We start from the raw sequence: 72,089 nt of genomic DNA, 5'->3' as shown, positions 1-72,089 counted from the left end.
AGCGCTATCTAAAAACAGAAACCCTCTAATACCATTAGATAAATACATTTGTTCTCAATTAAGCATTAAAAATATTTGAAATCTACTTTTTATTACCCAATTAAAATGAAGTGTTTAGTCAAAAGCCTAGCTGTCTTAGCTGCACTTCAGTACTTCTTCAGCCTTCAGAGGGCATACATGGGATGGCAACTTTAAAAGGTACCACCACTGGCTCACCCATGTGTCTGGTGCATGACGTAAAATGCAAAGCAAAATGTGCAGCTAAAGCACTCATGAGTAAGCATAAGCATGATCACATTATGTCTACAAGCATTATAAGTTTGTATACCAAGTCTATATTGTCCCATTCAGGACAGAGGAAGCAGGACAGAAAACTGCATATGGATAGTCTCATCTAAGTACAATTTGATCTGTGCTTTCAATCATTCATGCTGTGGATTCTGCTGGTAATAGCAGGGAACAATACTGTAATTATGAAGCCTGTTTTAACAGATGGGTAATGGATTTACTAAATAAACTTTCTCTGTTGGTCCAATTGATTTCACTTTTTAGCTGATGTTGACATGGATATATGATATTGTTTAACTTACTGACAATGATATCAGTTTGTGCAGCCTACACTTATTTGATGTTGTAGTTTAAATATGTGGTATTATACTGTTTTACTATAGTGTTTGGAAAAATGAACTTTGAGTAATCAAATAGTCTGAAACTAATATAAAATTCAGAGCTACAAAACATGCAGATCAAGATTCACTGCAATGTCACTACTAAACTGATATTTTACACATGCCTTTGTGGGGTTTCGAATCCAGTCTCCTTTTGGTGAAATGCTATATCAAGTGGCTAGTTTGGCCATGTTTCCCTTGACCTTGGTTGCTTTTGCAGTGTGCTTTGGGTGACCATTCTGAAGTGTTAATTGCCACCCAATGAATCCAGCGACATTTCCCCATGAAAAAGGTCTAAATCATGTATCATTGTTCAGTCATCAAACACAGCTGATTGAAAAGTCCTTCAAGATTTTGCATATTATTTTTTTCTACTGTTCTTCCAGTATCTAAAGTGCTATTTGTTTATAGAAAGTAGAGTTTCAGTTTATGCCTGTAGATTCCAAATACAGACACCAAAGACATGAACAAAGGCTAAAATTGAGAGAATATCTCATTTTAGTTGGTCTAATTGTGCATCACTTGACACTTGCTGTCTTTTAAATGCTATATAAATAAAGCTGTTGTTGAATACATTCTCAGCTCTTTCTTTGTGTGAATATTATAATCAGTGTAATGCACCAATAAAACAATATTCCCTGTACTATTGTTCACATAAAATAAAATGGGAAATGATAAGTGCAGTTATTTTATTTTTTATGATCCTTATTGTTCTTTTTTAATGCAAACTGAAAAATAATTGCTTTAGTAGAGTTGTACTTTTATGGCAGACATAGTTCCAAGGCATACACTGTGATCCCCATTATATACTTCCCCCTTATATATTTACTTACATTATGGAATGCCAGACTGCTTGACTGCACTCTTTCAAGAATACCACAGGCTGTATTTTTTCATGCAAAACCCTGCCACCTTCTTCATACAAGACCCTGCTACCAGCCAAAAATGAATTCAATTCTCAGGGGCCTCCATGAAACACTATGAAGGGTGTGTGGCACAGTGGGAGGTCATACCTGAGTGGGATTGTGGGAAGCACATCTAGAATGTTATTTTACCAGGTACACGGTTAAGGATGAAATTTTGGTGTCAGCACAAATTCTGAACAAGTCATTCATGTCCATGGTTCCTGTGAGTTGAAAGAAAGCTTTAGTAGTGGACTGGGGAAGAGAAGGCATTACTTGGACCACAAACACATAAATGCCGTCCTTAAGGCCCAAAAGTGCATTGTGGCTCAACAGGCATACATGGATAGGTTAACATTACTGAAAATGACTAAAATGACTAAAGCTACTGACAGGTCAGATGCCACTCTCACTTACAAATCAGATCAAGGGTTGGTCTTCACCACTCTTCCTATCTGCCAAAGAACACATGGCAGTGGGTAATAAGCATGATAATAATACCAGGTTCTCTAAATCTGCTTGTCACTTATCCAAAAGCCAGGATAGTATTATTATTAGTTACTTTTATATAGTGTCTTTCTCAAACTCAAGGACGCTTTACAGGCAGATATAAGCATTTACAATCACACACCAATGAGAAGCAGCAGTCAATTTGCACACCGCATACTTTCAATTGGAAAGTCCTGGGGGACTGCACTGGGTGCAGGGGAAGGGGAGGAGGTTAAGACCAGGACAGAGCACCAACCATCACTAGACATGTATGCACACACACATTGTCTTCAAGTTAAAAAAAATAGGCACATGGTCAAGCCTACATCAGACTGCCCTTTGGTGCATAGGGAACCATAACAGCTCTAAAAGTGACTGACTTAATTCCAGACCTGAGGTACCTAATGCCAGACCTGGTTCTAGATAGAATTGTGGTCTCTTCAAAGAACCATTGAATACCACTTGTTGTTTTCCATTGTGCTGAGCTTTATGGTGTGGAACAAGTCATGATTCACCTAAAGGCTCTACAGCATCTAAGGATGAGCTGGTGTTGCCAGATTCTTGAGGTCTTGTTTGAATGCTGCTGTTCTCAATAAGCATCTCAGTGCTCAGGAGCTTGAGGAATCATCACCTCTTTAGAAGCCTGACATTAAGGACAAGTCTCCCTTACAAAAGCACATGGCAAAAGACAGGCACGTAACAAAAACAGACAAAACAAAGGCAGACACAGGTGAACAGGGAAGATTACTGAGACAGAAACTTGGGTTAGATTTAAATTTCTGAATAAATGATCACTTTTACTGAACCTATTTTATGTTTTGCAAGAGATGCAGTTAACTGTACATTGGAGAAACCAAGAGAAGGTACCCCCAGAATTTAATACCACCAGAATTAAGTATTTGTGAATTTCCAGTGGACAAGGTATTTTATTGCTAATGGGTATTAATATCATGTATGTTTGCATTGCCATAGCAGCTACCAGGGGCATGTAAAGGTTTGGGGCTCAGCACTGCAATGTAACTTTTTAAAGTGACAGTAGTGCTAAAACACACTGTTTTAATAAACCCGAGATGGAAAAAAAAACTCATTTGGGACTGCTTTTGAATTCCATGGAATGAATATTATTATTTAAACATCCACTAGGGTAGCTCAGTAGTTAAATTGCTTCATTTGTAATCAGAAGGTTGACAGTTCCAGCCATACCACCAAGTTGCTGCTGTTGTGCAAGGCTCTTAACCCTCAATTGCTCAAGTTGTATTCATTCATAATTGTGTGTTGCTTTAGGTAAAAGCATCAGCTAAATGTTCATTGCTCTGAACATCCTGTCTAAGAACTACTGCCTACATGTTTCTGTGTTGAAAATTTGTCTTGTGTTTTATGCAATGAAAAATTAGTTTTTGAGATTGGCCAATTGACTGCTAGATTAAGTTTGAATGAAAATAGGTTCATTTCAGTTTATATCTGATTGATTGAGATCATAATGCTATGGTAAGGGTTATGGAAATGTAAGGTAGGGATATGTTTAAATATGGATGCAATCAGTAAACATGTTTCATCTTCTTTGGGGTTGAAGGGTACAAATACACATTCAGGAAAAGGAGAGCTTCAGAAGTATCAATTCGAATACTATTTACAGCATAGTGACAATCAATTAACATTCAACCGAAGATAAAAAATGGAAGCTAAGAAGGAAGACATGTTGATTGTCGTTTTATTTGGATGGTACTAAGGTCCAAATGGACACCAAAAATTACTTTCTGGTACTCATTATACAGTTAACAATACAATAACAATACACCCAACATGCAGTTGACAATTACAAAATTTGTTCTGTTAGATGTTATAGACAATGAGTGGATAGTTAGTTTATTATAAAAAATGGATTGTCCAAAAAGGGTTTCCTTTTTTCTTTTTGAATAATTTTAATTAACTGAAGGGTTTTATTTCTCTCATAGTTTTCATGTATGATCAAACTGATATCTCATCTTAACAAAGGCTGCCAAATGTAAAATTTAAACTTTAAATGTTCAAATGGAACATGCATTTGGAACCATTTTCATATTCATATATTACATATATGATGATATATGACATTTTCCTGTTCCTGGTTGTTGTCTCATTAATGGATTAGTTCCAAAAATCCAGATTGTTAACTTTACAAAAGTCAGTTCTGGTGATAGCAATTACACACATGATATAAACAACATCGAGGAAAAGATACACCATGAAGCAGATTTTGTCAAAACGGTTTGCAAAGTTGTGCCTCCTCTTTGTCTCCTTTTGCTCCTTCTCCATGTTCTGCAGGAAAGCCACAATTGTGTGCATTGACCTGTCTTCAGTATGCCCTCCAGCAGCCTTTGTTGCCACACCTTTCAGGTCTATGTTTGTTCAAAGAAAGCAATCAGGGTGCTGGAGCACTTTGAAATCACTCACACATTCCCAAGGACATAGGTTTAGTTGAATATCATCTTTGATTGTCCATCACTGATATATTGAGGCAAAAGCATTCTGACCATTCTATAATTGTTACTTTTAGGATTTCTCTCTTCGACACCTTGACTTGTGAGTATGTTGATCAATCCCAGAATATTTTTTCTTTGGAAAGTGTTTAAATAGTCTAAAAGTTACTTTTGTGAGCATATCAGTGGTGGACAATCTGTTAACAAAAAGTAGAACTGTCAGCATAGTAAAACAGTGTGTCTGTACAATTTGGTAATCTAATTGATTGTGATAGGTAAGGTTTGTAATGTACACACTTTGTATTTCATTTGCTGAGGTTACACATCCTACCCTTTTCATTGTCGTTCTTCGCTTCAGCATGGTCTGATGCATGTGGCTTTGGTGCTGGACAAAGAAGGATGCTGCCATCTGCAGCAAGTCGTGACAACACCATGGATGTCAGCAAACTCACCACCAGCACAATCAGGCAGAAACAGAAATGATAGCCTGGTGAATACAAATGAGATGTTTATTTTATTATAAACATTTCTTATAAATGTTAAGCTTTTTTGGAAGTTTTTGGATTACTCTTGAGATACATACCAGCTAATCTCCAAATTCAGTTTGATATAAGTGACAATTAGCACATTTAGCACGATGCAGTGTTGCCATGGCAATGACACTTGTTGGTTGAGGTATGCCTTTACCCTTCCCAATGTATATCTTCATCAGGGTGCTGTCCCTACTCACGGATCATAGGGCTGCAGATACCAGTGTCGGGCAAGTCTTCAGTGAGGATGAGGAGGGACATGGTGAAGCTGAGCACCAGTGTAATCTTGAAGGAACTACGTTTCCCCCCGTCCAGTGGCAGCGCGAAGCTCACCAGGTCAGCAATCAAGATCAGCAAGCTGGGCAGGAGGAGTGTCACTATAGTGTCGAAGGGGTTGGTATACATCGTAACCTGGGAGACGAGAGGAAAAAGGCATCATTCAGAATATGGAATAATAGAATAATAGTATTATGAAGAATGACTTGCAGTTTGCAATGGTATTGATCACCTATAAGCCCAAAAGATGCTGCAGCTCATAGCCAGCACTTTTGTAAGAAACAATGCTGAAGATAGAACAAGGGGTTATGCTTTGCCAGTGACTATATTATGGCATTCTGTTGATAATGTTTTGCCTATAAGTGCATTACAAGTGCATCTCCATGGACCCTTTTCCAGTATTAATACCCAGCAGGGCAGCTTTCTAGACAGTAAAACCAAGACATTACAGTACACATCAAACCCTAGTGATTGCTAAATGGTATTCCATATTTCACTTAATGGCACATTAATTTTCGTGAAAGTAAATGTGCACATTTACAGAGAGGTAGTTGCGGTTCTGATCTCCTCCATCTGCACGGAGCTCAACAGTCATGGTTTGCCACTCCCCTCGACTTTGTCCGACAGGTAATATCTCTCCATACTGGAAATGCAGGCCACAAGCTGAAGCCATACAAATGTGAAAGACCAAATGAATAATCTATACATTTTATACACATAACTTTAAGTACTGAAAATGAATCCAAACCAGTGTATAACATACAGCTCTCGCTCCACCCGTTCAGAGCCACGGGGCAGGAGTCCATAACAAATGGGTAGGTGAAGAGGTTGAGCGCACACACCACAGTGATGTACAGCTGGATGGCATGCAGCACAGTGCCGTCACGTTTCACCAGTATGTCACTGGAAACGGGCTTCACATCTGTCTCCACTCTACACCCGCAGGAGGGGACAAGAGATTAATCAGACACTGAGCAACATTACATCTAGGATAATACAACAATTGCAAAGCACAAAATTATCTATAAGTAAAATTGAATGATCTTATGTAAGCACCTGATTAATATTGAACACATTTTATTTAAATTTTGGTAGTTCTGATTTTTACCTTCATGTGAAAGTTAATCTTTTGATGCAAGAACTGTAAAACATGTTTTGTAATAATAGTCTAAAGTTATTTTATTGCATATCTACCATTAAAGCTATACTAATATCATTAATCCACATAGTGCCCTCTTAATGTATTTATGTTCTTCATGTACCTTTAGCCTTTTCTTATGTCTATAATCAAAGCCAAGCAGAACACCAGAGTAATGACATTGGTAGTGGAGGATAACTCACGCATTGTCTACTGTCAGATCAGGAGTCCAGATTTTATCAGCTGGTAGCATTAGTTCTGAAAAATTGTACTGTGGCTTGTTTGTCCATGCTAGATCTGGGTCTCTCCATGCCTGTCAAATACAGCAACAATACAGAATGTCCAATGCTTATCGAGCTGCTGCTGAATGCAGACATCTGCAGTCCTGAACAGCCCTTACCATTTGAATCACGATGCGACTCGAGAAACGCAGATTTTTTGTATCCTATGGTTAAAGGAAGGAACAAAAAAGCAGTTTCAGTTTGGCCATGTGCCTTCATCCACTTCTTCCATTCACTTATTAACGATCACTTATGCTCAGCAGCAAAGAAATACAGTTCTGTTTTTAAAAAGATGGATATGTACCACAGACAGGGTCTCGTACTGGATGGATGTGAGGTTCACATTGACTTGGCATGATGGAGGCTGAGGGGGACTGAACAGCTCCATGTTGATGAGCTTGTTGGCCAGGCACCGGCGTGAAACACAGGTGTCCTGAGATCCCACGACCTCAGGCCACAACACTATGAGACCAGTAAAGCCAGTGCAAACATTCCCACAAAGGTTTTTTGTCACATAAGAAAACTTAGTCACCCTAGAAGACTCTTGACTCAGCATAAACCAGTTAAGATGAACAGTAACAAAGCAAACCATATTCAGCAGCGTGGTTACAACTATGGTGTGGAATAAATTCCTACAGTGTTTGTGATCATTTTGATTATTATGAACACTGCAGGTGTCAATGGTGAAGTGTGTGATAGTACTTCTAAAAAAAGGCTATCAGAAACACCTTTTCATTATGTATAAAGAGCCACGGCACAGCAGACTGTAGCGTTTTCATGCTGCCAGCATTCCTGCTTCATTCATGGCACATATTGTTATAAGCTACGGAGTTGAATTAGAGTGCTAACTAGAGGATGAATAGAGCCTTCCAGAGCCATGCTAAGATGTAACCAGCAAGTCTTAATATTTAGTTAGTAACATAAACTTCTTACCAAGTAAAAGGAAGCAGAAAGATGTTAGGATTCTCTCTGAAAATGCCATATCAGCTTTCTCTCAAAACAAACGTTTGCATCTGCTGGGCAAAGTATTTATTCCTGAGGACAGTCTTGAGGAATTTGCTGTTCTTGTCTGATTGCAGTACAGAATCAAAACCCTCCACTGGGAACATGAAACAGCCTAAATCAACCTTTAATGATTTGGTGGTGAGCCTCTGCTTCTCAGTTGTGGTTCTTCTGAGCCGTTCTAGGGGGCCCACAGCAGAGGGCTCTTAATAAAGCAGCGCTATTAGCTCTGAAATCAACCGATTGCATGAGGTAAGATGAACAAAATACACAGCTCATATTTACAGCATGCAGAAACAAATGTAAACATGGACCAAAGACTGTGGTCTGGAGTTCTCAGCTATCAAAATTTTAATTCATCAATGCATTCATTTGTTGTTTGAGCACATGGTCATAACACAGCATTAATTACCCATATTCACCTGCGATGGGGCCATGCCTGGATGGACTTCTAAAGGCAATCATATCTGAAAATAATTAATTCCCCTCTCATCTTCCCACAGATTGTTCTGTGGGCTTTAATTATTCAGCTATTGAAAGAGCACAGTACAGCACACCTGTAGTATAATGCTTGTTATTATCGATAGATGGGGGTCAGTTGGTCCAGATTAGCTGGCTTCAGTTGGTTTTGCTTCTGTCTTGTTCTGGATGAGAGGCATTTTATCAGTATACTGTATTTATATATATATATATATATATATATATATATATATATATATATATATATATATATATATATATATATATATATATCACTGTTAGTATAAGGTTCTTACCTTTGATCTTTTTATTGTTATATGTTAAAGTGATACATTAAACAGCTGAATTAATACTTGCAAAATGGATTATAATTGTCTCTTAATAAGCTTTGTGGCCAGAACCGTATCACCCCAAGAAAAGAGATGTAGAATTATTGAGTGTGTGAGGGAAAATGCTTAATGCTTGCTTAAAGGAGGACTAAGGAATATGTGACCTTTATGTGACCTTTGCCCTCATCTCGACCAGTCTGCAAGAAAGGCGAATAGAGAAGTGATGGAGTATGACAGTTATCGCTTAACTGTTGCTGCGCAGGGGTGCAGCAGCAGGGAGCAACAACTTGTTTTTAGCAGGAAAGAATGTTCAAGGACGGTTGAGAGGCCTGGCACCTGGAGTCACGAGATTACCTCATGAGAGAACAACGGGGAATGGTGGGGGTATATGAATTCATGTTTGAGGCTTCTCTCCCTCAGTGCATAAGGGACAGAACCAATAAAGCTTGCACATCTGGCTCAAGTCCTATTGATTTTTCCTTCACAGTTGTTAGCAATGTCTCTCATGTCACCTATGCTCCCTTCTGTTAGTTGTAGCAATAATAGTAGCAGAAGCCTCTTTCAGGTTTTCATAAATACACACCATGTCTGTAAATAGATCAAATGGATTTTTACAATGGATGGACAAACTCCCACTGAGTCCACAAAGTAAAGAGAAAACAGGGAACTGGGAGGGGCAAATAGATGACCTGACAGGTATTGAATGTGATTGGTTTCATTTGTGAAGAGTGGGTATGGTCTTCATTCCAGGCTTCACTGTTTTTTACTCAAGTAGCATTTATGAGGTTATGAAAAATTGCTGAATATATTTGTTTAGTTGAAAAGTTTAGCCTGGCTTAAACTCCATCAGAATAATAAATTTTTGCTTTAATGTTTTATTTGGTAAGTTCAGACCATTAATTGAGTACTTTGTAATGCTCAGCCTTCTGATGTCATTACCCAATGCAGTCAGTGATTAGATGAATGTCAGTTTCAACTGGTGGAGTTTCAACTTTTTGTAAACGTCCTCTTATTGGTTACACTACTACATCTGAGGACTGATGATATAGGTTCTAGATATTCAAACCAATACCCCTCCATTGTTAACGTGAAAGTCAGAACATTTCATTTATTCATGATTATCCCTGCCAAGAAGTAAGAGACCATCAAGATTGCTGAATAACCATTTTCTCTGAATCACCAACTGAATTTGTATGCATGATCTAAATGTGACTTGTCATGCAAAGACATGAACCTCATGGATAAGCATAGGTGTGACAAATTCAAACAGGCCAAATGCTTTCGGATAACAGAGTTTTAATTTACAGCGGAGTAATCAACAATCGTAAAAGTAAAACAGGCAAGAGTAAAAGCCAGAGCAGAAAGGTGATCAAATCCAAGGGAGACAACCAGAGTCATGGAGAATAAACCAAAAGAAGGACTGGAACATAAATGGAGAAAATGAAACATCATGAGACAGGGATGCTGGGAGGGGCCAACTGTGACAATAGGAAAACCAGTTTATTACTTATAGACAGGAACATGCTTATTTATTGTTTATATATTTAAATTTTTATGTAAAATTAAACAAAATGCAAAAATGTTCCACTTGTTTCAGACAATGAATTAAGATATGGGTGTATATGTGCGCAGTGAGTGTGGTGTGTGTGTGTGTGTGTGTGTGTGTGTGTGTGTGTGTGTGTGTGTGTGTGTGTGTGTGTGTGTGTGTGTGAGTGCGGTGTGTGTGTGTGCGAGTTGTGTGAGTATGGTGTATGTGAGTGTGGTCTGTAGTGGTATATGGGTGTATGTGTATAGTGGTATATGGGTGTATGTGTTTGTTGTATGGGTGTGATTGTGGTGTGTGTGTGATGTGAGTGTGGTGTGTGTAATGTGTGTGGTGTGTGTGTGTGTGTGTGTGAATGTTGTGTGTGTGTGGTGTGTGAGTGAGAGTTTGGTGTGTTTGTATGTGTGTGTGATAGAGTATAGCTCAGGTATAGGATGAAGATTACAATGGATTAATGCTGTTAGAAATCCAGATTGTTGACCATACAGACATCTAATCTGGTGAAAGCAATTACACATGTACTGTAAATGATATCAAGACTCAAGTATGTCCAGAAACAGATTTTATCCAAGTAGTTTGCAAAGTTCTGCCTCTTTTGCATCTTCCTTTGCTTTTCATCTAATTTCTCCACAAAACTCACAATCTTCGCCAGAGTGTCCCCATCTGCAGTCAAATGGGATGGTTTTAGAACTGCGGCCTTAACTTTAGGATCTAGCCAAAGAAGGAGGACAAAGATGTTACACCATTCTCACTGTTTCCAGGAGCCAAATGGTTAGGTCATAGTCAGTAAGCATTAAGATCACCAATACTCTGGTTATTAAACACACACTGAAACTCTGCTTATTTAGAGATTAAGAAAGCCTCAACAAGAAGATAGAGGGTGGCAGATCAGCCACCTATAATTGTACACCTATAAAATGCACCTTTAGGACAGGTGTTTCTAGTAAAGTAGTTGGTGAGTGTTTTTAGTTTTTAACACTGCTAGTGAATGTGAATTTAAAGTACATAGTGTATTTATTATGTCCTAATAAAACATATCTTTTGAACCTGCCTGGTGTACTCTGCTTCACACGTTTGCAGGGCTGGAGACTGCCATCTGTAGTCAGCTTCGTGAACACCATGGATGCGAGCATACTCAGCACCAGCACAAACAGGCAGAAGCAGAAGTGATACCCTAACGAACAGACACAAGAGGTGATAACCTAATGAACAGACATCAGAGGTCATAACCTTGGGACCAGAAACAAGAAGTGATAATCTAATGAATAGACACTTGAAGTCATAACCTAGGGAACAGACACATGAGATGATAATCTAATGAACAGACACTAGAGGTCATAATCTATGGAACAGACACAAGAGGTGATAACCCAATGAGCAGATACTAGTTTCCATAACCTAACAAACAGATACTAGTTTCCATAACCTAGCAGACACTAGAGGTCATAACCTTACAAACAGACACTATAGATCATAACCTAGGGAACAGACACTAGGGGTGATAACCCAAAAAAACAAACACTAGAGGTCATGATTTAGCAATCACACACTAGAGATGATAACCTAACAGACACTACAGGTCATCTCCCAAGGAACAGACACAAGAGGTGGAACCCAGAAAAAGCTAAGAATTTGCTTGCATCACTGCATTACTCTCTGAAGTAAATATCCACCTTACTATGAAGTGTAGTACACAAGATTGCAGTACTTTGTACTAAGATAATAAATAGGTGTTTTGTTGCCATAGCAAAAACGTGTGTTCGGCAGTGTGTGTGTGCAGTGGCGCTGCTGCTCACGGATCAAGGGGCTGCAGGGACCGTTGTCTGGAATATAGTCAGTGAGGATGAGGAGGAACATGGTGAAGCTGAGCACCAGCGTGATCTTGAAAGAGCTACGTTTCCCCCCGTCCAGCGGCAGAGCAAAGCTCACCAGGTCAGCCACCATGATTAATGCGCTGGGCAGGACGAGGGATACCAGCGCTTTAAATGGGTTGCTAGACATATTGACCTGATTCCAGTCATGGTATATTTAAAGGGGGGGGGGGGGGGGGGAGAGAATAGAAAAAAACAGTTTTGCCACATTAGTTTTGCTCTAGAACTTTCCTTTGTTTCTTTGAAATTTTGCTAACATATTCTAACACATGTGCTTAGTGGGTGTGAAGTTAATTATTGACCCTTAGCGGTCAGTTTTTGTCTTTTAATATACTGCTGTCAAAATGTACCCTTTCTATTAACTTTAGTTCAGGACACATAATTCTAGATACACATCCTTATCCTCAACTTATTAATCACTCTCATGATGATGCACATTTAAAATCATGAAATATTAAAAAGCCTTTTCACTAATAGCTTTTACTACAGTTACATATAATGATATACTATCTGTGCATTTGGGGATTGACATAACAAAGCAGGGAAGTAACAAACTACTTGGAGGTAGTTGCGGTTGCTTTCGTAGAGCTCCACTGACACAGTTTGCCATTCCCCTCGATCCGCTGCCACAAAGGTTACTGAACCATAGAGGAGCTGCAGCTCACATGCTGTACCAACACAAGTGTGACAAGACCAGCATAGCTGAAAGATCATTCCAATTTATGATTCACTACCTTTTGAATACAGTCACTAAGAATGTAAAAAAAATACTACAAAATTGGCAATGAGCAATGAGTCTTAAGTGTGCAAATCTCAGTTTTGTTGTTATGTGGTTGGTAAATTTAAAAAGCCTCGGTGTGAGGAGCTCTATATAAACATTTAAATGCATGTTTGTGTACTGTTTGAACAGACTACTAGTTAAGGTCTTACAGCTTTGGTTCCAGCCGTTGAGGGCCACGGGGCAGGTCCCTCGAGCAAAAGGATAGGTGAGGAGGTCGATTCCACACTCAACTATGGTGTAGATGAGAATGGCATAGTTTATAGTGCCATCGTTTCTCACCACTGCATCATCAGATAAAGGCTTCACATCCAGATATATTCTATAAATATGGAAAGATTTTGGAGAGATCAGAACTTAAGTAAGATGACTTAAGGGCATACTGACACACCTCAGAATCTAGGCAGTAATTAAACAACATTAAACAATATGAGAAATTTTATGGGATATGATATCAAGTTTAAAAATGCATTTTAATCCATATCTAAAATAATTAGACAATTTTTAAACATTTGTAATCTTGCTCTATATGAATACTTATTATAGTGATTTATACCTAAAACTATATAAACCTTTACCACAGACAAGTCAAAAATCAATGGCTAAGCACAATTTGACTTACGCATTGTCCACAGTGAGTTTAGGTGTCCATATTTTATTAGCAGGCAGTACAAGTTCTTTGAATCTGTACTGGGAGTCTGACCATGTCATGTCTGGGTCTTTCCACTCCTAACAAACAGTAGTGGAAGGGTTTTTTTGTTTGTGTTTTTTAAATATCTCCAGAGTACGAGAGGGTGGCACAAAAACATAATGCTTCTAACATTTGGAAAATGGAGAAAAACATTTGTTTTAGATTCAACCAAGTGTTTCATTACAGAGATCCTTCATCAGCTGTGCATATATGCGATAGATCTAAAGCAAAACTGAATAAACTTCTGTCCTTTGTTTTAAATTGTGTTTTTTCTGGGGTTTTTTTTTTCATAAAACTGTTGTTTGTGGTGATATTTGGTCATATTTCAATGTAAATCTGAGGACAGGAGTGGCATCACACTGCATTAAACACCATTTGGCTCAGCGCCAAAGCTAATAAATGAACCAAAATAGTGTCATTCACTTATAATAATATACAATAATAACCAGTGTGACTATGTAAATACTTCTGGTACTGTTTAGATTTGAATAGAGAACTTACCATATTAACTTTAATGCAGCTAGAGAACTTCATTTCTTTGGTGTTCTTGAAAGATGTGAAAGAGCAGAAGACATAATTATAGTGAACATGAAGGCTTTTAAATGTGCTTCTTAATGCAAGAATGGTTAAGCTCAACTTGAAGATGATATTTTGATACTTACGACAGAGAGAGTTTCATACTGGATGGATGTGAGGTTCACAGCAATGAGGCACTCTTGTGATTGTGGGGCACTAATCAGGTTCTTTTCAATAAACTCATTAGCCAGACATCGGCGAGTGATGCAGGCAGCTTTGGATTCCAAGACCACTGCGTGACAACAAAAAAACAAATTAAAACTAACTGAAGCCAGTATTGTAACTCCAGAAGCTATGTTTTCACTAACGATTTAAACTGAACACATTACCATGAAAAACTCTATTCAACTGAAATTTGCTTACACATTTGCTCATTGACTTGATGCTCCTGGATTGTTTTCATGGGTTAGTTAATTTACTGGTTTCAACAAAACTACACCAAATTACTCACCAATAAGGAAAGACAAAAAAACAAGATATTTTACAATCCTCTGTTTGGGCGCCATACCAGTCTTCATATTCACTGCCAGTGGAATAAAGAAGAATCTGACATGCACCATTAAAACTGCCACTCAGTAAAAGCTCTACCTGCACTCTGCCTGGCTCATCAAAAACCCTGTGCTGCTCTCCTGACTGTGCTTCCTCTTATCCTGCAGAGGTAACAGATGTCGGAAAATCTTTTAAAAGGTACAACTACCTGATCAATGACTTGCACACTGCCATAAGAAACAAAAGCTCAGCTCTTCTGGAAGGTCCCCCATATCCCAGTGCAAACATAAAGCTTGTGTAAAAGGGTATTAATCCCCATGGTTGCTGGTTGAAGAGCTTACATGCTTTTGTAGTGTAGCAGAGCATTATGCCTAACAATCTGCAGCCTGTTCACCTGCCCCTTTCAATAGGCTCTGCTTTGCTGCACTACTAAGGCTATACAATAACATTACAGAACAATTCACAATCTCAGGCATTACTGTGAAGATGCAAAGTCTGCCACTAATGGAATGGGTAAAAAAAAACCTTATTGTACCCTGAAGCTTGCTGTGACAGTTAAGTAGAAAACTCTGATTAGCCATTCTTTTGCCTTTATTGGCTTTACTAACAGATAATATTACATGGATTTAAGAGTACCAGTTGGCTTAATTTTTGGGACAACTCAAATGTAATGAAGCAGATACCATGGCCTACATTGAGGGCCAGTCATATCAGATGACATAGAGGGGATTCACATCTGCTCCATACAGACTCTCCACTGGTGTTCCACAAGGCCACAGTGCTTGGACCTCTGCTGGTCTCTCCTGTTCTGTTTGCGAAGACATTCTCACATGGTTTCTCATTCCACTTCTATTCTGGTGATACCTGATTTTCTATTTTCTACCCTCTGACAATCAGGTTCCTGCTAGTATCACAGCCTAGCAGATATCTCTTCATGGCTTCATCTACTGATGCTAAATCTCAGAAAGACTGAACCAGGTCAAGCACTTGGGATCTCACTAGAGAACTCTTGCATCTCTCCAGCTGACAAGGTACTAATACATATCCAACTATCATTCTCTCTGTAATGCAGATTCCTCAACTAAACACCAGGAAAATATAAGAGCTCCAGGTGCTTGTCAGTCCCTTGCCATCTTGAAACTGTATTTCTGTAACTCGCTTCTAGCATGCCTTCCTTTCAGTGACATTAGATCCCAACAACTCATCCAGAATGCAGCTGTATGGCTTGTTTTCAGCCTCCTGATGTTATAATGTCACCCTCCTCTGCTGTGTTCTCTTCACTGTCTCCCTGTAGTAGCTTGCATCAGATATAAAACCTTGACACTCAACTACAAAGTCATCACTGGACCAGGTCCCACATACCTAAAAGCTCTAATGAAACCCATTCCCACATTGCTTCGAGCCTCTAGCAATGCTCGACTTGAACCACCATCCCTCAAGAAACAAAGAAGACATGCATTTAGACTCTTCACTGTCTTGGCACTGAACTTCTACTGGCTGACTATTCGAATGAGTCAATGTCTGTCTTCAAAGGAAAACTGAAGTCACCTCTTCAATGAGTCACTTAAATATGAACTTAAAACTCTTTTACTGTCTTCTTCTCCAATCAAATTAGGGCTTTAGCCTGATAGTATTCCTAACATTGACTTATTAACATTAACATTATCTATTGTCACATGAGGCTAAGTACTTGATAGAATCTACAAAGTACTTCTGTAAGTTGTTCTGGACAAGGGAATATGCCAAAAATAAATATAAATGCATATTGTATAAAGTGATTAAAAATATCATATAAAGTCATTTAATGTATTTAATTTATTCATTTAATTTAGTTTAATTGAATTTAAACACAAAGATTCAAAAAACAACTTCAAAAACCTTTGAAGTGTACCTGTAATCATGAAACTGTCCTGTGACTCCAAGTTTTTCATTTTTTAATCTAAAATGCAGATTGCAGATTTTTTCAGTTATTTAAACCCAAACTAGTTATAAGAGACTAGCATTGTGAGACACAAACCAAATGTTTTCTCTATTTTTTCACATTATTTTATTGTCATGTTACGGCCCTGTCTCCTCCTCAAACGTCTTTGTGTGTGTGTTCGTTTGTGTTGCCACGCCCTAACGTGTCGTTCACCTGTCTTGTATTATGTGTAATCGTCTTGAGTGTATATATGTCTCATGTGTCGTAGTAAGTTTGTTGGTGTTTAAGGAGTGTATAGTGTTTGTGCTTTGTTATCTGTTTGAAATAATAAACGTATGTCTGATCATGCCTATTCCCCACATCCTGATTGCCTCGAAGCATCACAGAAACACCAACCGAAGAAGGATGCATGGGAAGGGTAAGAAGAAGGGGAAGAGGCGGAGTAAATGCACTTCCTCAGCCCATGCATGAAAGCCTCCTGTGTTCCTGGGTACCCTCCTGACTCCCACAAAAGGAAGGCGTGTTCCTGGTGCGGAAGTGGGGGAGCCACATGGGACTACGTCTGACTACCATGACTGGTACAATGATTTCCAGTCCTCGGAGTCGGACACCGTGGACTTCTCCCGTACCACCAAGAGACCATCGCTCATCCTGACCTCGCTCAATGGGTCCTACGAAGACCAGACTGGCTGTGATGACCAGTACTCGGAGGTGGATTCCACTGGGTTTTCCGGAAACCAGCCAAACTATGAGGACCGGTACTCGAAAGTGGAATCTGCTGGAACCTGCATGGAACATAGAGAGGGCTACGTGGAGTATGGCAAGAGAGGGGAGTGTAGTGACATTGCTCTGGAGTCGGACATGGGGTCCGATCGAGAGGAGGACTCATTGATGGAGGTGGAGGAGGTACCTCAGGAGGATCCTTCCTCTCAGAACGACACTATAGGCTCCAAGGATGAAGAAACCCCAGCACCCAAGGCTCCACCTAAGGCTCCGCCCAGGGCAAGCCACTCTGGGGCAAGCAAGCAGCCCAGGGCGACTGGCAGAGAGGCCACATGGTCGGCAGAGAAGGAAACTCCTCCTCCTAAGACGAGGAGCACTAAAGTGCATGCACCTACGCCTAAGCTTCGGGGAGGTAAAAAGGCAGCGGCACCAGAGCTTGCTCCACAACCAGGCAACACAAATGGTACGCTGCCCTATGCACATGTGCCAGGGTCCAGACAGCCTCCGACAACCGAGCAGGTGAGAGACACTCCCCCCTAGGCTGGTTGGCCTCCGACCCAGCCGACAATCAGAGGACTGGCTGGGGTTCCGCCACTCTTCCCCGGACTGTTCAATTTTTCAGTTTGTATGGTGTAGTGCCTGTGCCCAGCACTGTACCTCTCCCCGTTACCTTAAATTTCACTTTGTTCCCTTCTGTGTCTATGTCAGTCCCCCTTAGTGTGTGTATTCCTGTATCTGTTGTCATCCTAGTCCCGGTACTTCCCCCCGTGCTCCTGCTCGCGCTGGCCCGTGGCGGGCTGCCTCTGGCCTCACCATTTGGCATTGGTCTTGGGTCCGCAGCCCATTAGGCTGGCGTGCCGGAAGTCGCACCCTTGAGGGGAGGCTCGGTCATGTTACAGCCCCACCCCCTCCTAAAACGTCTTTGTGTGTGTGTTCGTCTGTCTTGCCACGCCCTCTCGTGTCGTCCACCTGTTCCGTATTATGTATAATCGTCTTGAGTGTATATATGTCTCATGTGTCATAATAAGTTTGTTGGTGTTTAAGGAGTGTATAACATTTGTGCTTTGTTATCTGTTTGAAATAATAAACGTGTGTCTGATCGTGCCTCTTCCCCGCATCCTGATTGCCTTGAAGCATCACATTTATGATTAAGAATAACTAGAAAATTTTATTTGATGACAGGGAACCTGCCAAGCCAAATAAGTACATTACCATAACATTTAAACTGTAAAGGTAATACTGTAGCAATGCAAGATACAGTTAGAATTTGTGTATAGGTGGAACTACACTGGCAATGAAAAATTGCTTAGACACACAAATGCCATAAATTAATGTTTAACAAGTGTTTTTATGTGTTTGAAGGGATCTGTGTATGGATTGGTGAGAAACAATGCTCTGTGCTCAAAAGCCAGTGTGTCCAGTATCTTCTGCAAAAAGCCAGTCTGGCTGCAGGTTTGTATAGTGGATACCTGAAACAACACATCAGTCAGCTGTCTGAAGATTGAGAATTGATTAAACAAATGGGAATTAGGTTGCTTGGATGGAATAAAATCTTCTGCCACCCATTTATTTGAATGGAAAACCTTGACTCAGTGGCCATCACACAGTGACTCTGACCATTGGCCATTGAGCACTGAGTGAAATTATATTAAACTAAATTAAGGCCACACACACACACACACACACACACACACACACACACACTACTCATTTGGTCTGAACCCAGATTTTCAGGTTCTTTACAGATTTTTTTAACATTCTTAACCTATAACAAATCTCAGGTAATGGCAGGCAAATTCAGTTCATAATTTATAGTTCACAGTTGTATGTCAACAGAATAGACATACACATTTACCCTTAAGCAGTGTATGATTTCAGCATGTGACTATTGCAGACATTTCTAATTGCTCAGCCTTATTTACTTAGTTACTTACTTAGTTACTAATCCATTATTATTCATCACCTGCTCAATGTTGATAGAAAAAGAAGATGCTGATAATGTGGTCAATGTTTATATTATAGGCTTTTGAAGCAGCACTCAGTGATGACTGCAGACTGCCCAAGGTAGAGCTCTGTAGTGGGGACCACTGCCCACACCAACCCCTATTGCCATGCTAAGGTTAATTCTGTTACATAGATGAGATGAACATGTCAAAACATGGACAAGTACTTTCATCTCATCACTTTCAGTGAGAGAGAACAAAGCCTAACACTGCCTTCTTATGTTCAATTCTTACAACTCACACAATAAGGTACTGTACAATCTAAACATTGCAGGCTAGCTGTGCTAGCATTTGTCTATGTAAAATCCATCATTTCTGAGTTTCAGCCAGTTAGCATTACATGTGAACTGACCATACACTGTAAGCCACCACTGACTCCCACTGTGATTTTTTTTAAGCCACCAACATGGCCGACATGGGAGCTGCCATCTTGGGGGTTCTTGCACAATAGAGTAAAACTGGAGCTAGGGCACGCGCAGTAGAGACAGTCTCTCCACCCAAAGCCCCACCCACATTTGTTACGATACGCCTCCTTTCTCTTAATGCGGGGAACAAACACAATATACCAACAACAGAAGACTACGAATTGTTGATGAAAACTCAGATATCGAGTTGTCTGATGAGGAAAATCAAGATGCAGTTTTTGAGGCAGAGGACTCAGAGAGCTCAGAGGATGAAACTGAGATAGGGCAAACAGAGGCAGAAAAGTCAGAGCAAGGAAAAATGTCCACATCCAGTCACCATCCACTCTGGGGCAGGACTACAATGTACACATTGACTTTGTATTCTCAAGATAATATATTACCATTATATATATATATATACATATAGATTTTTACTTACATTTTTTTCATAAAAATGATTTATTCTGATAATTCATTATAACAATAATTCAGACATATTCTTTTTCTAGCTTTATTATTTTCCTAAGATTCAACCCTCAACTGGATTATTCTCCCATTATTCAGAGTAATGATGCCATAACACGCCAAAATTGGACCCCAATGAATTATTTTCAACAGTACATTGAGGACTCTGTGTTTGAAGAAATGGCTATGTGCACAAACCAATGTGAAGTCCTTGTGTCTGAGGCAACGCTAAACACCACTCCTGAAGAGTTGAAAACATTCTTTGTTAGTTCTGTCTTCATGGCCTGTCTAGGTTATCCAAATATAGAGATGTATGGGGCCTCAAACACCAGAGTTCAAGTAGTGGCAAAAATGCATGACCAAAAATTGATTCTATAAACTAAGAAATTCCATTAAGATTGTCAATGACTTTGATATTTCAGATGAGGACAAAAGCAGAGAACACTTGTGGAAAGTCAGGCCCCTTCTGAACAAAGTGAGGCAAGGATGTCTAAATCAGCTTAGAACAGGAAAATTGTCCATTGATGAGCAAATGATTCCATTTACTGGTCGCTACCCAATTTGCCAGTATGTACTGGGCAAACCATACTGGATTGAAGGTGTTTGTCTTGGCCACACCAAGTGGTATGGTCTTAGATTTTGTGGTTTACTGAGGTAAGACCACCTTCAGAGTCACAAAGGGATTGGGCATTGGAAAACAAGCTGTCCTTCATTTGGCAGAGACTGTTCCCAGAGGAACCCACCTGTTTTTTGACAGGTTCTTTACAACTGTCAATCTCCTGGACACCATGATGGAGAAAGGCTTGGGAGTTACAGGAACTCTCATGAAGAACAGAATTCCAAAGGAGTGCAACATTATAGGGGATCAGGCAATCAAAAAGAAAGGAAGAGGGGCATCTGAGATGGTGGTCAGGCAAGATCCTGAACTTGCTGTCAAGACAACAAACCAGTGGTCATGGTATCCTCTGCCTATGGCATTGAGCCACAGGACACATGCAATAGATGGTCTAAGAAAGAGAAAAGGTATGTCCAGGTGTCAAGACCAGTAGCAATTTCTGAGTACAACAAAAACATGGGTAATGTGGACATGGCTGACAGGATGTTAAGTTTCTATAGGATGGCTACTCGCACTCGGAAATGGACAGTGTGTACAATTTTCCACTTTTTTGATTTGGCAATCACCAATGCATGGCTTCAGTATAAGACTGACTGCCAAGTTCTGGGAAAGAAACCACTGAAGTTCCTTGAATTCAAATTGCACCTTGGTGAGCAGATGATTATTCAGGTCCAAGTAGGAATCTCCAGTAGAGTGAAGATGACCACACTCCCCCATGTCAAAAGTGGAAACCTCAGCCAAATGCAGCTCTGAGACACCATGGGGCCATCCATTTCCCAAAGATGGTAGGTGAAACACATGCATCAAGGGGTTGCTGGTCTGGTTGCAACAGCAAAACGTATGTGATGGTGGATGAAACACATGCATCAAGGGGTTGCTTGTCTGGTTGCAACAGCAAAACATATGTGATGTGTACAAAGTGCAAGATCTTCCTCTGTGTTTCAAAGAAAGGGAATTGCTTTTTGAAATATCATACGCCATAAATATAACTCCATAACATCAAAATACAAACACTAGAAAAGAGTTACATATAGATTCTCTCACCTGTTGGTAGTTTTCATCATAAATCTTATGACAACTTGGTATTTTCTTTGTGATTGATTTACTGTGATTACGATTCAGTTTCATAGGTAGCGTGTTCAGATGTCCACTGTAGTGGACACATTATATTTTTAAAATAAAAACATTTTAGAATAAAAATGTTTTCAGTATGCTCATTGCCTTCCAAACAATTGGGGGAGTAAAAAAAAAAAAAAAAAGAATTGGGAGAATTTTTTTTTCCTGGTAGTTATGAGGATATCCATTCCTTCAAGATGAGATATTTAATAATCACCTATTTTTTATTTCAGCTAATTACAGGATAACATTCACATTATATTATTTAATGTGAAATGACTGACAACATTTTAACACTCAACCCAAAATAGTTTGACACCAAGCACTTCAGCTACATTTCAACAATCTAGCTAGCTAACAAGGTAACCTAGCTAATTAACCTGGCTTTCAAGCAGTCTAAATAGCTACCTAGTGTGTGTGTATGTGTGTGTTTTGCACATCTATCAGAGTTTCAGTCTTAATGGTAATTCAGTCTGGTTAGCATGTAAGTTAAGATAATATTAATTAACTAATGTTTGACCATTAAAGGTGTCATAGAATGGAAAACTACTTACCTTGGATGATGTGATATGGTGAAAATTGAATAGGACGAAGTGACCGACTGATGAGAAGGAGCATGGGCACAACCCGTGTAATTAAGGAGGGGGAGCCTCATCAGTTATGCGCATGTGTAAGCGCAACAAATTGAGCAGTATGAAAATGCATAGGCTAAATTGCGGGCGGATTTTCCCTGGTATCAGCATCTGAAGCTGCCGGTAGCCAGGACATAACTTTGGACAGCCAGTTGTCGTTCTCAACTCATCTTTCAAATCTAACCAGGTCTTGCAGATTTCTTCTTGTAACATATGAAGGATTTGGCCCTTTCTCTCACAGGAAGCTACCCAGGTGCTTGTGCAGTCTCTTGTGATCTCAAAGCTAGACTACTGAAAGTCTCTACTTGCTGGTCTTCCTCTGAGAGCCATCAGACCTATACAACTAGTCCAGAATGCAGCAGCATGACTGTTCTTCAATCTTCCGAAGTTTACACGTTACTCCACTGCTGCGCTCCCTTCGTTGGCTTGATGCTTGCCTACAAAGCCAAAAATGGACCAGCCCCTCCATACATGAGGTCAATGGTCAAAGCTTGATCTATTCCTCAAGTACAGCTCTGCTTGAAATACCATACTTCAAGTCTCATGGAAGACGAGCATCAAGACTGTTCTCTGTCCTGGCTCCTAATTTGATGGTGGAATGAAATTCCACTTGCTGTCCAGACAGCAGAGTCCCTTGGAGTCTTCAAACACAGACTGAAGATCCATCTATTCATATTAAAATGACCACTGACCCTGCTCCTATACTGACTAACTGAAAATAGTACTTATTGTAGGTTTTTAAAATTTATTTATGGGATTTAGCTGACGAGTTAATCAAAAAGGACTTACAATTATGACTGAGCACAATTTGAGCAATTGAAGGTTAACACCCTTGCTCAGGGGCCAAACAACAGCAACTCAGTAGTGGTGGGGCTTGAACCAGCAACCTTCTGATTACAAGTCATGTACCTTAAGCACTGAGCTAGGAAACTCCAGTCTGCACTGTGCTTGGATCTTGACACTTAGCTAGCTACATTAGCAATTATCATTTTCTAAGATAGACCTTATGTATTTTGTACTTCTAGGCAGCAGCATTGATCCCTGTATTTCTGCAGTATTTTAGCTCATTGATATATTGGACTCTAACCTACTCTACTGGCAAAGATGTATTCTATGAGTAAATGACAAAGCACTTTTGTAAGTCACTCTGAATAAGAGCATCTGCTAAATGCTGAAAATTTAAATTGCCTACGTATTTGTTTTATATGCAACTTGGGAGCATATAGAAAGGACGGTGGTGGTGAAAACTAAAAACATTTTAAGCGGGTTCTGAAAATACGGAATATGATGTAAGGTAATGTGTTTTAATGTTTGTTGATTTGTGCTTAATTTATAAGGTGGGATAATCCATTTTGTATTTTGTGTGCAAGGGGCTGAGTCACGTTTTTGTTTCCTGATTCTGTGAGGTTTTGTGACGTATCATTTTATGGCAGGTTTTCATTAGGTGTGGTGTGGAAATATTTGAAAGTTATCATGAATTGTACTGATTAAGTGACTTATGCATATGGGTGATGGTGACCACGTTTAATGTCAGTGAAGCCCCTTGTGCTTGGAACTCGGAACCAGATTTTCTACTCTATGATTCTTACAATGTAAGTTCAATAAGGAGTGTTCGGTACATGCACTGTGAACATCAAACTGTTGTTTGCTCCTTCAAATGTAAATCCAGCATGAAAGAAATACAGGGTTGTAAAATGGACAAATTCCACAAATTGTATACTGTTATGTAATATTTATGTCCCTAAAATTTGCATACACCAGCCCATGTTCTTTATTCAAAGCTTCAACGGTTCTACAGGTAGCTATTGTGAAGAACAAAACAATGACAACACATTAATGGGCATGGTTTACATTCATTGTTACTGTGTTCTGCACATTTTTGAGCCTTGCTTCCTCTCAGCTTTATGGAGTTTTTTTTCCTCACAACTGTCATCTTTGGTTTGCTCTGTTGAGGCTTGGATGCAAACATATGCTGCTGTAAAAATGTTGAATGTTGAAAGAAGATTCAGCAAATATTTATTGAATTAAATTTACAGCCTAATTTAAACTTCATTAATTACATACCCGAGATTGCATAAATCATTAGAGAATTGTACATACATTATATTTTTCATTTAACCCACTTATTGCTTGGCCTGAGAAGGGGTCACTTTATCCACCAAAGACACATTTTCCAAGATGACTCTATCAAGCAGTGCTATTTAAAATGAATAATGGACACAAATAATGTGCATTATTTTTCCTGTGAGTTTGTATACTATAATCAGTGTCCAGTGTAAAAAAATGCCTTTCCATAAACCTTTTAATTTATTGACTGTGTATATATTGTTCAAGTTCAGGTTTGTTGTAGTTGCAGGAGCAATGCATTACAATCTTACTAGGTTATATTGCAGATGGAGATAGGGTTTCACTCATGCCATATTCCTTAAATGATAGCATGCAGTTTTAATAATACAGCAAAGGTGTGGTTTAAAAGTCAAATCAAAACCTGGACATGACACAAACCCAAACAGTTTTCCTTGAAATGCAGTAAATGGGGGTAAAAAAATTCTGATGCTAAATACCAGCATCAGAGTTAAATACCAGAGCTTGTCAGGTTTGTCTGTAGCCAAGAACACCACACTGTTATCCTAAAAGCTACTGAAATGTTCCTGACCCCCAACCATAGCTAGCGATATTTTTCAGTCCTATGTATTTTACCTTCTCCCTGCACAATAGTCTAGAGCAAAACTGAACCGTCATTGCTATCAAATCAAGTTAATAACAAACTTAACATTATACAGCCAGCTATGTGATTAAATGTACACAAACCAGCTAGTGTTAACACTGTGCTATTTTCTATATTTGTTTTATATATTTGGCCTTATGTGTCTAGGCAGTAATGATGAACAGTTTATCCTTTATTTAGGCCTTAACATAGACCATAAGAGTTCGATTAGAACAAAGCAAGTCTGCTATATGCACCCATGACGCTCGGACTGTTTGTCAGTGTCTCCAGTCCTTACAATGCTGCACAGACCTCCAAGGCCAGGAAAAACATTTCAAGGATTGTGACTACATGTTGATTTCAATAATAGTATTCATAATTCCTTTATCAAGCCATAATAACTGTTCTTAAATGGTTATCAAAAGCAAACATTTTTGTATGTACACTTAAAAAAAGGAAATAAAGTATGTACACATTATAAATTCTGATATAAAATCCTATGGCAAATACATATAAAATGTAATGGTTCTGATTGTTTGCACTTAGCGTATATTGTAAAGCACTGTGAGCCAAATATCAAATGTATAAAAGGTGCCATATAAAAGATATAGTTTACACCTTTTCTATACAATTACCATTTTAGCTAGAACAATATTAAAAACAATATCTCAAGCTTCATGTGTAGCTGGTAAAAAAACCCAAAAACGTTTAAAGCAATATATTAACCTTAAAATAGGCCACACTGCTTCTCCAGCAAAGCAATGGCTTTTACTGGTGTGATAGTAGACTTTAATGTTAAGAAATCTTATCAACATGAAAGAAGGGCACAAGGCAAAGAAATCGGCATAAATATCCTCTAAGCTTTTTTGTGTTAAATCTTGTATAACGCAATATTGTTACTGTACAAAGCAACATCCATCTTCCTCCTTTCCTCCTGGGCTTCATTTGAGAAACCCTTTGTGTTGTTGCACTGGCCAACATTGGCATAAACATAATGATTATCATTCAGGTCCTACAAGGAAAATTAGTTTGTTAGTCTTTAAAGTGATATTTCAGTGACATTGAGATCTTCCTATTAAGCCAATCAGCTAAAATACATTGCTTTACTTTTACAGCATTTGTTATACATTACTATCTCGAGTAACAAACGTATTAGTACAGCATGTGTGGAATTTGGTAACTGCTAAAATAGCACTACAGCCAAAAGCATATGATAATTCACAGAAAATGTGACGAAGACGAGCAGGATGCAAGCGCGAGCCGAGGTTTACGTAAAACAAACCGTTTAATGAAAACTAAAGGGAAAGACGTTAAACACTCAAACACGTAGCAACGAGAATCACTAAGACAAAGCAGCCTTTCCAACACGAGTACATGAACATATAACAACAGCAGTGCATACACGGTGATTGCTGAGAAACTAGACTCAAGTATGGTACGTTAACAAGGGGGCTTAGCGACATGTCGGAAGAGAGAAGTAAACAAAGGAGTTTACTTGTTCTAACATCATTCAGAGATTTGATGGAAGTAAACAAAGACAGCACACGCGGACAGAACTACAGATTAAAAGTCTCGCGGAAAGTCCATCACGTGGTAGCTGGAGTTGAGGAAAGGAGTAACAGTTCTGCTATTACAGGACATTTCATATCAAAAAGTTTTTTGGGTTTTTTTGTGTTTGTTTTGTTGCAAATAACTGTTAAAAGTAAACTCATTATCCACTAACAATGGAATGGAATAGTTGCTGGTCTTGTGATGGAGAAAAGTATATTTTAACAGTGAAAGACAAGAAGATCTGAAGGAGTGATTAAAGAAATACCATACCTGGATGAATCTGCTTCTTCGCCTAAAGAAACCAGAATACAACAGCTGAAATTGGTGTACATACTATTCATCATATAGAGCTATATAACATACCTGTCCTTTTTTGGTCTACATATCAGATGTAGTCAAGTTAGGCATCTGAAATGCTTTCACTAAAAGTAAAAAAATGCTGCTTCAACAATCCTTTTAGAATTTCCTGCAAGAAGAATACTTTTGTGTATAAATATATTCCCCCCCCCCCCCCCAAATCTTTTTTTTAAACGTTTTTCAAACACACCATTTAAAACCAGTTTCTCTGCTGATGGAAAATTCTATGATGGATAACATGTCTGCATAAGTTTCTTTTTATGTTCTGCTGTAATTCTCCATTGCATATGATCTTCTAAACAAATGTTCTTTCTTGAAAAGGATTTGAGAGTATGCTAATCTCTAAATAGTTCTGCTTTTTTACCTAGACACTTTGATGTGTGAAGAAAATAAACCATGTGTGCTTATCAATTCCTTATTCTGAGACACGTGCCCAGGGCCTTGAGGGAGAACAACCAAATTAACAGAGCTTGACAGTCAGACCAAGGGGAGAACAGATTAAGGATTTTTTTTCCCCTAACAAATGCATTAGGAAAGAAAATAAGGAGCCCTTTATAAACCTCTATATTCTAGAAACCAATCTAGTGATGGTAAGAATACTCTTACCTTTTAATGCACAGTGTGAAAGTGAGTATGGTTATAAGTGCGAGGGCAGCTCCTCCCCACCCCAACAGCTGCCACATGGTAGTAGAAGACTGAAAAAAATCTGAAAGATTTGCAACAACATATTGTGCATTGTATTCAGTTAGGTTCCTCTTAAATGCCTTTTTACACAAATAATTTATTCTCTTACTTATCACTTGGAGATTATAATCTACATGACCAAAACACATCTAGGACTTTATCTGAAACTGAACTAGCAATCACCGAGTTACTCATAAATCACAAGCAATTTTTATAATATATACAAAGGAAACAGAATAAATAAAGGTCTTTACTAAATACTGGATTTTTTATGTATCGAAGCTTATATCAATGTTATGTCCCTTATGTATGAAGTATTAGGCCATTTACAGTAATGGGAAAATGAAAGTACACCCTCTTTATCTGGTTTTATGTATCAAGGCATAAATAACAATTGATTGCTCCTTACTATAGAAGATAAATGACAAATCCTATCCCATATGAGATTTCATTTTCATTCTTTTTTTCCACAATACCTATACCAAAATGCAAAAATCATACATGGAAATTAAACACATTTATTTCTGCTCGAGGATTTAAAAATACCTTCGCATCTTGCATTCCTAATATATTCTGGAACACTAATGTATAGGAGATATATAAGAAAAATACTGTATGCAGATTAAATTCCAAGTAATCCCAATCCCAGGCACTGCATCAGATGAGAAAAATGGTCAGAATGAGCTACACTCAAGATATTAACAAGTGTAACGAGGAGGCTTCAAGGAGGATGTGGGGACGAGTAGCGTGGAACACCAACACACGTTTATGTGACATTCAGATATGCACACTAACAGAAGCAAAAACCGACCTCACAAACGACCTTTATACATATGATAGCACAATAAGGAGCAGGTGTGAGACACAAGGACGTGTGGCCACATTGACGAGCACACACGCACGGAGACGTTTCGGTGGAGAGGGGCTGTACCGTGACAGAGCCCCCCCTCAAGGGCGTGACTCCCAGCGCGCCAGCCTATTGGCCTGTGGCACCGAAAACAACGCCAAACGGTGAGGCCAGGGGACCGAGCGACCTGACAGGGCCACCGCGAGCAGGACAGCGGGGGGAAGGACGGGGATCAGGACGACAGGGACACACCGACAGGCACAGGTACAGACACAAAGGAGGTCAAAGTGACAGGCACAGACAACGTGATGGGGACAGACACAGTGATGTATACAAAATTACACAAAGGACTCGTGACAAATCCAGGGGGGCCGGCAGGAGCTCCACCCTTTCCCTCAGTTGTTGGCTGGGGTGGAGTCCTACCCACCTGTGGGGGATCGCCTCTCGCCGATTCGGGGGGCAGTGACCTCCGCGCACCCGCTACAGGAGGCGCACCAGTTGCTTTGCCTGTCTCTGGGGCTGGCACTGCTGACATCTCCCCCTTGCCTCTACGAGGCTTAGGTCCTGGTGCACGTGTTCCTGGGCTGTACGCCCTAGTAGCAAGAGTGTCCTCGAGTGCGGTCGCTCCTCTTTGTACTGCTTGGGAAGGTTTGCTCGCTCCTGAACAGTGCCTCCTAGGCAGAGCCTTGGGTGGTATCTGATGTGCTGGGACTTCGTCGCTCTCAGAGTCCGCAGATGCCACGTCACTGCCATTGGGGGGATCCCCATAGAGGACCTCCTCCACCTCCATAGACAGGTCCTCCTCATAGTCGAACCCCTCGTTCGACTGCAGACTAACATCGCTGCACTCTCCGTATGCTCATAATCCACGTACCCCTCATGGAAGTCCCTATAGTGGTCGTAGGACCCAGCGCAATCCACCTCCGTGTGCCGAGCCTCATAATCCAGCTAAGGTCTGTAGGACTCCTCGGAGTCCGACCCTGGACCATACTCGGGGGGGCCCCCCCCAAAATTGCCAGCGGCCTCCTCCCCCATGGTCGAAGTGTGGAGTGAGGCCAGGATGAGGGAGGGTCTTGCTGTGCAGGTTGTGGGAGGGCGTTTACCTCCTTTCTTCCCCTTCTTTTTCTTACTGCCCATCCCAGGCATCCTCGGTCGGTTTTTCTGTAACGAGGAGGCTTTAAGGAGGATGCGGGGATGAGTAATGTGGAACACCAACACACGTTTATTTGACATTCAGACACGCACATTAATAGAAGCAAAAGCCGACCACGCGTAAACAACAGACCTTTATACATATGATAACGACACAATAAGGAGCAGGTGTGAGACACAAGGAGGGCGTGGCCACATTGACGAACACACATACACACGCACAGAGACATCTGGTGGGGAGAGGGGCCGTACCGTGACAACAAGATTGATCAGGGCTGGACAATTATGGGTTTTACATGTCAAAAGCAATACTTTGTAGTTAATTGATGTTGAATAAAAGTGGGGTAATATGCTATGACTGTCATTTCTTATTTAAAGAGATTTGAGGGCAGCAAAACTGCAGTAGTTTAATCCCGAGGTTATGCAATTGTGTAATACTTTATCAGTGTCACTTGGGGTTAGCATGTGTGTTAATTTTTTTCCTTAAATGTTAATAGATTGTTTTAGAAATCAGCATTAAATAGATCAGCACTGAACTGATTGAACACCAGTGTTCTTAACTGCAGCGTGTACTTTTCAGAATAAGCATCAATGTGTAGAACAAAACTGAAAACTTTATTTCAAATTAAGAAGGTAATTAGCAGAACAGTGCTTCTAATCAAATCTGCTTAATTAGTGTGATTATCTCTACAAAACAAGACTTTTGGCATTTGGTGTTTTGGAGTATTCAGGTGTGTGTTAACAGCCCAAGGAGAAAAGACATTAGCAGTGAACTTGAAGAAGCAATGATTGCTGTCATTAATCTGGGAAGTGCTATGATATGAAATCAATTATTCTAAAGTGAGGAGGATTATTTACAAATTAAGACCCTGTAAGACCACATATTGCTTAGATAATTTGCAAATAACAAAATCTGGGGATATATATATATATATATATAATAGGCTGGCCAAAACGCAACATTGATCTCATGCAGCCTAGCAATCAGACAACAATGGCTAAAAAAGAATAAGATCAATAAAAAAGAAAAGGATAAAAAGAATGGACAAGTCAAAGTTCAGGGCTCAATCCTATTGAAATGCTGTGGTGGGCACTTAGAATGCCTAAACAAATGCGCTCAAATGGCAATCACTGGGGCAAATTCTTCCCACTCATGCAGAACATTTTAGTTACTGCTGATAAAAAAAAAAAATAAATGTTCTGCTACAGAATCAAGAGTGTGCTTATTGTTTCCCTGACAGGTTTTTTTAATCTTACTAAATATTTAGTAACATGAAATTTGATATTTGTTATATTAGGCTAGATTTACTTCATGTTAGGACCTGGAGAAGACCAATTGATTTTTTTGTTATGTTTTCCTATATAAAACTTTCTCATGACTTTACATATGTGCATATTTCCAATAAGGTTTTGATCTCTACATTTTTGCTATTCACATATTACTTACTCCCAATCACCAGTTTATTAGTTTAACCTATCGTACTGTCCCTTGTTCACTTGACATTATCACTCCCCAACTTAAGTACACTGGAAATCTCCAGTGCTTCACTTTTTGCCTCAGTGCTATTCAGAAGCCCCAGACACTGCAGAAGAATGCCCTCTATGTTTGTGCTACTCTTTTGAATTCAATGAAGATGCTCTTTTCTTGCTTTGCTTCTCCCTCAATATCAGTTTAAATATAATATTAATTTTCCATTTAAATGTCATTTCTAAAACAATTCTATGAAATAAACTCAATATAAAAAATATTTATCCTTTACCATACTCTTCTTGTATTTCCAGTCGAACAGTGGATGAGTTCTGCTTTCCATAGGCATTCTGGGCCTCACAAAAATAGAAACCCACTTTGTCACTGGTCATGCTGAAAGTAAGAATAGTTTCTGTTGTGTTGACCTCATATACATTTCCTTCCCTTTCTTGGAACCAGCGTATATGGGTCACTGCAGGATTTGCAGCAGCAGAACAGAATAGAGTTGTGTTTTCACCCTTACGAAGTGGTCCTAAAGGATTCACTTCAATCATCATCTTTGGCAAAACTGAAAGAGGGTTGAGAAGGGCAGAGGGTTGGAAGAGGAAGAGAAGGGCAGACACTGAAAATCCATGATAATGGTAAATAAAAGAACCTAGGGCAAAATGAAAGGTCTCCAGATTTGTATGCTTTTAGACAACAAAAAGAGAAGTAACTATGTGGAACTAAAACACATTTTTAAAAAACAACAAAGATCCAAAATAGCTGAACTAATGGCAGGCATGAAAGCTGTGATTAACTCACATAGGACAGTGATTGTGGCAGTGCTCTCATAGACATTGTGGCCTCCTGATGTCTGCAAAGGGTAGTCTACAGTGCAGCTTATCCTCTGTTCATGATTGACATGTGAGGAGACAAATCGCAACACAGAGGACAATGTGAATGTGCCATCAGCCTGTTTTTCCATTGTCTCTGTGCAATTGCCCAAAAGAGGTACCCATGTCAGGTTTGGAGGATACTGAGGGCAGGGGACCATAGCTGTACAAATAATCTCCACCTCTGCACCTTCATTTACTGATATATCCACCCGGGATAGGATGGGTTCTGGGAGAGTGTCTGGTTTCCAAGAACAGAAGATGTTATTAGTTAATGTAGGCGCCAACTGTTTGATCCAACTGTCAAATAAAATGTATTCATTTATATCTGTACTACATGACACTTCAACAACCAATATCCCTGAAAATTATCCTCTCTAATTTTAATACTTAAGGTTTTTTTTGTTTTGTTTTGCTTATTTAACCAGCTTTAACTTGCCTTTGAATGTAATATTTAATTTTTATTTTCATACATATTTTATCAAATGAAGAAACAATTTTATTTGTATTATATATGAAATGTGATATAGTAATCATTATTAATAATAAGAAAGGTTTTTGTTCAAGTACTGACATTCATGATATATTCATTTTCATGTAGCACTAACATCTGTGAAACACCTTGTCAAAGTCATTTGACAAGGAATAAACATTAAAGGCATAGTTTACCTTTAACACTTATCCAAACAGGTGTTTCAAAGGTGTATTTGAAGCCAGTCTCCAATCTAAAGTAATAGCTGTCAGATAGTGAGGAATGAATGTTGTACAAGACAGATGTGCAGTTTTTCTGGGTCAGGTCTCCTAGAATTTTTCCATCGAGCTTGTTGGCCTTCTGAGAGGAGTTGAAAATATCTACACTATCAAAAAACCACCGTGATGCTTTCCTCCAAACACCAGTTACTGGAAGCTGCAGCTTTGTTTTTTGATCTTCAGGAATGCTAAACTGGCATGGGATCATAATGCAGGTGCCATTAAGAGCCTCTAACATGGATGGCATCTTGATGCTGAAGTCACAGTGAACAACTGCAACAAGGAAACAAACATATATTTTGACCCGACAAGAAATAATGTTCAATAATGTGAATGTTACAGAATTTTGATGCAACAGCATTTTATATTTCTAATCAAGACTCCACCAATAAAGCATTTAAACATAATTGACACTTTATCGCTAAGGTAAAAGTCACATTTAAGTTTCCGTTTTCACTGGTTAACTCCTCAGAGGCTATAAATAGGTGATTAACACTCACTAGTGATCACAGTCAAGCACAACAGCGTCTTGGCCAGAGCCATGTTGTTCAGCATAGTCTGCAAATACATGAAAAACCCCACTTCAAACACATCAAACACACTTTAACAGCAGGGATATGGCTAGAGACACTTAATAATAATAATAACAACAACAACAACAACAACAACAACAACAACAACAACAACAACAAATTTATTTTTATTCACTGAAATACCTATTGAATTACTGAAATGCTGCCAAGTGCTTAGAAGGTGGAGCTAAAGTTGCCCAATTGCCCCAATTGCTGAGTTGCCTCTCTGAAGGAAATAAAATACATAATAATAATCATAGCGGTTTTTATGTTGTGGCTGCATAAATATAAATACTAGGGGTGGGACTTTAACGCGTTAATTTCAATTAATTCATTACAGGGAAAATAACGCAATAAAAAATTTAACGCATTTTAATCACACTTTTGCACCGTGGAACGTTTCTCAGTGCACGAGTTCCAGGCATACAGATTATATTGACGCACAATGTGATGAGCATGATGGAGATGACGGAAGAGGCTACGCTGGTGGATGGGAAATTTAAATACAAGAAACTTCCAGATGGAAGTACAAACAAAAATGTTGTTATTTGCACTTTATGCAGGAAGGAGTTTGCTTATCACAGGAGCACTTCCACCCTTCGTTACCACCTCAACGCAAAACATGTTGGGGCTAACGCGCAGCTCAGTAATGTTAACTTAGCTGCTAAATGTGATAGTATTCCTAGTACGAGCAAACAGTGTCGCCAGTCAACACTCGACCACATGTTGGGGTTGACATTCAGAAACAAAATGTCAAAGTCCACGTCAGACAAATTGACCAATTCACTGGCGAGATTGGATTGCTGTGGACTGTAGACCGCTCTCTGTGGTCGAACATAAAGGGTTACAAGAGACGCTGCAAGTTACGAACTGCCGTCCAGAAAGACAATGTGGAAAAAAATCCAGCAGCTGTATGATGAGGAAAGGGAAGTAAAACAGATTTTCACAATAATGTTTTACTTCCCTTTCCTCATCATACAGCTGCTGGATTTTTTTCGACATTGTCTTTCTGGACGGCAGTTCGTAACTTCGATTAATTAACTACAAAGCTTCTAATTAATTAGATAATTTTTTATCGAGTCCCACCCCTAATAAGTACCCTATAACTGCTAAAGTTAGACCAAATTAAATTGTCATCCATGCCTATCAAACGTTTTCAACTTTTGGACAGGCATGCCTCTGTGGAACACAGATGGAGCAGTACAAAACCGTTTAAAAGTTGATGCAAAGCACTACCCTCTGCCCCAGTCATGTGACACTAGCATCCAAACTTGGAATTACTATAGCTAGCTAGATAACATAAGCAGCTATTGAGAAAATCTAACGCTAGCTTTCGTCATGGATGGTACTTTCTTCTAAAGGAAACTAGCATTACCTTAACATTAGCTTGCAATATGAAATACCATTGTGCCATAGTGATAGAGATGATCACCATACAGGTACACATTACACACTTTCACAAACAAAATTTACAGATGGCAGTGATAAAACCAAGACAAAAAACTATAGTGGGGCTTAGTCTAGTTTACAAGAAGCTGTATCTGCATTTTAATTTACACTAATAGTCTGCATTTAAAAATTTTAATTAATCTCTAAAATTTAAAACAATTTACAAATTTTAAAATTGATTTGAGGTTAATTAAATGACCATATTGTATACCATTTAGCTACCCCACACCACCCCCCAAAAAGAGGCTGGGACTTCTCCTTTTTCAGGTAAGAGCCTAAAATGTCTATGCACATCCTTGATCTCCACCCTCTCTCATGTTGTATGCCCCACCTTTCTTGGTCCTCACCTATGTCTTATTTTTCCCTCATTAACATGTGCGTTTATGTCCTGTGTTTTCCTTCCCTTATTGGGCATTGTTCTTTTGACACGCTTACTTCTTGATGCATTCTTCCTTGTTCTTGTTTGCTCCAGATGTTTTCTAAATCTGGGTATCTGTCAACTGGTTGCTTGGCCCTGTGCTGTATTAATGGCAATTATTCCAGGATTACCTACCTAAACCCTTAAGATTTTGACCTGCCTCTTCTCTCTAAGCAATTTCTCTCTACATTTATCTTAACGAATAACAAAGTAGAAGATAATCACTTAATAGTAAACTAGTAAATAGCAAAAAAAAAAAATATATATATATATATATATATATATATATAATTATAATTATAATTTATTTATTTATTTTTAGCGATAAAAAAAGATGTTCAGACCTAATAATTTAGACTCAAAATGGTAAGCAATGTTGCTAACTTTGTAACTTGTCACTAGAATTAGCAACTTTTCAGACACTTTAGCAACTTTTCTTTCAAAAAAGCATAAATTTAGCAACTTTTTGGACAAATCTTAACTACTTTCCATGAGAAGAAAGTCATCAGTATTGCCCCGAATGCGAGAGTCTACCTGTCTCTGCGTCTACTCTGTCCAGTATATTATCGGTGTATGGAGGAAATGCAAAGTAAGATGTAAGAATCTCCATACACCAGTTAGAAAAGCTAGTTAATATAAAGAATCTAGGATCAAGAAACAATTGTTTTTTTGTATCTCAGGAAAAATAAAGTACTGGGCAGGTGAACAGATTATGTCATCATCGTGTCTACAATGGTAGGTCCAGCACCAAGGACAACACCATCAGTGAGCATACCTGCATACAGTTATTCACACACACTTACACCAGGACATTTTTAGGATAGATAATTCACCTATGTTTTGGACTATGGGAGGAAACCAAAGACCCCAGAGGAAACCCACACAGTCACAGGGAGAACATTGAAAATTCAAAGTTTAATTTATTTTTATAGCACTTTTTGCAACAGCCATTGTAACAAAGCAGCTTTACAGATGTTCAAGTCCAAACCCCCAGTGAGCAAGCCAAAGGTGACAGTGGCAAGGAAAAACTTCCTAAGAGCACGAGGAAGAAACTTGAGAGGAACCAAGACTCAAAGGCAGCACCCATCCTCCTCTGGTCAACACTGGACACCACAATATCAACAATATAGACAATAAAGAACAAAATGAGTAATGAGAACAAATAATCACTGGAAGTCTGTAGGGACACATGCTAACCATGAAGTCACTATAAGTGTCTGGCCATGTAATGCATAAAGTCCATTTGGAACTGGTGGCACTAATTATGCATTAGCTGTGCCAGTGGGGCTGGTGGCATTGTGGATTCACATTTGAAGAGGTTTGATAAGTGATAGGTGTGTGGTTTAAATGTGAACTTGGAAAAGTGTGGGTCTGGGATGCCAGACCTCACTGTTGAGCCTTCTACAGGTGTCGTGTGCCTATTTCAATGACACCTAAGCCCTGTGAAAAGCTTATGAGGTCATGGATTCTTAGAGGTTCTTATGAGGTCAAAGTTTTAACTGTTATAAGAGATAAAACTTTATTACAGTTACATAACATCCTAGATATAATTACTAGAGCGAATATGTATCTATGTACATGTATGTGTCAAGGTAGACCGGTACCCAAAAGGTGGGGACACGCCCCCGCAGGACCAGGACCATGTCACGTACTTACCTCGCTCACAATCATCTGTCTTCTGATAGGCAACACCTGCACCTCATTGACCTGCACACGTATTTATGCACCCACAGGTTCGGAAGGACGGCGCTGCACATTAGTAGCCGAACTACACGAGCCTACTGGAGAGAAGCTACTTCCCTCCTAACTATCCACTAGACTCGGCGACGCAACATGGAAAGTATGAATAATAAAGAACTTGTAAATGGAACTTCACCTCTCCCTTCCTCTCTGCCACCCCTGTCACAGAATGAGGTATGCATATGACATTACATAAGCGGCGTCAGCAAGTGTTCCACTAATACAGGTATTGGAGATTATTACTAAGAGCAGCAATGATCACAGCACTAGTCTAGAGTGTGAAGATGAGCAAGCCGTATCTATATACATATGTGAGGTATACATATGACATTTACATGAGCAGCATCAGCTGGTAGTCGACTAATACATGTATGAAATAGTGGTGTCAGATGATTATTACTAAGAGCAGCAATGATTACAGTACTCAGTCTAAAGTGCAAAGTTGAAAGAGAATCTGAATGTGTATTCCGCACAGTTTAGAGAACAGGAGACCAGTAGTGTCTCTGCAGAAAGGAGACTTCTTGGTTTTTTTGTCTTTTTGGCACTGTACAGCTGTGTAAGTCTGCCACTGAATGTGCTTCACTGTTCCATCATTCTATGCAGTGGATATGATGTGTTGTCTATAATAGTGAGAAGTTTTTTGAGAGTCTGTTGTTCTGCCACAACATCTATAGTGTCAAGCTTGACTCCTACAACAGAGCCAGTCTTCCTTATCAGTTTATTCACTTTGTCCCAGCACACAACAGCACAGAATATGGCACTTGCAACAGCAGCCTAGTAAAATGCCTATAGGAGTTTGTTCACACCCCAAAGGACCTCAATCTCCCACCATCATCTGATCACTCATCATCACACCCTGACTGAAAATGGAACATCTTGTATCAGTCTTGTATTTTGTTGCCAATGTAGAGGAACCGTGTGACAGAAAATACGAACGATATTCTGTTGTTTCTACCTTTCTTTCATCTATGTTTATGTATTCCATGTTAACGTTCACATTGTATAAAGCCGTTTGTGTGTTTACGTTCACCGTTTATGTTACGTGTGAGTGCCACTGTTAAATGTCATTAAATGTTTCACATAAATCGAGGAAGTCTGTGCGTCCTGCGGCACTTGGGCAGCCATTACAATTATCTGATTTTGTTGGTAATGTCAGATATAAAATCAGAATTTCAGCAGTGCAGAGCAGCAATGTGTAAGTGACTGCTGGTTAACATGTTGGTTAACATTTAATTCACTATGTCATAATTGTTTCATTGTCTGACCACAGAAACAGAAAAATATGAGAAGAGCTTTACTGAGAATTCTGCTATATTAAAATGCAGTATATGTGAGCACAGACAGTAGGAGAGAAGTAACCAAATGTAAAGGGCTAACACTATCTGACATATATGAGCATATATGAAGGGATGGTGATTTTTGAAAAAATTATTTGTAGATACTGGTAAAATATTACTGAGAATTGTCATTTCATTGTTATTTGCATTGTTATTTTTTTCACAAAAAATCCTTTGGATAATAACAGCTAAAAGTGAAAAAATACAAATACAGAGAAATTCTGAAACGTTTGTATTTGTGTGGTCATTGAAACATATTATCATTATACTATGATAATGTCATTAGCAAAAGCAAATAATTAAAAAACATAATTAAAAGATACTTCATATATACCGTAAATATGAAATAAGGAAACTTACTCTGGTCTCCTGTAGCACTGATCAGAAGCAACAGACCCACACAATGTCTGGAGATTTTATGTTTCACAATCAGGAAACTACTAAGGGTTCTTCCTACCAAACACGAAGAATAGCAGCCTTTATAAAGTCACCAGTCCCTTGCCCTATCTGAACTGAAATGACCATTGTGTGTGACCATTTGTGTGTCTCTGATGTTTAAAGTTGAACAATGTGTAGTGTTAGGAGTCTTGTCCAAGGATTCTTATTGGTATAGCATAGGGCAAACATTAACAAATATTAACCATAGGAACTTACAGGTTGACATTTAGGCCTATAAATGTTAATTATTTAATATCAATTATTACAGCTCTTTTTCACAGCATTGTTGGACAGTTCAACAGAGAAAGCAGTAGAGTTTGCAGAGCCTGCATTTGTGTTGGAGGATAAAGGCTTTCATAGGATGATTCCCACTTTCATTCCCAAATACATGCGTTTATATTTACATTTATGGCTTTTAGCTACAGATAGATACATGCTTCCTTCAAGACAGCAGAGAAAATCAAGGGTCCAACATAATTCCTCAGCAACATACTGGGATCATCAGACTTCAGGCATGAAATAATCAATAGTTGCATCCTTATAGGTCAGGTATCTTACCACCTTAAGGGAGCATTCTCTTGCAGATTCAGTGAGCTGCACAACATTCATTGCAACCTTGAGAGTAGGGCCTCTGCCTGCAAAATGAGAAAATGTTTTGTCCTCCTATAGCAATGGGATAGATGGTATACTTATTCCATAGGCCTCCCAGCAGAAACAAGATCCAGGATGCATGGAGCCCTATAGTTTACAGAGTAGTGGATATTCAGGGTACCACAGTCAAGGATTCAGAAGGAGGCCCAATTAAAAATGTCCATAGGATAGAATTGCATCTTTGTGAGGCTTCTGTTCCTAAGTCACAAGCTAGGTGGGGAAGTTTACTGCGTTGTGGCCAGGACCCAGGAACAGATGTCAGAGTCAGCTGACAGTGGCATAGTGGTAAATGAGATTACCCTGCCTTATGACAATATCTGTTGTAAAAAGTGCTATATAACTAAAGTTGATTTGTTTTGATTTATTCAACTCAGAGGCCTAGTGCAGGTATTGAAGTTGAAGTGGATGACATGAGTAGGGTACTGAGTAATGATACCCATGAACCCGAACTCACCGATAGCGTTGTTCCAGAGCCGGAGTTGGCATGTAGTACACCAACTCCTAGAATTAGGAGGAACACACAAGCATCTGCAGCGATCAATTTGATCCATTCAAATCCAAGTCTGCATGTAATGCAGCTGCAGTGAGTACAGAGATGATTTCCCAAGTCTTAACAAATCTTTGTGCAGCACTGTTTCAGAAAGCACTACAAGAAGCAATGGTGTAAGCAGTAATTAATCAGTCATCGATGACACCAACTGGTTGCAGGGGAAATTGTACCTAGGTAGAAAAATCTGTGTACACTTTGTGTAGATTTAAGAGTTTTTGGTAGCTGGCTTTTATCATTCTTTTGGGTCACTGCCCCTTAAGGGTTACATTTAAGGGTTACATTCGCATGATTTTAGTTGTCAGTGTAAAAAATTAAATAATAAATAAAAGCATGCGATGAGAAAAATGGCTATGAATGCGTGATCAGTATTAATCCTGTGATAAATATTTTATTTTATGAATGGATGATGTAATATCAACAACGATCCAAACAATAATTTTTTATACTGGTAAATTTGATTAACATATTTGGATAATTGAATGTTTGACGGATGGATTCGAGATGTAAGGCGGAATGCTAAGCATGTTTAAGGAAACTCATTTAGGTAGCAAATCATAGTGTGCCTTGAAAATGTGTTTGTACTTTTGACTTGTTACAGTACTCAAACTATATAAAGTGTAACTAAACACATAACTTTTATTTAAATAGATGTATATTTATTTTATAGGGATTCCAAACCATGCATGTGAAGTCTGAGATGTGAGTTTCTTTTATTTATTTTGTATTTTGTATTAGTGGGTTTATATTGTTTACATTATGATTACGGTGGTGAATCTGTTTTATTGAATTTTGTGTCCTTTTGTTTTCTTCTGTAGTAAACCCACTGCCATATTTTTGTGACAAAAAAGGGAGAAAACAAAAAAGGAATCGTTGCTCTACCGCATAACTGCAAACAGGCAAAATAAACGGAAAAAAAAGTTTGTGTCCTGTGTGGTAACCTTCCTATAGTTTACACATAGTTGGGGTAACTTCTTTTTTGTCACTCGGTTGGGGTGGCTGCACATCTGACAAGAAGTAGCAACAAAGTCAGGATACTTTGAACTGTTGGAGCCTAAGGATGATTTTTTTTGGCTGACCAAGGTTTTTTGATTAGAGAGCATCTTGCAGTATATGGAGCCAAACTTTATATCCCATACTTCTCAAAAGGCAAGAAACAGTTCCATGCTAATGAAGCTGACATGTCGAGAATGTCAAAGGAGAGAATACATGTGGAAAAGTCATTGGTCAAGTGAGGAATTTTAACATTTTTAACTCCATTTATTCAGACAGTCATCCTGAATGACAGGATAATAATGTAGGGGGATGATGGTGTAGAAAGTGAACAAAGAAAGTGAAAAAAAAGTCAGATAAGGCATCTAATCATACACAATGTGGAAAAGTAGCAACATGCTTACAGGTTGAACTCAGATGGGTGTTACACACTTGGTACATTTCTAGGATTTCATTGTGGGTTAAATATTAAATACACAAACATATTAAATATATTTGTGCTAGAAGCATGAAAATCCAACTGGAGACATAGTGATCATAGCCAGGGTTCAGAAAAAAAAACAAAAATGTACCAATCCCTGTTGATGGAAACATTCAGAAGAATATGAGAAGTTAGAGAAATACCAGGGACTGAAAGAGGAAATATGAAAGGTTAAGAGCAATTTGTCCCAGTGGTGACACTTGTGCCTCTTGTGGCTGTAACCCCTAAACTGGAAAACTAGCTCCCACAGATCCCAGGCATGACAACATGAATGAACAACATTCATTAATTTAATTCATGAATTAATGAATTAATTCATTAGTTAGTTAGTTAGATATTTAAAAATCCTTTTGCACTTTTGAGAGCATAATTTGTATCATAATATGAACTTTAATTGCTTACACACTAACTAACACATTAAATTTTATTGTGCATTCTTTGTGACTGATGTGTAACTGAACCTCTGTGCAAAATATGTCCTAGAGTTTGTCAGCTGTTTTGAAACTATAACTTCTTCTTGGGGAATCATGTTAATAGTGTCCAGAGTTAGGGGTTATTTTCAAGTTAACCTTTAATTACACATCTTCAATCAGGTTACTTCATGACTGTTGATGAAAGAACTTCAAAATTATTCAATGCACTTATTTATTACAGTTCATCATACTGACAAGCCTGCAATTTTTACACAAACATGAGGAAAACTTGCAGTGTAGTAGACAAGGTTTCTAAAGAAACAGGATGTTTCAGAGAGGTCTTTTTCAGCTGTGCAAGCAAAATGCTCCTGAAGTTCTAAGAGGTGGAAGTAGCACTTTGTTTGAACAGCTGATAAAGGACCTCTGTCCAAGAGATATTGCTTATTTTTGTACTACACTGCTATTTTTACTACCTCTTTATCTTTACCTACAGTACACTGCAGTTACTCCATATTATATACAGTATATACAGTATACCATCAACCATATCATTAAAATCACCTGCCTAATATTGTCCCCCTTATGCCACCAAAATTCCACAAGACCCTTGAAGGTGTCCTGCAGAATCTGACACCAAGACTTTAAGTCCTGTATGTTACAGGATAGGGTCTCCATGGATAAGACCTGTTTTTCCAGAGGCTCGAATGGCTCAATCAGATTGAAACCTTGGGACTTTGAAGGAGGCCAGCATCTTGAACTCTTTGTCATGTTCCTCAAATCTTTCTTCAACAATTTTTGCAATGTGGTGTATTATCCTGCTGAAAGAAGCCGCTGCCATTACAGAATACCTTTGCCAGGAACGTTTTTAGATAGGTGGTAATTGTCAAAGTAACATACACTTGAATACCAGAACCCAAAAACTTTGCCCAGGCCATCACACTGCCTCTGATAGCTTGCCTTCTTCCCACAGTGCATCCTAATGCCATCTCTTTCCGAGATTATTGACGCACACACATGTCCGGTCTTCAACATAGTGTAAAAGAAAGCACATTCATCAGACCAGACCACCTTCTTCCATTGCTCCATGACTCAGGTCTGAAGCCCATTATTGAGAGAAGTGTCAAGAGAAAGGCTGTGAGAAGTGTTCTTGGCAGTGAACAGGGGTCAGCAGAGGCACTCTGCAATGCACTGTATGTTCTGTTTCCAAGTCAACAAGAAACTACAATCAACATGAAGGGTTAAAACAAGGTTGTTCCAGTAGTGATAAGGTTCTGATACCAGAAGCTGGAAGACTGACTCCCAGGAATGACAATATTGATCTCAGTCCTTAAAAATGTAATCCTGAGATCTGTACCACACATCCTCTCTAAATTTGTCAAAAGTGTCCCATATGTTTAATAGGACACTTAAATAGCTTTTATATAATGGCTTGTTTGGCAAAATAGGGTGTGAATCAGCAGATTTGAGAATAGAAACAGCTACTTCTGCTTGAAGAATCATGTAAATAATGCCAAGTTATGGGTCATTTTTGAAATATTTTTTAAGTTATTGTTCCTGAATCAGGTCACTTTCTGCCTGTGAGTGATTCGCACATTTCCACACCATTCAGCGCAGTTGTTCATTACAGTTCATCACTAGCAAACACATTTTTTTTTCACAGCCTGTATAGCAAAAAAATTAAAAACCTTCCTTCTCATCATTTATGTTGCCTAACTCCTCATTTTGCCTAGTGATGAATCTCACCTGCCTGACCAATCTGTTATCTGTTATGTTTTCTTTTACTATTTTTAAGCATATCTACATTGAATAATACAAGAAGTATCAGCGCTATGGTAATATACTTGTAATATAATTGTTTTCTCTTATTGATGTACAATAAAATTTGGCTGAATTTGGATGAAAATGTTAATGACTTTCCAGGGGTTTTGTACTTTTTCAGCTCGTGTGCAATGATAGCCATCAGTCACATTTTATATTAGAGGCATGTGCTGACCAAATATGATCTTAGTGCCATTTGTACAGACTGTTTGGACAGATATCTGCCGCAAGCTCTTCTATAAAATATTTTCAAAGTACATCTCCATGTCCATGTCCCCTGCATCCCCAGCATAAATGATGCCTGTGAATCTCTGTGTATTTGACCTGGATTAGTTTTGGTTTGTGCTTCCTTCATGGAACTTGATATTGGTGAATCCCAAACATTCTCCCCTCTAGTCAGTAGTTGCTGTGCTTTCTTGACATATCTCATGATCTTCTCATGCTGATGCCTAATTGCTCTCATTATATTTGTACCAGGTCTCAGCTCACTGGATGAAGTTTTCTGGCATCCCTGGCCTGATGCCCAGAAGCCAATGCTGCCTCAGGGCTGCCTCCTTTCCATTTTAAATATTGTCTCCCTTCTATCACCAATGGGCTATGGAAAAGCTTCAAAGAATGCTATAAGATGTGACATTGACGATATACAGGGAACAAGAGGCATGGCAGATGAATATAGCTCTTTATTCGCCATGGCAAAAACGACTAGAGGAAAACAAATATGAAAGAACAGCGTAGTGTAGTACTCCATCTGAATACCTTTGGGTTTAGTCTGCTAATGCGCAGCACTGTCTGTAGGGACCTGTGGGTTTGAATAATGAGAAACAAAACAAGGAACAGGTGAGTGAATCAATAAGTGGGTGATATGGAGTGAGGCAGGTGTTTGCTATGAACCCAAACCGGAGTGGGCATGTCCCTTTGGGTGGGAGACCAGCCAACCATCACACAAGAAAGTAGCATTCCATTTGCTTGTACAGTACAGCTCTTACTATAACTACCCCCTTCATCCCAGCCACAGCCCCTTTAATCATATAACTACCCCCTTCATCCCAGCCCCTTCCCCTTTATCCCTATAACCACCTTCTTCATCCCCACCCCTCCCCCTTTATCCCTATAATTATCTCCTTCATCCCAGCCCCTCCACCTTTTTCCCTATAACTATCCTCTTCATCCCAGCCTCTCCCCCTTTAATCCTATATCTTCCCCCTTCATCCCAGCACCTCCCCTTCTTCTGTCTCCCTACCCCACCTCCTCTCAGCCACTCTCCTTCTTCCCAGACTCGGCAACCTCATTATCCCACGCGCTCCCTTCATTCCCAATCTCTTCCATGAGTCTCCAGGCTCGGCTCCAGCCAGTTGTAAATGTCTACTTTTTGAATATCACAAGTAGTTTAAGAATATTCATTCAGACAATATTTTCCAAGAGGACCTTTATTAAATTGGCTAAAACACTACAAATGTGATCCCGGGTTAGTGGGATTATTGATCCAATATTGGGCATTAAAAACATTAATTTCTTTGAAGATTAAATGGTAGAGTGAGTATACACTAAACACTCTTTCTCTCCCATTTAAGCTCATCATAAAACTAAGCAGGCGCTGGTTTTGTTTTGTTTTGTTCTCAAAACAAAATTAATAAGCAGATGCTTTCACATCCTTAAGAAGCTGTAAGAAAATTCACTGCTCTACCTAGAGTACTAACTCTACAGTACTAACCCTGCAGTACTGACTACTGCAGTACTAATGGTCTACTGCAGTACTAATGTTGCTAACATAAACTTAAAGTGGACCATTCCAGGAAATGGAGATACTTGAGAATTAAAAAAAAAAAGCACAGTTAATTTATTTATATGTAAAATGTAATAAAAACTATGGATGAACCACTATCCAAATCCAAATACCAAAAAACATAACCCAAACACACATTTACACACACAAGCACACATGCGCGCGCACACACACACACACACACACACACACACACACACACACACACACACACCTATATTTAGATGTGAATACAAACATTTACAAGTTGGCTTTAGCACACCTCAACATGAAAACCTCTTTTCATGACTAGACTGAAATAAGTCTAGTCATTTACTTGCAAATTAAACATTCACTAATAGAGTAAACAAATAAATATGAAAATAAATAAATCTTAAGTAATAAATAATTAAAAACAAGTAGTGAGATTATCAATGCACAAGGATGTTCAAATTCACAATGAGTTATCACCTACAAAACTGAACCACAGACTTTTCCTGCAGCTAGTGATCACACATAGTAGAAAGAATAGAGTTTATCCATGTCTGCCTCCTTTAATCATTTCATCCCTCCCTCAATCCATCTTTCTCTCTGCCACTCTGTCTGGTTCCCTCTCATTCTCTCTTTACCCTCTTTAGAGTTTCTCTGACCTCTACTTGCTTTTGTGCTCACAGACTTTAAGTTTTTATTCGAAGATGAAGACTTCTGCATAGTCCACAGTGTTTCAGCATAATTCAGTGATCTTGATTTCAAAGCAAACTGCAATACCTCACTATCTCCACTGGAGGGTAAGAGATAGGGGCAAAAAAGAGAGAGAGAGTAAGGAAGAAGAAGGAGGATCTCTCTGGAAAGCTGATCTGATTGGTTCAATAGCACGATTCCACTTGTTGGGACTCCTGTCATTGGGGCGAAGTGGTTTGTGGGCATGGCTTGGGCGGAGTGGAGAGGAATACAAGCCAGGCCAATCATCGCTGTACCGGTCCTTCCCTTCTCCAGATCCACTGCTGTCCTCTGCATCAACTGTACACATACACACACACACACGCACACACACCAAAAGGACAAGCCGAATGAACATCACACTCAAAAAAAAAAGGGGGGGGGGGGGGGGAGAGACGACTCACCATCCATGAACTCAGCATCTTGTCCACTATGTGCATGTCTGAGGCGATTGATGGCAACTCGGAGCTCCATAATAAGCTGCCGTGTTCTGACATCGGGCCGAGCAATGTCTACTTCCACCTCTGGGTTATTAATCTGATTCACCAATCCATCACCCATAACATCTGGCAGATACCTAATGAAAACACACTCATACATACATGTATACATTTAAAAAGAGTCACTGATAGTGGAATGCGGATGATACTGGAAGTTAATAATTCTAGCATTTTGTGTCAAATAGCAAGTTTAACAGAAAAAAATCTCTTTGGTGACACAGTCTAAGTAGACATTGGGACTATTTTTCTTAAATTAGTCATGTTTTTGTATTAAAGTCAGTACATACAACAGTGCCACATCAGAGTCAACAAACGCTTTTAATCTCATCAAACTGTCGTAACACACCATGGCCAGTTCAACATTTTAAACTTCAACAGACCTCAATTGCAGATGCACCTTCACACTTCACAGTGGAGGGTTAGTTTACTTTTTTTTTCTTCACTGACCTTCCCTCTTCTCAGACCAAGTCCATCTATTACCTGATGTCAGGAAGCTCTATTTTGTCTAATTTAACCACATAATCTGATTCCAATCAATATTCTTATGATGTTTAGCAAACTCCAGGAACACATGTTTATAGTTTCACAACAATGGAAGTTTTATTCTGGCAAGCCTTTTTTTGCTAGTATGGAGAGGGCACCTATTAATAGGCTCAAAGATTGGCGTCCTCAGGATGCTATCAAGTCATCCTCTTTCAGAGAATCATCCTTCACAAAAGTATGGAGAAATATATCTCATGCTCTACAAAGCAAGTATCTCCCAGGTCCAGGTGTTTGAAGCTTCTTAAATACTCACTTCATTGTGGACACAGGTATTCTCAAGTGCGAAGCTATCATGATGCTATAAATCAACCATTGCCTTGCTTTTTAAGGTTAACATCCTTTTGTCTCATTTCATTTGTGTATTCATTTGTGTATCTTTTCCAATTATAACAGATATCTATGGGTGCTTCAACAGCATTTAAAGTTATAGTAAGGAACACTTAAGTTCCTAAAGACTCATACAGTATATGCTTAAAAATGGTAAACATGAAAAATAATAAAATAAACATAATGTCAGCTAGAGTGTATTCATTCATTCATTCATTCATTTTTGCTTCTGGGATTAGCTGTAAGGAAAGTAAAGGTTTCTATGAGGGTTTCTTTCCACTTTGGTATAATCACTTACTTTTAAGATACCTGAAATCTCTCTCTCTCTTTCACCTGCTGTCTGTTACCTTATCATTAATATCTAGCCTAAAATGGCTACCCTGAAAAGCAAATGCTAAATTCAGGCTATTAGGTTTAAACCTCTGTATTATGTTAAAAAGAGAACCTATTAATTGTATAAAACACATTATACCATACATTTGTATTCAATGTGTAGAATACTTCATACTTCATTTCTATTCCACATTTCTAACTATTGTTCTACAGCTGTAGAATGTTAAATGCTATATTCTACCACTCTACATTCTTCCTCAATGCTGGTTTAGAGTCTATTTATTCTTCCTCAAAATCCACACACACACATACATACACACACACACACACACACACCTCCCACGAGTCTGACCATTCCAGCAGCGGTCTTCATTGGTGACGTCAGCAGCCATCTTGTCATCATTACATATGGTATGTGGCAATGAAACCCAGAATCCCCTCATAGGTCTCAGATGCTCTTTCAGCTCCAGCACCTGGACAAAGGTCACACAATAACACCTGGACACGGGTCATACAATAACACCTGGACACAGGTCATACAATAACACCTGGAAAAGGGTCACACAATAACACCTGGACACAGCTCATACAATAACACCTGGACACAGGTCATACAATAACAGTCTTACAGTAAAACCTTAGAACAGTTCTGGTATCAACTTCTGGTATAGTGAAAAAAAGACTGAAGTGACTGTATCCACTTTATATTAAGCTAATATGTATAGCTTAAATAAGTAAAAATCAGGCATCACACCTGTGACTCCTCAGCTCTAGAGAGTGCACTTTGAAACACAGAACAAGCTCACAGCTGTGTAGGCGTAGGAGCTATTAATTACTCACTGAAAGAAATGTATATTTTTTCCTTTCACTTCTGTTGGTTCAATTTTTTGGCTTGGAACCACAACCCATGCCTACTCAGCTTCTATAGTTTATTTTCTTATGTGGTTATGTGGAATGGTTTACTCCTGCCACTAGAGGATGACTGGGAGCCATATCTTTGAGTAATAGCATAAAAGAAGAAAGTTGCTGATGTGTTTGAGCAACATGCTACAAACTGGAGGGTTACTCCAAAAGGTTAGCAAAACATAAACTTAACCTTGAACTCTAACCTAACCTAATCAAAATCGGTTTTGAGTTATCCATTTAAAGCACAATCAGAATTACAGCACATGTAGTCAGTTCTCAGTGGATTGAACTTAATTGAAGCACATTCAGAGATAACTTTGGAGGCCATCATCAGTTTAGCATTGATAATAGGATTTGAACATGAATGCAAACAATAAAAAAGTATAGAGCTTATTATTCTCCTCTATTTGGAACTTAAAATTAACATTTATGTATGCAAACTATTAAAAAGGTACACAGCAATATTAGCAAAGGAAACCATCCAAAAGAACTTATTTTTATAAAGCTTTATACAAAAAAATGTATAAAGCCTATTTACTCATTCTGCATCAACCTAAATTAATTTATCAGCTATTACACTGGTTTCTATCCATTTCATTTACATTCATTGCATTGTCTACAGAAAACTACTTTTTCACAGCTTCTGAAAATAAAAACAAGAATCGCAAGCTCTCCTGCCTTTCAATGGCTTATACTAAATCTAAACTAGGTGGCAAAAAGTTTGCCTTGAGACATTAATCTATTAATTCTCTCACTTTGCCTTTCTTTCTTACCAGCCTGTCCAAATTTGTTCCTGCAGCAGTAGTTGGCTTCTCCTCTGAGCTGTATGTTCTGAATGGCTTCCTGCTGCCTTTCTCTCTCTCTCTTTCATTCTCTCTTTTTTTCTCTCGTTCTCTAGGTGAGCGTTTGTTTCTGCCAGGTGCTGGACGAGGGTTTCCACAGCCCTGAAAGACCTGCAGAAAGCATGCATACAAATGTAAACAACGTAATGTAAATGTAAACAAGTTTTTCTTGATTACAGGCAACATATGTTAATAATATTACATAGGTATCCTAAAACAATTAATTTCATCATTATAACCTATCACTATAATTATAAAATCATTATAAAATCACTATCATTATAAAAATCACACAATGGAAAAAATACATCTGCATACATCTGCACATCATAAAACTGCACTATCCAGTGAGAAATACAGATAATGTGCCAATTTACATTTACATTTTTACATTTTACATTTATGAACAGTACATGATATCTGATATCCGATATCTGTAACTCACTTTATAAAAAGTGCTTTAAAAACAAAAACGAATTAATATGGCAGAAAGGCAGAAAACGAATTGTTGCCCAGGTTAGTGGTTTGAGTTTGCCAAGCAATTCACGCGCGCGGGTGTGTGTGTGTGTGTGTGTGTGCATGTCTTGCCTTGGTGGAAATAGTGATGCTGTTCTCCTGCATGTGCATGATAGCCTCAGATACTTTCACAGCAACAGAGTCAACAGCCAGTTCCATGTTAAATGGCCCTGCCAACCTCTCAGCCAGAGAAATTAGGGAGTCTGAGTGAAGAACATTGGTGAGCAAGTAAGTGACAGAAAGAGGGAAATATATGATATTTTATGATGTTTCAAGCACTTGAGTTGACCATTATTACTTAGCTTTAGAAGAATTAAAACTGTTAACTGTTAAACATGGTATGAGGGGGGAACATTGTGTGTGTGGCCAGGGCAATGCATGAAGGAGGGTAGTATGAACATGAAGGGAACAATGTATGTCTGTGTGAGAAAGTGTGAGGGAGAAATGGTGTGAACAAATGGTGTGTGTGTGTGTGTGTGTGTGTGTGTGTGTGTGTGTGTGTGTGTGTGTGTGTGTGTGTGTGTGTGTGTGTGTGTGTGTGTGTGTGTGTGTGTGAGAGGTACATATACATGGAAACACAAGACAGCCCCTGGCACAGGGAGACAGTCAACTTGATGGTTGGGATCTAAGTGTGGCTTGTTTAATCTAAATCTTCATATTAGTACAGGATGGATGTAAATACTAAAAATATTTTGGGGTTAATACAAAATTAGATCAAAAGGAGGTCATGTAAAAGTTGGGAAATCACATTTTGTAGAGTCTAAATTGGTGAAATTAGATCTACAGCAATCAGTGACAAGCAAACAGCAAACAAACAGTGGCTGTGGGTGGTGCAGTCATGAATGCAAATGATAAGCGGTGTTTTTTCTCTGAAGTTTCACTAGTGAGGGAATGTACAGATCATCCAGAAAATTCTGCTTTTGAACTTTTAACTTCAAACTTTATTTGGAGAATAATTCGGAGCATTTTACATGGATCAGGAAATTCCCTAATGCTAACCCCTCCCCTTTTTGTTGCTCACCAATAAAATTGTTCCATTCCGAGTCTAAGTCTGCCTGATTGGCAAGGCAGCCCTTCATTACATTGAGGCAGAGTGAATGGCAGGATTTGAGGCCAGGCATTCCACGACACAGTGGACAATACCACTGCCGCATCAGCGCACCAACACACTCAGAGCTGATGCTCAGCTAGAAGAAAGAAGAGTATGGGCAGGGAAAGAGGCAAAAGACAAACACACAGACAGAAAACTTTAAATTTTTCTCCAAACACAAAAATGAGTCCAAATACATAGAATCATAAATGAAAGAATGCTGACAAGACTGTGGTAACACAGGTGTGCATGCCTACCCCAGAGGAATCAACTGGTCAAGCACATAAGGATTGGAAAGCAATGGTTGATATTGTATTGCTAAACTGTGAATGTTAGAGATGTTATGATAATCAGGTGCAATGGCATTGTGTAAAGCATGGGAAATTGGACTTTGGGCATGGGTAAACTTCTCTGTTTAGCTGTTAGATAGTACTGTAGGCTCCCTGATATGATATGTAAGCAAAAGCTAGCCAGCTAGCCAATGCAGACAGTTTTGAAACAGTTGCCTTGAAATTTTCTGCAGTACCTTGTCAGTAGTACTTGGATATATTTGATACTTGATAAGGGGAAGTAACTGGCCTAAAATATTTGATGACCACTGTTGCAAGGTTATGTGACTTTTTTGCAGTTTCTAAGACCCAAAAACTGGTACTTGTAGTACAATTTTGGAAACCACTAACTCATGAAGCCTATCTATTGACCTGGTATGCTAAACCATAAACACATTCTCTGCCTTACACCCATTTAGCAATTCTAAAACACACTTTTTGCAAAACCCAGTTCCCTACATTAGACACATCATTCAAAACTGAAAACTCTGTATTTTTTTGGAAAACACTTCCATGTAAATGCCATTTACCAATTACCCAAACCCAGTCCTCACAGGTGAAAACACTGCTGGATTATTTTTTACAAATCTTTAGATCAAATCAAAGCCTGAGCCCTATAAAGAAGATGAGGGAGAGGAGGAATAACCAATAGAGATGAGATCTGGACCACTTTGGTTGACCATGTGGTCAACCGTGGGCTGAGTTTTTTTGGGGGCTGGGCAGAAGGTCCAGCCTAATCTGAGCTGCATCTTCCAGACATTTCCAAATGAGAATAAGTAGACCTATTTTCTATACCATGCTACTGAACTCGCAGAACTGAATTGTGTAAACCACAATTGTGTGTAGTATCATATCAGTAGTTACAGTAACCTAAAGTAACATTTCATTTAATTCTGAAAAACCATTCACATCATGTTTTGCAGAACTGCTAGACTACCACTTGCTGGAGGGAGAAGATAGCTGTTCAACCCAGAGTAGGAAGAGACCATTGTAAACATGGTCAGAGCAGACAATAGTATATGCTTATGACAACTACAGCAGCACCTCATTACTGACAATGTCATGTTCAAGCTCCATTCACTGACTTTATCTGCACTTGCCACTTCCTGAAAAGACAAGCAGCTATACCAGGTACTGTTTCAGCAAGACTGCCCTGTAAATATGTACAAGTATGCTATGTGATTCTCTCACTCGTACTGTGTTCCAGTGTCCTGTGCCACACAATATTGACTTCTTTATACCTATTTCATACTGTAATATAATACTGTAATGATTGGTTTCAGAGAGTGATGGAGCTAGATGTTGCTGTAGTGAAACACAAGTTCCTTTGCAATGATGAAGCTGCCAAAACAGGGCACACTGGAAGGAACATCAAAGGACACCATGCCACCATCAGTATCCCTGCACAGCGTGTTGACAACATCAGAATGTACTCAGCCATTAGCCAGAATGGTGTCATTTATCATCATATCACTCTTGCTCCCTACAACACTGCCCATATCATCACCTTCCTTGACACACTACACAATATACTTATTCAGGGGGGTGGACCTGTCCAGCAGTCCAGGTTAGTTGTCGTCTGGGACAACATAAGTTTCTACCACCCCGATTTGTGCTTCACTTTTCACCATATACGCCATTCCTAAATCCTATTGAGGCGATCTTTTCAATACGGGGGTGGAAGGTTTACGGAGGACGAAGATCTATGGAGATGGAACATCTGCGATCGCCAACCCCACCAGCCCATACCCCTTCTCCAGGCAATGGAGGAAGCTTGTATTGACATTGATGAGGGACCATGCCAGGGGTGGATATGACACAGACGTTACTTCCCCCGATGTCTGGACAGAGAGAACAATGCCAGTGATGTCCATGATATCTTGTGGCCAGACCCAAATAGGAGACAAGATGCACCCTAATTTTTTTATGTCAGACTTACAAGCCTATTTTATCAGTTTTGATTTTCGATATCTGTGTATTATAGTAGATTCAGCATGTGTGTTGCAGTACTGTTCCTGCAACAACAACAAAAAAATCCCCTTGTAATTGTGTTTTATTTTATGGTGTACATGTTACTGAATATGTATAATTAGTCTCTATATTTGTGGAAATACATGTGTCTAACTACTATGACAGACCATTATAGCAGACTGCTGTGCCCTACACACTGAAAAAAACTCACTGAAAAAAAACACAAGCTAGTAGTGTTTTCCGATTATCACATCATTGTGTGGTTGTCATGTAGAAAAAGCTGTCCATTTGATATCTGTGTGTAGTGTTTGGATGCAAAAAACATTTTGGCAAGAGTAGATAGAGTTTTGGATGAGGTATTTGCTTTTTCCAAAGGTGTGAGACATGTGTGTGTGGCTTTGCTTGGTCTGTGTTAAGTTCTGACAAAAAGAGGCATTGTTTCACAAACTGGGTTTTGGAAACTGCAAAAAACTGTAAATGCCAATCTGTTTGTAAAGCAGAAAACTGAAAAAAATCACACAAGGAAAATAAATGGCTACATAACCAGGATCAAGGTTTTAGTGAAATCCATACAAAATAAAAGTGGCCTATTTCACATTAAGTAAATGTGTACAAGGCTGAATGTGTACACTCCTAGTATGCACTCTGTTAAAATCTTCTTTATGCATTTCACTTCTTTCCCTTTTATAATACAATATCCATTGTAAAGCCCTCTTACTACCTCTTCTTTTGATCATAGATAGCAAAATGATTTTGCCCTACTTATTTTTGTTTATACTTCCATTTCCCATCATACAGTCATTTCCTCCATTCTCAATTCTTTCTCCATTCTTTCATAAACTTTCTAGAAATTACATCGGCTAAAGTTACTTCTTGATTTTATTAATTTCATTTTACATAAATTATTTATTGTATTATTATTCCAAAACTACTGTCCAGAAACGCACATTCTCACGTATGTTCTGTATTTTTGGTCCAGGTTACAGAGATTGACAAACTTTCTGGCATTCAGAAAAGCTTTGAATCTATTGTTTTGTTTAAGCTATTCAATGAACACCTAAAATTCATCACAACCCTGTCTTCACAATGGGCAGACCCATTCTTGCCTTCTGGCTCATTATAAGTTCATTATTTCTCCTACTCCTGTTCAAAACTCACATGGTGCAAATTTCCTTCAGAACAGTAGGGAAGTTCATCACACTTGGTGTGCATGGGACCTCTAGTCAAAAATCCTGTTGGTCATGAAAATACAATAATATGTTTTAAGTGGTTTTCCGTTCTGCTCAGGAAGACACATCAAATTTGGTTGTAATAAAAAGCTAACTGACTATGGGTATATACGCTGAGCATATTCAATAGCTCAAATTAATCATATTCATTTTTTAGAATATTATATATATATACTCATACTAATCAAAGCAGAAGAGATTATATATATATATATATATATATATATATATATATATATATATATATATAATCTCTTCTGCTTTGATTAGTATGAGTTATCCGGAGACTCTCAATAACTATCAGCTGCATTGTCCTTCCCCTGTGTGATCAAAGGTCAGAATTCACACACTTTGGGTTAGGGTGATGTTGCAAGTGAGAAGCAAACACTCACATTTTAATAACACACAGACCCACTCACCTTGACTGCTTTGTTAATGAGGTCACGGCCTATGGCCAGCCCTTGAACCAAAGCCCTTGCAGCAATAAAGGCACGAGTCAACTGAACATAAAGCGAGACAGAGAGAAATAAAATGATTAGTAGACACATTAGTTATACTGCACAGTTTAGCTAGATGTATTCTTTCACCAATGTATGAGGCCACAGAATGAGTATCTTATTCACATGAGTAGTTTAGTCTGTTTTGGCCTCTCAAGTCAACCTGTATATAGATATGGCGACAGGATTTGTGAATATATTCACATTACCTGCATGTAGATCTGATATGATGTATGAATATATTCACATTACCTGCATGTAGATCTGATATGATGTATGAATATGTTCACATTACCTGCATGTAGATCTGATATGATGTATGAATATGTTCACATTACCTGCATGTAGATCTGATAGGATGTGTGAATATGTTGACGTTACCTGTGTGTGGAGTTTTCTTGGCAGGTCTCCAAATGGCTGTAGCTGCTCCCCATGTTTACTCACACACTCCAGGTACTCCTGACTGAACTGATAGTGTGGATTCACCAGGGAAAATACCCTCTCCACCAGAGCCTCCCAGAAATCAGACAGCACCTCTGCTATACTCACACGACTACCTGCATGCAGACAAACATTGATGTCCTCTCATGACACGCACACAGGCACACACACATGAAGCTCCACCCCTAGACCAAACTTGCTCTTTTGGGGGCACCCTTGTCAGTGTTTTGAGAACTTGGGGCACTCCTGAACTAAAATAAACATAATGAAAAATAAAACAGTTTAAATTTTTTTTGCAATTTTCTCTCATTTCTCTCCTGCCAACCCCCTCCATGGGCAATTAATTCATGCTCCACTAAGTGTTGCACACCACACTTTGAATACCTCTGCCTCAGACACATTCTCTACAGGCATAATAGGCCTTACAAGCACACACGTGCCCCTTACACATGCACTCAGTGGCCACTTTATTAGGTAATGACATATAGCTGGACCTAATAAGCTGGCATACTTTGAGCAGTGAGTTGTAAGTATATCCACACATTTCTGATATTACTGAATATTAAAATGTACAAATGTGAAAAAAATCAGATTATAGATTACCCTAGCAGTCCAACACCACACCATCTCTTTTGGCCTTTATTGACTCGTACTTCTTCAGCAGACTTAAGAATGGTCAATACACAAACACACACATACACAAACACTCCAACCTGAGTAGTAGCGTCGCAGCTCTGTGAATAACTGTTTGAAGAGGTTTGCATTCTGCATATATAGATGGCCATATGTCTTAGTGAACATCAGATTCATTTCCTTCTCTGCCACGTCTATCAGCTCCTGGAAAAACTCTGTTATCACAGAGAAGATGGCAAGCCACATGTGACAAAAGAGTCATGCACATCAACACTGCGACTTTAAAACTAGCAAGCATTACTTTACTGCAAGCTTACTTTAAGAGACCTCAAATTTTGAGGGGAGTAAACAGTGTGGAACTAGAGAGAGGACTTCGTTTTTCACTGTAGGTATAATCAATGAGATGGGTATTGATGTAAGCAATGTGCTGACCAATAGACACTAATGCCACAGTCACAGAGGCAGAATTAAGCAGTGCTCCAGGATCTTCATGACTTTTGAAAAGCAGTGCCTGTTTCACACACTTGGGCTACGTTCACATTACCAACCTGACTCAAATCCAATTTTTTTGCCTTAATGTGTCACAAATCTAATTTTGTCAGGGCAGTGTGAGCACACAAATCTGATCCTTTCAAATTAAATTTGAGTCACTTTTGCAGATTCACTGCCATCCTTGAAAGAGAACAGGCGGATCCGAATTTATGTGGCTTTTTGTCTATAACCATGTGCTTATTGCTATTGTTATCAAAACAACAATGGAGGGGAGCAACAACAGAGGCAACAGTCGCTGCGAAAAAAGGAAAATCTAGCTCTGTTGACCTGATCATGTGTAACTAATGAACTGTCCTCCAGAGCAGAATGCTCAAAATGCAGAATTGAATTTTAATACCAGGAGACATTTCACAGATGTGATGGTTTTTTTTGGTGGTGAGGTAGGTGACTTGTGCAAAAACTTGTGCACATGCATGCGATTTCTGAGAACAGATGCATTGCCATTACAAACAGATTTAGGTCACTTCCAATTATGAATGTGAACCAACAAGATAGGCAAAGCCAACCTGAGCAAAAAATCGGAATTGAACGATGTGGCTTGTAATGTGAACGTAAAGAGAAAAAATGTGACTACTTGACTTTATCATTGTTGATTGGTGGTTTTGAAGAAGACAGCTACTATAAATCAATATTCTATAACTTTGAGTTAAAATTGGTCAAGTTAAATAAAAAAATTAAAAAAACTTTATTTGGATATGTGGTATGAGCAGAGAACTCACTCTCCTACTCACCATCAAACTTGTGGCGTCTTTGAGTGAAGCCTGTCTGCAGGAATTGACTTGTGTCCTCAATAGCAGACAGGAAGTCAGCCTCACTCTGGTGTGCTAGTGTCTCCTCCATCAGGCTGGTGCAGCAGGTGTAGTCCCGAGGACAGAGTCGTAAGTGCTCCCCTACCAATCACAACGCATACATATTAACCACCAACCAATTAAAGAGCTAGTTCCTTTGCATAAGTAAGAAGTGTGCCAGCTAAAGTATGAAGCTACAGTGCTTTTTTGTCATCATAGTTTAACATTTAGGTATTTTCAGAATAGCCTACCTATTTTAGTGTATATGCATTTTGTGTGTATTTTATAAGTGTAAAGTTACAGACTACAGTATGTTTTAGGCATGTGTGTTTTATTAGGTTTACCTGGTACACACACACACACACACACACACACACACACACACGCACACACACACACACACACATATATGCACAGACACGCACACAAACGCACACACACACACACACCTAAACCCACAAACTGAGCATGACAATAAAACTCTTCAGTCTTTGGGAAACTGATCAGTTCTTCTAGTATTGATCAACTTCAGCTGGGATTAGAAATACTTTCCTTAGTTGATTCAGCTACAAGCCACCATTAGTGTACTGAAATTATCCAAAGAAAATAACTTGAATTAGCTGAAAACAGTATGTCCAGTATCAAATTGTGTAAAACGTGTCAAATCACTCTTTATAATTTAATGCAAATATTATATTATGGGTGAACATGACCTGTTTCTACTTTGGAGTTATTTGAAATACCAGTTAACCTCTGTACATGGTTACACTGATGTGTTCTAGAAGCTCTGTAAAACATGTATACATTGTATATATATACTGTATTGTACATTGTATATATATTGTATACAGTGATGATTTTGTGGGTCATTTTGATCCTGATGCGTTCATATAATAAAGACATCTTAATATATTAAAAATGAAATAAATTAAACCTCTCAATATACAAATCAAACTACATGAAATGTTTACACATTGAAATGTCTAAAAACATACACAAAACAATGCTAACCAAGAAATTGAGAGAGCATGTGTGCATTGATTCACACACACACACATACACACACAATTCTTTATGCAGAGCTTTTCAGTGACAAATTCTATTCACACCTTCAGCTCCCTCTTTTGTTCTCTTCTCCTTTTCCAATACTAAACACTCCACCATCTGCTGGCATTAGCAAGACCTTTCACTACATTACGCACTAGACCAGTAGCGAGACCTTTCACTACATTACGCACTAGACCAGTAGCGAGACCTTTCACTACATTACGCACTAGACCAGTAGCGAGACCTTTCACTACATTCCGCACTAGACCAGTAGCGAGACCTTTCACTACATTACGCACTAGACCAGTAGCGAGACCTTTCACTACATTACGCACTAGACCAGTAGCGAGACCTTTCACTACATTACGCACTAGACCAGTAGCGAGACCTTTCACTACATTACGCACTAGACCAGTAGCGAGACCTTTCACTACATTACGCACTAGACCAGTAGCGAGACCTTTCACTACATTGCGCACTAGACCAGTAGCGAGACCTTTCACTACATTACACACTAGACCAGTAGCGAGACCTTTCACTACATTGCGCACTAGACCAGTAGCGAGACCTTTCACTACATTACGCACTGGACCAGTAGCGAGACCTTTCACTACATTACGCACTAGACCAGTAGCGAGACCTTTCACTACATTGCGCACTAGACCAGTAGCGAGACCTTTCACTACATTACGCACTAGACCAGTAGCGAGACCTTTCACTACATTACGCACTAGACCCGTAGCGAGACCTTTCACTACATTACGCACTAGACCAATAGCGAGACCTTTCACTACACCCCCCACCCCCCATACACAGAAGCAGGCACGCACGCACGCACATATGAAACCTCTTGGCAAAAGTGTTTGTGAAAGTAGATTAAATAAGAAACACAGGAGGGTTGGGTGCCCATGTCTTATTAAATTACTTCCCAGAGTAGCAACCACAGACACACAAAAAGACGGTTTTGCTGAAAAGCAGGTAGACAGACATAGCCTAATTGCGCAGCTAATTGTGGGCGAGGTTCTTTGTTAAGTAGCATCCTGATAGTAGCATAACGGATACAAATACACCAGGTTACCTACGAAGTGGTGACAGCACTAAGTCTTTCGAAGAAACAGATTTTGATTGCATTTTTTGTTTGTTTGTTCAATTGACTAATAATAGGTATTCCAGACAAAATTTCAGAATAATCTTTGAATAATATAGTACACATTTTAAAAATGTTAGCAAATTATTTTGTTTTGTGAAGGTTGTGTGTGTGTGATAACAGAGTTTTCTGAATAAAGCTTACCAGAGATTTGAATGAGTGGGGCAGTGCTCAGACTGTATCCCCGCTCCCCGTAAACCTGCCGCGACTCGGCGCAGCTCCTACCAGCAGTCACGGAGACCCACAACGCTGCGAGGAAGGCTAACGCTCCGAGACAGAGAAGCATCTTCACCGGTGCCGTTAATAAAGCCTGGGGGTGACTTTTACGGTCCGAAATTAGTTTAAACTAGACGGGTATTCATTTAGACAAGACAAATAAATTACTTTCGTTCTAAATATCGGATTTCAAAGTCTGCAATGTTGTCTTCATCACAAGCATTACGCTGAAAACGATATTTCTCAAATAACGCTTCTGATGCGCACGAGGAAACAGAGGCGACCCAGCTGCTGCTCTTTGTCTGTTTCTTCGCGTGAGCGAGCGAATAAGAGATCATTCCTCCGTTACCTCGGATTCTACCCAATCTCCGCGGGATACCAGGACAATGGGACATGCAGAGAGAGAGAGAGAGAGAGAGAGAGAGAGAGAGAGAGAGACGGAGGGAGTCGGAGGGAGTGAGAGTGGTGTTAAAGTATACAATAGGCCCACAGTTCATCTCAAAAATCAAAGGCGAGTGGAACTATCCCCCAAAACAGAGGAGTAACGTAGTATGTTAATTACAACTTAATGTATGGTGTTTTTTAGGTGTCAGCTAGTGTCAGCTATCTTTATACACTCTACATTTAAACAGTCAGTCAGATTTCATATCAGAAAGAAAATCAGATAGAAATACATGGCAAGTGATGTACAAGAAATCTCCAAATAATTAGTAAGTAGTCACTAGTCCAATTAACCTTCACATATAAAGTAAAATGGCATGTTCTTAGCATGTTAAATGCATTCCAAAAAATTCTATTGAGGATATTGCAAAACAGAAATACAGTAAAGAGCTAAAATACAATAAAAACAATAGAACAACCACATTAATTAATCAATTAGTTGAAAATGAATGAATCAATTAGCTGAAAAACAGAGACTCAGTGGTCACAGAGGACAGGTTGTGCTTCCCCAACCTTTTGACTACTTTCGACTATTCACACTTGACCATTCAGCCAAACACACCATCTCCAGCTTGTTAAGTATGCTGAAGAGGAGGTGGCCTACAGAGATGAGATTTGATCACTGGAGGACTGGTGGTTGACTTTAGGAAAACACACAATTACAGTCCTCTCAGTCTGAACAGCACAGCCGGAGAATCTCAGAACCTTGCCTGGTCACTAAACACATCTGCCATCATACAAAATGCCCATCAAAGATGTTACTTTCCTAAGAAGCTGAAGAGAGCTGGGGTGAGTGCAGCCATTATCCTCCTCTACAGAAGTGCTGTGGGGCGCACCCTGACCCACTGTATCACAGCGTAGTATGTCAGCTATGCCGCAATGGGCAGGAAAGCTTTTCAAGAGTAATAAAAATATCCTGCAGAAAAATATACTTGTCTTCTGAACATGGGGACATCTATGCCAAAAGGTACCAGAAAGAAGGCCTGCAGTACAATAAAGGACCATTCTCCTCCTGGTCATGGACTGTGTACCCTGCTCCAGTCAGGGATATGGATTTGCAGCATTAAGGGATCCACGTGGGTGATATGAGAATGAACATATTCATGCCTTTGTTGTCAATGGCTTTCATTGTCACAAAAAGTGAATATTTCAGTCTACATAATAAATGTGCAGATTATTGCTTTGCTCTGGGGGTTTTTCAGTGCTTGTTGTCTGCCACTTAAACACAGCCCAACTTTATGTATAAGGTCGGGAAATGCTTATGTCCCCAAAGATTAAATTAAATGCATGTCTGTCAAAAGGCATGTCTGTCATCAACCATAGAATTGATGAAAACAGGCTTTATGTGATAAATGTGAGTGATATGAGAATGAACATATTCATGCATTCATTGCAACTGGCTTTTATTCTCACAGAAATTGAATGTTTCAGTCTTCATAATAAACATGCTGACTCTTTCTTTTCTCTGAAATATTTGTGTTTTCTTTCAAAGCTTGATGTCTGCCCCTAAGTTAGGTAGGCCTAACTTTGTGTAGGTGATCTGAAAATGTGTGTTACCACAGACAAAAATAAATGCATGCCTTTCAAATGGTTTGGGGTATGTTCCTCTCTCACAACGTCATTTTTATCATTTGTTTAGTTGTGCCTGTAATTGCATACATAACCCTAACCCTAGAACTAGGGAAAACGCTTTTAGAGAGGAAAGAGTAAGAATTAAAGTTTGTAAGCAGTTGTTGCCAGTGCCTTTCGTTTTAAAAAAAAATCTATTTCATTCTACATTTTAAAAATGCGAGAAATTGATTAGATGAGAAATGAACAGTTTCTTATTTGAAGCTTGCTGTCTGCTCCTTAAAGACAGGTCGGTAGTTTGGGGTATGTTCTTTCCTGACAATGTTATTTTTATGATTGGTTCAATCATATCTGTAATTGCAATCCTAACCATAACCCTATAAATGAAGAAAAACAAAACATTTTAAGAGAGCTAACAGTGGTATTGGAATGAAAGTTTTTCAGAGCTGTTGGCAGTCTCTTTTGTTTTAGAAAAAAAGAGTTTCATTCCATATTCTAAAGATGCTGGCAATTGCTTAGATGAAAAATGTGTATTTCTCATTTGAAGCTTGCTGTTTGTAGGATTAATAAATACATATTCCCGCAGATTAAATTAAATGTATGACTGTCAAATGGTTTAGCGTATGTTCCTTCCTGACAGTTATTTTTATGATTGGTTCAGTTGTATCTGTAATTGAAACCCTAACCCTAGAATTTAAGAAAACAGGCTTTAAAACACACATTATCAGACTCAGGAAGTTTTTATCCACAGGCCATCTGTCTTGCCACCACCAAAACCTGATCCATTACTACTACTGTGCTGTATTGTCCATTCCATGCTGTATTTGCACATTAATTAGAATATGTTTACATCTGTAATTTGAAATGCTCATCAACTCTACACATCACTTTGCTCAGCTACTGTTTTAAGTATTAATATCTCATTGTATTCTAACTTTATCTCTTTTGTTAACTTCTGTTTACTTAAATTTAAATTGTTTGCTTTCTTTAATAGCTTTTGTTATTCTTATTTAAATCTGGATATATTATACTATTTACAGAATACTTATTATTTATGTCCACGGCACTACAGATCCAGAGTAGACTCTTTTTCATTTTTTTCTGTACTCTTGTGTGCTGTTGAATGACAATAAATGTCTCTGATCTACTTGTAACAGGGGATATTTATGTCACGGTTCGCCGGTCATCCAGCAGGAGGGACACACCCACTCCTACTCAGGATTACACCACATAACTACCTGCCCTGCTCCCAATCACCAATCTATTAATTGTGTTCACCTGTTCCTGATTTTTTTTCACTACTATTTAAACCCATAGGTCCCGGAGAATAGCGCTGCACATTAGCGGACCACGGCACAAAGCTACTGGGAGCTCTTTGTTAGTTTTTCCTCTTTTCAATATTGCTTTTGGATTTTAAAATTAGCATGGAAAATAAAGGAGTACTCACCCATAACCTCACCTCTCGCTTCCTCTGTGCCACCCACGTCGCAATTTAGGTAACAATGTATGACTCTTATTGTTTTTGTTTTCCTGTGGACCAGGACTAGGTTCAAGCAGGAGATAGGAGAACTTAATAAATTGGTAGCAGAGAGCCAGATTATAAGGACAGAGAATTAAACAAAAAAGAAGTTTAAAATAAATGGATAAATAAATAAAATGAGAACTATAAAGAAAATGATATATGGCTGGGTGTGTGTGTGTGTGTGTGTCCCAATGTGAATCCTTTCAGCTCAGTTCCTCTAGTGAAATACCAGGGGAGTATTACTTGTTGGTTCTGATACATGTACGATCTTCTGCGTGCAATTGTGAAGTTCTGTGGTTCTGTTTGCTTGCCACTCCTTACTGGAGACAATCAAGATCATCCAAATGCACAGGTGTTTCCTGGGTCCAATAAAACCTGACCTGTATTTTAAATAGGTAGTAGATTGTGCGTTCGTTTCAAATAAATTTTTGTAATTTTTGAATTCTCAATCAAGTACTTACACAACACTTTATGCATCGTTAGAAGAATGTACAATTTACAAAATTCTAGTTTCATATTGCAATATGTAAATGTATAAAACTATATAAATTAAATACAACATACATTTATAGCATTCCCATTGATTTGCTATATACATTAGCACTTAATCAACTAACTCATAAAATTGGTAACAAACACCATCGTGTGGATTTAAATTGCAATGGCCTAATTCTTGGCCTCATTCAAATTTTTATTCTACACACTGAATAATATAAAACTGCTATTTCATATGAATCATGCGTGCGGAGCATTTCAAAACAAAATATGGTATATATCTTGAAAAATGTAACATAAAATCCTTAAAACATCTAAAACTACACCTTAGAACTCACTAAAGGTTCAGAATAAATTTCACAACAATTTTTTTTTCTAACGAATTTACTGTCCTTCCATTCATTAAGCTAAATGGCTGATTCGGCTATGGGTAGTTTTACAATTTAATAGCTCTTCAACCAAAGATCTTTTTTATGGTAGAGAAAATGGAAGCTACAGGACTTCACAGGTAAGCTAATGATTCAAGGACTGTACTAATAGTGTTTACACTTTTAAAGCTTAAGTATCCAGCTCCAGTGCATCTTTATGTCAAGAATTTGCAATGAGAAAGATGAAGTAGCACCTCTTAGGGTCATGTATTTGGTATACTCAGTGGGAGAGACTAGAATGCTATTGGCTGGCATTGTCTAAAATAAAAGGTAATGTGTTCTATGACAAAATGAAATAAATTGTTAATTTATTTGTTCATGAATTTCAGTAGCTATTTTATACTGTTAATAGAATTCTTAAGAAAATATATTCTAGGTTTAACTGAAATTGGGTAATTTTAACTTAATATTGATTACTCTAAGTTCCAATGGCCAATATCTGCATTTGGATTACATACTATTCTAATATATTTTATAGCTGGCTCCTTTTAACTAAAAGTAACTCCTTTTACATAAAGGTTTGGAGGGACCAAATGATGCTTTAACTATTAGATTCAATATACAGATATAAATAACAATATACAATCAGTAACGAGTTCTGCCCAGCCACTCAGTCATCATTCCCTCATCTCACCTGCCAGATCCAGTCTTGACCTCTCTGGTGCCCTAAGCAAAACTGTGCTAAGGTGGTAGTTTTATTTCAAACATTCAGATGTAAACACATTTGAACACATCTTCACATGCTGCTCCAGTTTTTTTCTCACATTTGTCAGACACACAGTCACACAATGCAGCCTTGTAAGAAAGTGAGCAAGACACAGACAGACGAAGATATGCCCTGTAGGACCATTCCCTTCAGTGTGGACAATTAGGGGACACCCACCCATCACGCTGCTTCCTGCAAAGCTTTAGATATAAATGGAAGATCTCAAATCAGTCTATAGTCTGACAGCTCAAAGAGGTCAAGATCGGGTTTCTTGATAAGAGGTTTGATTATTGCTACATTATCATATTTGTTATATAGCCAAGACCAAAATTGAAGAGTTATACCATGAATTAAAATATTTGAAAATCAAGTTTGGAAAACAGTGTCCATTTTTTGAATATTTCAAATGTAATGTACAAATATATATGGTTATAGCAGCTTATTTGTATGTGAAATTATATTCAAAGCAGAAATTAATTGCCAGAATTGATATCCAATGATATTGAAGAGTAATAGTAAATGATAGTAAATAATTATTATGTAAGAGTCAATTAATAATAACGTCTGCCTAGACTCTGTCCTAGCCCTTACTTGCTTGGCGAAATTCATCATAAATGTATTTCTTGCAGTTCATGTGCAAACATTTTACGTTATCTGCTCTGCTATTGAAATCAAGCCCCTATGCACCAAGCTCCATTAAAAGCAGGTCAAAGAGGAAAGTGACATATTCATCTCAACCAGCCCCCAGTCTGTTCTAAATAAAATGCAGAATCAGACGGTTCTGAGCCAGTGACATTCCTCAGGCCATCAGACTGCTGAATTGCCATAAAGGCCCTCCTCTTTTATATTCCATTGTTGTTGTTGGGCCATGAAGAGCTATTTTCTTTAAGTGATAGCAATTTTCACCCACCATAGACCTAGATGTGAAGGGGGAAGGGGATGGTGGGGGCTATCAAATTACTTGACAAATGTGTTCCAAGCGCAAGCGGCATGATTGGCAGCTGCTTCAACAAATAGAGATGCTTAGAACAAACATAGATTTGTGGAGATGTTTGGAAGCAGTTATAACCTGGAAGCTGAGAGACAGTTCAGTGGAATTATAGCATGGAATAGCTATGTTTAGATGTTAGATGTTTCTATTCACTGCTGGAAAATTCACATTCCTACTACAAACTGTCTAAATGAGAAACCATACTATTTCTTTACAGTATTACAGTATTTTCCCCAGCATAACCTTTTAGCCTAATAGCAATGAAGCTAATAGCAATTAAGCTAATATTGTTTAGCCTTTAACAATGATGCTATGAAGCTAATATTGCTTAGCATTTAACAATGAAGCTATGCAGCTAATATTCTCTTTTAGTAAGCTGTTGAACATTGCTGTGATGTATAGTGACTGATGACTTTGTATGCATTTGGAGAGGTTTTGGGGCACTTTGGAGATGTCAGCACACCTAGTGGAAAATATTGTGTAGCTACTCGTGGCTCATCACTTGTATTTTTTTGTAATCACAGCATCTATGGACATTAACGGCGATGGAATGGGCAGTTTCTTTTTCACCATCTTTGTAGAAAACTGGTGTATTTCATTAGACCTACTCCTATAGAGTCTCCATTCTAATACCTCTGTGCTTCAGCATGATGGAGATTTAGAGAACAGTGGAATGAGCACACAGATCCTTTACTGCTAAAACAGCAGAAATTAAATAATTTTACACAGAGAAAAAAAGCCCAGCATTAAAAACTTCTGTTTAGTGAGTCTAGCCACAGACCATCCATTTTTACATGGTGAGAAATGTTAAGACTGATTAGAAGAGTTTTGAGCCATTCCCTTCTAAAGTCAAAGGTTAGGTAGCTAAACAGTACAAAGAGTTCTGATTATCAACAGTCACTAACAGCACACTATTACATCCTGTACACACAGAAGGCACAAGTGAAGGGATGATGTGCAACACTCAGACGTGTCCAAGAAGGTATGTTTCAGCACAGCTGTAAGGGCTGTGTGCCTTAGAGAACTTTTTAAGGAAGTAAAATTTCAGTAGTGTATGCAAGTCACCCCATAAACAAAAACAAGCAAGCAATAATGAACAGAATAATGGAATTAAATTGTTCAGTGCATGTTTTATTTAGGTTTGCTCACTCTCTTCGATCAAAGGAAAATAAAAATAATGTTATATAAGGGGGTCCAAAACTGTTACTTACATTAAATAAATATTTAGTTGACAATTTTACATGCCAAGCCCTTACTTAAGAAATGTATAGTTTGTCTATAAAAATGCAGTTTTGTGAAATGAAGGATCAGGGTACTGCCATGTACTGCATAATGCATTATTTGTTTCCTTATTCACCCAGATCTGGTAAGAAAAGAAACGAAAAAAACCCTCCCCAATCAACTGTTAGATGCAGAAGTGATCTAGGTCCCTGAACAGAGGGCAGGATGATGAGGAGCGACTGGTGATGTTAGCACCAGCCCCCAGTATGGAAGGTGCGCAAGCCTTCTTCCCACCTACAGGTTTCCTCAAGTGCTCCACTTTTATGTCCTGTGTCTATTTCATGTCTGTGTGTATGTGTGTGTGCTGATTGTGTTTCATTCCAGATCCAGTTCTGTAATCTGCTTCTGAGTTTCACGCTTGCACTCAGTCAAGAGACAAGGCTCCACCCACCCCAAAATGTATTCGAAATGTATTCTTCTCCTGAGAAGCCATCAGACTCTGTACAAAAATACCTTGCTCTGTATGCCAATTTTCCTCCTTGTTCTCTTCTACCAGGTGTTGTGTGTTCTCACATTCTCTTGCTTCCATGGCTCCCTTCTCTTCTTTAGCTTTCTGCTCTCTCTTTTTGCTGAAGTTTCAGTTTCTGCTTCTCATGTTTTGCATTCTCCTTGAATAGCTTCTCCTGCTGCAACAGTTTTCTCATCAGGTCTTTTTCCTTTTTATACAGTGGTTTCATTCCCTTTTCCTCAAATTTTTCCACTTCCGTCCTCTCTTTTTCTCTGGCTTTTTCAGCAGTTATCTCGGTCTTTTTCACTATACTAAACGGCTTGCTTTCAGGCTTCTTTCTCAGGGCTCGCTCTTTGTTCTGATGCTCAGCAGCATCCTCATCTTCCTCCATGAGTGCTGTCTGCATTTTCGCCACACTTGTTTTACAGTGGGAAATCCAGCCTCCCTGAGTGGACAAGATTAACAAGACTGCTTTAGAAGCATAAGAGTATCCTGGATAAATTTCACCCACAGCAAAGGTCAAAATCCAGCTACTCATAATGGCAAGAGCTTATTAAACCAAATGAGGGTACATCGTTTGGCATGTAAGCCGGCATTTTTGACACATCATCCCAACAGTCACTGAATTGCTATCACACTCTATACAAGCGTATACGTTATTTAGATTCTCACCTTTGCATTTAGTGCTGGCCTGGACATCTCTTTTTGTTGATTTATAGAGTTCTGCCTGCCTGAGGTGTCTTTCTCCGCAGATGGCATCACCAGCCCCAGATAACTAAGCATGAATATGTTTCCCAAAAGCATTGCAGAGCAATGGTTATTTATGACAATAGAGCGGCTGTTATTTAAATGACTTTATTATAGGTATCATGATCGTAAGACCATGATGCTTTTAGAACATCATCTCCAGATAGATGAATAGAAAACTTACAGTTGAGATAATACTTAGTACTACTTAGTGCACTGACATGCAGACCTACATGGACAATCTCACCATCACACCCTATGAGTTTTAGTCACTCTACCAATAACATATACAGTAATATTTAATGGATTACTGCACACTGTACACTACCTACTGACATACTCTACTTCAGGGTTTATGTATGATCACATTTCTGTACTGAATGTTATAGTGTATAGTGTGTATGATGTATGATAACGTGAATAATAATGTTCATAAAGATTGACTCACTTGAAAACAGTTTGTTCATTAAGGTTGTGTCAAAATGTCTCCTATTATGTTATAGGTGAACATGACCAGTAGCAGTGAAATGCAAAATTCTGGGGCCTTGGCATGAAGGCCTTTTTATAAAATTTTTGAATTGTGAAATACTGGATACTTTCTGTTTTTCTGCCTGAAACTGCTTGATTTCTCCTCATTTAGGATCATGAATGTTCATGCAGAGTACAATTACACTGATGTGTTGTGGAGGATCTGTACAATATTTGCACAAAAAGATGATGCTGTGGGTCATTTCTTATAAAAAATTATTTCACAGTCCTAAAATGCCTTTTATGTGCATTGTTGTTAATTACTGGTTCTGAGTGCCCTGAGTGGGAATAAAAGAGATTCTCTTTATTTACATTAACAGCATTTGGCAGACAATTTTGTTCAGATGGACTTATATAATTGATTTGTAGTGTCTATCAAATAAATCAGTGAATTCTATACAAACTGGACAGCACACAGTACCCTCTTTCCCTCTCAACGTCAGTGACTCCTCTAACAGCCAATAATTTTAAAAGAATAACCAATCACAAGACATGACATAATCACCATAACTATACTACATATACTGCCTGGCCTAAAAAAGGTCAGACACTCTAATATTTCATTGGACCACCTTTAGCTTTGATTACGGCATGCATTCACTGAGGAATCATTTCCACAAGCTTCTGCAATGTCACAACATTTATTTCTGTCCAGAGTTGCATTAATTTTTCCCCAAGATCTTGTATTGATGATGGGAGATTTGGACCACTGCACAAAGTCTTCTCCAATACATCCCAAAGATTCTCAATTGGGTTCAGATCTGGACTCTGTGGTGGCCAATCCATGTGTGAAAATGATGTCTCATGCTCCCTGAACAACTCTTTCACAATTTGAGCCCAGTGAATCCTGGCATTGTCCTCTTGGCATATGCCCGTGCCATCAGGGAAGAAAAAATCTACTGATGAAATAACCTGGTTGTTCAGTATATTTAGGTAGTCAGCTGACCTCATTCTTTGGGCACATAACGTTGCTGAACCTAGACTTGACCAACTGCAGCAACCCCACATCATAGCACTGCCCTCACAGGCTTGTACGGTAGGCACTAGGTATGATGGGTGCATCACCTCAGCCATCTCTCTTCTTACCCTGATGCGCCCATCACTCTGGAACAGGGTAAATCTGGATTCATCAGACCACATGACCTTCTTCCATTGCTCCAGAGTCCAGAAATACTAACTATAACTAGTATTAACTAGAAATACTAACTATAAATAATTTAATTAGCTAATTAAATTATTTATAGTTAGTATTTCTAGTTAATGCATTTTTTATTTTAGCAATTAATTAGCCAGTTCGTTTCAAGCGTTTTTTTCTTGAAAAGGAAAAATTATCTTAATTATTCCTTGAAATAAGCACAGTTATCTGTCAAATAAGATTCTTTCACTAGGCCAAAGTAAAATTATTTAAGACAAACATTTAACTTGGACAACTCGTTAATACTGTCATAGACTGTACAGAGTCTGTTCAGACAGTTAATCCAGTGAATGACCCTATTGCTATTGGATAGCCAGTTAAATATGTGTTGATGTGTGTATGTGAGCATATGTGTTTTTGTGTAGTGTATCTGTTGTCTTTGTCTCCTTTTCATGTTTTTGTCTCCTTTTTATGTTTGGTAAACATAACCCAAGTTATAGCTGGTTGTAAGCTTTACACATAATTTCCCATATAATTCACTTTGATAACCAACATGAAAGAGACAAGTTAGCTGCAATCAGGAAGGTGTGAGACAAAGCGGTAAAAATTCTACCTCTTCTGTACAATCCTGGTCCTCATTTTACAGTAGTTAAACATCTTGTTCTATTCAGATGTCGATGTCCTTTCTGACATTACATGCCAAACAAGTCTAATGTGTTATCAAAATATCCACTGCCTATGATGCCAAGTCCAGCTATGCATGGAACATACAAGTTTCCATTGTGAAGCCAAGTGGGGGGAACACCCGAGAAGAAGCAGGGGATGCGTGCGTCACCGGATATGAACAAAGGGCTACGAGGTCAAAACATGATGGGTCTTGGTTTTGAACTGCAGAAGAGACAGCTGACCATTTTAGGAACAATAAAAAAATGAGACAGTATTTCCCAGTGAGCTTGTAAACATGTAGGGAAGAACACTGCATTCCCCAAGTCTGCTTACACAGAAAATGCAACCATAGTTTCATATTACCCAAAGAAAAATAAGCATGTTCTTGCAATTAGCACAATGCAGAAAGATGCATCTATATGTGTAAAAGGGGACATCAAGGCACAAATCATTCTGGACTATAATTCCACCAAAGGAGTTAACTTGTACAAAGACACAGCGACATGTAGCTGCCAGTGCATGACTGCTTGTTGACTTTCAGTGAATTTCTACTACATATACTATGGTCAGAAATCAGTCAGCAATGGAAATAAAGATTTTCAATTTTCCATTACCTAGATCCAGAGGGGAAACAAGAAACTGGCAGCTGCAAACATTGTCCAGAAAGTTCAAGCTAGCGAATTCAAACCTGCGGCCAGTCAACAAGCAAAGCATGCAGTTGGTACAAGTAACGGCAAGAAGTGCAAAAGGTGCAAGGCCTGCCCCCTCAATGAGACTATTAAAACAAAGAACAAAACAAAAACTGACATTGTGTTCATCATGTGGAAAGCAATCAAAAAGTGACAGGATTATTTTGACAGAAGAGGTGTGACTGAAAATTTCAAAATCCAAGAAAATTAATAGCCTCTTGAAGAATGTGGAAATATATTAATTATACTGACATTGTTATTCAACTGTTAGTTTTTGAGAACATGTTTTTAGTAAAATGTTTTTATATAGGGTAATTATGCTATATGCTCTCATATGAACATTTTCATATTTTAACCTGTTTGAGTTTTTAAAGTGTTTGTCAGTTTGAATCATAACATGAAAATAATTTTTTTCCGACATATT

At 38.7% G+C, this 72,089-nt stretch overlaps 2 protein-coding genes across 3 annotated transcripts; both read right to left on the bottom strand.

The window, feature by feature from the left end:
• Positions 1-24,129: 24,129 nt before the first annotated feature.
• Positions 24,130-38,793, bottom strand: LOC113571440 (myelin-associated glycoprotein-like). 2 transcript variants are annotated; one of them, XM_027000380.2, is made up of 8 exons: positions 38,650-38,793; positions 33,274-33,331; positions 32,693-33,046; positions 31,953-32,264; positions 31,441-31,716; positions 27,604-27,703; positions 26,911-26,932; positions 24,130-24,357 (listed from the first exon to the last, which is right to left on the bottom strand). In XM_027000380.2, exons 2-8 carry the CDS (start codon positions 33,326-33,328, stop codon positions 24,175-24,177), a joined length of 1,302 nt encoding a protein of 433 aa, XP_026856181.2. In that variant the 5' UTR covers positions 33,329-33,331; positions 38,650-38,793; the 3' UTR covers positions 24,130-24,174. The 2 variants fall into 2 exon arrangements, with proteins under 2 accessions (XP_026856181.2, XP_026856182.2); XM_027000381.2 differs by lacking the exon at positions 24,130-24,357 and adding an exon at positions 24,808-26,101 and having other exon boundaries at positions 38,650-38,755.
• A 7,019-nt stretch (positions 38,794-45,812) lies between these two features.
• gpc2 (glypican 2) lies at positions 45,813-60,291 on the bottom strand. Its single transcript, XM_027000374.2, has 11 exons — positions 59,948-60,291; positions 57,553-57,711; positions 56,332-56,484; positions 55,577-55,734; positions 55,118-55,198; positions 51,101-51,266; positions 50,152-50,282; positions 49,495-49,674; positions 48,152-48,288; positions 46,517-46,689; positions 45,813-46,412 (listed from the first exon to the last, which is right to left on the bottom strand). Exons 1-11 carry the CDS (start codon positions 60,087-60,089, stop codon positions 46,165-46,167), a joined length of 1,728 nt encoding a protein of 575 aa, XP_026856175.2. The 5' UTR covers positions 60,090-60,291; the 3' UTR covers positions 45,813-46,164.
• Positions 60,292-72,089: the final 11,798 nt, after the last annotated feature.

Source organism: Electrophorus electricus, chromosome 1 (assembly GCF_013358815.1).
Source record: "Electrophorus electricus isolate fEleEle1 chromosome 1, fEleEle1.pri, whole genome shotgun sequence".
Lineage (NCBI taxonomy): Eukaryota > Metazoa > Chordata > Actinopteri > Gymnotiformes > Gymnotidae > Electrophorus > Electrophorus electricus.
Note: the sequence above shows the minus strand (reverse complement) of the source record. Positions and strands in the feature narration are given on the sequence as shown.

Bases quoted from the DNA above. Each gene is read 5' to 3' on its own strand.
- LOC113571440 (XM_027000380.2), bottom strand. From the start codon at position 33,328: ATGCTGAACAACATGGCTCTGGCCAAGACGCTGTTGTGCTTGACTGTG. The intron at 31,717-31,952 runs GTGAGTTAATCA...ACCCTCTTTCAG, and splicing joins TGCCACAATCACTGTCCTAT to TTTTGCCAAAGATGATGATT. The intron at 27,704-31,440 runs GTAAAGGATAAA...CAAATCTTTCAG, and splicing joins GGAAATACAAGAAGAGTATG to ATTTTTTTCAGTCTTCTACT.
- gpc2 (XM_027000374.2), bottom strand. From the start codon at position 60,089: ATGCTTCTCTGTCTCGGAGCGTTAGCCTTCCTCGCAGCGTTGTGGGTC. The intron at 55,735-56,331 runs GTGTGTGTTTGT...GTGTGAGTATAG, and splicing joins AGGTTGGAGTGTTTGTGTAT to CAGAGGTGCTGTCTGATTTC. The intron at 46,690-48,151 runs GTGTGTGTGTGT...TGTTTTCATTAG, and splicing joins AATGGTCAGACTCGTGGGAG to GTATCTGCCAGATGTTATGG.